Here is a 60,948-nt window from a genome sequence, read left to right on the forward strand (position 1 = left end):
ATGGCCGAGGCACCGGCCGATCGCTTATCGTTAGTCGTTCAGGGCCTGCAGGCACAACAATCGGTCCGTGTGAACAGGTAGTCGGTCATGGATGAACGAGGACCTGTTTACTGTGAATGGAGGCGGGCGGAGCGAACCCGGTTCACTGAGCGACCCGTGTAAAGGCGACCATCGCTGCGACGAGTGCTGGAGGTTCTGTGTCACTTGTAGAAATGCCCGTAAGCTTTAGCACAGGAGTGACTATCGCTCATACATGTATGTATGTATGTATGTACACATAGGCCATCACTCATACGTATGTATGTATGTATGTATGTATGTATGTACACATAGGCCATCACTCATACGTGTGTATGTATGTATGTACACATAGGCCATCACTCATACATGTGTATGTATGTATGTACACATAGGCCATCACTCATACATGTGTATGTATGTATGTGTACATACTAGGCGACAGACGGTTGTGTCGCACGGCGATTTTATGACCAACAGTCCCAGAATATACAATGTGGACGACAAAAACTGAGCCAAGCCAGCACTGTTATGAAAGCTGTCCGAAAGGAAATCTGTGTTGCCCATAGCAACCAATCACAGCGCAGCTTTTATGCTACCTCAGCAGTATAATATATAACAACCAATCACAGCGCAGCTTTCATGTTATCTCAGCGGTATAATAAATAGCAACCAATCACAGCGCAGCTTTCATGTTACCTCAGCGGTATAATAAATAGCAACCAATCACAGCGCAGCTTTCATGTTACCCTCAGCGGTATAATAAATAGCAACCAATCACAGCGCAGCTTTCATGTTACCTCAGCCGGTATAATAAATAGCAACCAATCACAGCGCAGCTTTCATGTTACCTCAGCGGTATAATAAATAGCAACCAATCACAGCGCAGCTTTCATGTTACCTCAGCGGTATAATAAATTAGCAACCAATCACAGCGCAGCCTTCATGTTACCTCAGTGGTATAATATATAACAACCAATCACAGCGCAGCTTTCATGTTACCTCAGCAGTATAATATATAACAACCAATCACAGCGCAGCATTCATGTTACCTCAACAGTATAATATATAACAACCAATCACAGCGCAGCTTTCATGTTACCTCAACAGTATAATATATAACAACCAATCACAGCACAGCTTTCATGTTCCCTCAGTGGTATAATATATAACAACCAATCACAGTGCAGCTTTCATGTTTACCTCAGTGGTATAATATATAACAACCAATCACAGCGCAGCTTTCATGTTACCTCAGCGGTATAATAAATAGCAACCAATCACAGCACAGCTTTCATGTTACCTCAGCGGTATAATAAATAGCAACCAATCACAGCGCAGCTTTCATGTTACCTCAGTGGTATAAATTATATCAACCAATCACAGAGCAGCTTTCATTTTACCTCAGCAGTATAATATATAACAACCAATCACAGTGCAGCTTTCATGTTACCTCAGTGGTAGAATATATATCAACCAATCACAGCGCAGCTTTCATGTTACCTCAGCGGTAGAATATATATCAACCAATCACAGCGCAGCTTTCATGTTACCTCAGCGGTATAATAAATAGCAAACCAATCACAGCGCAGCTTTCATGTTACCTCAGCGGTATAATAAATAGCAACCATCACAGCGCAGCTTTCATGTTACCTCAGCGGTATAATATATAACAACCAATCACAGTGCAGCTTTCATGTTACCTCAGTGGTATACATATATAACAACCAATCACAGTGCAGCTTTCATTTTACCTCAGCGGCATAAGAAATAGCAACCAATCACAGCACTACTTTCATTTTACCTCAGTGTAAGAAACAGCAACCAATCACAGCGCAGCTTTCATTTTACCTCAGCATTGTAAGAAATGAAAGCTGAGCAGTGATTGGTTGCCATTAGCAACAAAAATCACAGGGGAAGTCTGAGTTTTCGATTTCTGACTCCACCAGTATTCATCGCCCGTCGCTAAGGAACGCTCGGGCAAAACGTCACTCAAATCGGACAGAACTGCGGATGTGAACGACACAAATAAACAGATTTTGCGTTTTCTATACAAGACGCGGCGGCCCAACCGTGATTTTTAGCTCTGCATGAAAAGAAAAAAATACCGCGCCGTATCGCTCTTTCCCTGCACGCGTTCACACTGCGCAATTATCGTGCCAATCGCTCAATCTAATCGTGCCGCGTGAAAGAGACTTCAGGGCGGCTTCACATGGGCGATTGTCACGCACTGTCTGACTGCGACACGGACCCGCCCCTGAAAGGAACTATTATTGGGCGACTCTTGTTCAATAATCCCCCATTCCTCAGGAGAGCGCCTTCACGCTTACGAGAAAAATCGCAATCCGAGTCTGACCGTGACCAGGTAGCCCTTCGTAGATGACCGCCTGCCTGGTTACATGGAGCCATTTGCCCATCTCACACTGCGACACAGCCGGGCCCGGATGCCGTACATCAGTTGCGTCGTGGTCGCATGCTGCCGCCAAACGCAGCGGATAACGTTTTGCGGCACTTTGAACGCCGGTCCGGCAGCCATCGCTGACAGAAAACTGTTGCATGCAGGAAGGCGTCCGCCATCAATACGGATGCGCCAAAAGCTATGAACGATGCCATAGAAAACCGCGGCATCAGTTTCCTTCTGGCGTTTCACTGCGGGACGGCCGGATAGATGGGAACCCGGCAATAAACATCCAGTTTAACTATATAAACACTACATCTCCCACAATGCCGTTCAGCAGAGCCGGCGGAGGATGAAGCCATGTAGTGATGCGACTATAAAAAATAGCGAGGCGAAAAAACAAAAAAAAACACAGCAATCGTGGCGGTTAAGGATCATTACGTAAAATCCCACCGGGCAATCCCCGATTACGCGACCGCCCCCTCAGACCCCTCCCCCATCCCTCGGCTCCACAAGATGCGATTCGCTCAGCACAATCATGACTTTTTAATGGAGCGCTTACTCTGCAGAACGCCGGCTCATTACCCGCATCACCCCGAGTCTGTTTGGCGTCCCTCCCAGCATGCACTGCTTGGACGTTTCTTGCACTTAAGACTAAACAAGGCTTCGTGATTTACAGATCGGATTGAACATTGATTTTTCTTCCCTCCAGTGTTTGCAAAGAGACTTTGGAAAGCATTAAGAAAAAGAACGCTGCTTAAAGCATACGTGTCCGAGACTGGAGAACATGGCGGCCTTCTTCCAGGAACAGCACCCCATCTGTACATGGGTTGGATCTGGTATTGCAGACCAAGCTGTGTATGAGCTGGAGAAGGTTTTGGAAGAAGGTAGCCATGTCTTTTCTAATTTGGACAAGCCCTTTAAGAAAATTCTTCATGTAGTTAGTGCCGGCCTTCGGTTAGATGGCGGCCTGTGCGAAGTTTTATTTGATGCCTGTAGGGACAGGAAAAAAAATGTATATTGCACTGAGAGGCGGTCTGTCTGTATTCGGCTTGTGCAGAAAGCAGCAAGATAGCAGCATGCCTACAGGAGAACAACGCCGGGAATAAATACGGCGCCACGAACAAGCTCGGCGCACACACACGGCGCCACGAACAAGCTCGGCGCGCACACACGGCGCCACGAACAAGCTCGGCACACACGGCGCCACGAACAAGCTCGGCACACACGGCGCCACGAACAAGCTCGGCACACACGGCGCCACGAACAAGCTCGGCACACACGGCGCCACGAACAAGCTCGGCACACACACGGCGCCACGAACAAGCTCGGCACACACACGGCGCCACGAACAAGCTCGGCACACACACGGCGCCACGAACAAGCTCGGCACACACACGGCGCCACGAACAAGCTCGGCACACACACGGCGCCACGAACAAGCTCGGCACACACACGGCGCCACGAACAAGCTCGGCACACACACGGCGCCACGAACAAGCTCGGCACACACACGGCGCCACGAACAAGCTCGGCACACACACGGCGCCACGAACAGGCACGGCACACACACGGCGCCACGAACAGGCTCGGCACACACACGGTGCCACGAACAAGCTCGGCACACACACGGCGCCACGAACAAGCTCGGCACACACACGGCGCCACGAACAAGCTCGGCACACACACGGCGCCACGAACAAGCTCGGCACACACACGGCGCCACGAACAAGCTCGGCACATAGTTATAATACTAAAACAAAGCTTATAATATCATTACAGCCACAGAATCAAGCTCATAACAGATACAGTAGCAGAACTAAGCAATTGTGTTGCAGCAACATCAATGGGCTGACAGCAGCATCTTGGATCATCGTAGGGAGGAGCCAGGAGGAAGACAATTCATGTAGCTCCACAAGAGAAAGATCATCTGGCCAGTGAGAGAAGGCATCGCCCCAAGCCTATATCCACCTGGTAGCCAGCACCCCGTGACACGAGTCACCGGCCACGCATGTATTAAAGGTTATTAGGGGTCAACATAGAAAGAACTAATCTGATATCCCAGAATTGTGCGCAAATTAAGACTCCTACACAACAGCCTAACAAAGCTGATCTACTGGGCACTTCTACAACCCACCAAGTGGCCCCTTAAGTGACACGCAATTAAACAAGGAACCTCATTATGGTTCTGAGTGGGTCCTTCTTCTCGGCTCTGCTGGCTCCTAGAGGGAGGGGCCTACACAATAAGCTTTTTTTCCAGCTCTCTGATTGGCTGAATTCAGCAAAGTCTTTAAAAATTACAGATTTTAAGGAGCTCTGTCTAGCTAGGGGTCCCTGTTTAGAAGATCTTAGGGGTATCATTTTCTTCCTTACACCTAGCAGAGAATACAGTCCCTATGAACGGCTCCCAGAAGCGGAGTTGGAGATAAAGCCAGGTTACTACAGGCTGTTTGTAAGCATGCATAGTAACAAAGATTAAAGGGGCTCTCCAGGACTGAAGTATTTGGTGGGGCTCTGACTCCTAACACCCACGCCCATCGCATATATCTATATTACGCTCAAGCTCGGCACTAACAACCAATCAGGTTGAATCCGGGAACCCAAACAACCAATTAGGTTGCTGGAATTCTGAATCAGAACCAATGAGGTTGCTGGAATTGCTCCATAGTACTGAGCTTGAGCGTAATATAGATATATGCACGCCGATCAGCTGCTTGAAGGGGATGTGTAAGTACTGCGGCCTCTTCACTGTATACCAGGCACATCATTGTCCATTTCATAGTGGCTATCGCCGGTATTGCAGCTCAATTATTTTCACTTGAATGGCACTTAGCTTCAGAAATGACTGATGCGAGTGACATCACAAGCCCAAAGCAGAGGTCGCAGTTCTTGTGCGAGCGCCATGGCCCCTTTAAGCAGTGATTAGACGGGAGTTACATCCCATACCGATTTGATACTAATGATCCATCCAAAGGATAGATGATCAATCTTTAATTCCTGGTTAAATATGCCCCTCCCGACACAGAGGAATAGGTCGCTACTTTATCCCTCCACCATACTTTACACTGCAGCTCTGCCTGCTCACATTGGCTGCAAAACTTAGGAAGTCAGGCAATATTTGACAGCAATAAAAAAAACACAACAGTCCGGTTAATGCCACCTATAGAGCGCAAGGAACACAAATGTGGGAGGAGCCATAAAGATGCTATAAAGCTTATATACTCACCGACAAAACTCCGGCCGCCAGGGATGTGATAAAGCACTAATTGAACGCACATTTCAATGCCAAATCCCAGGGCAATCCCTGCCCCCGTTAGCCAAAAAACCTCTTTTTAATGCAAAAATTTGCAAAAGCTCCACCCCTTTGTCTAATGATGGGATACCGCTGTGACAGCAAACAGGTGAGCATAACCGTATACTACTCTGAAAGGGCAGTGGATACATAATGACAAAGTCTCCGATAACGATCCATGCTAAAAGAGGAAGGAAAAAAAAACAAAAAAAAAAAAAACTCAATTTGCTGCCGGGTGCCGCTATTTCCCCTCGTCCGCCATCAGCCAGATGGCCGGAGGGAAGTAGGTTATTTGGTTGATCGGCCTTTTGTTTTGGGAGAGGAGATTACACATGACAAATAACTAGCTGTAAGCCTCTTACCGCCGGCACGAGCGCAGCTGTCACAGAGAATGGGGACAACTCCAATGGCACCGCCGGTTATACCGCGACCCCAATTAACGGAGATGCAAACTCAGGCTCTGGGCGTTGTGCGCAGGAATCCCATTCGCTTGGGCAGTGAAGGGTTAACCATCACGGTCATTCGGAGAGAGGTGGAAGGAAGAAAGGTTTCATCCATTAACAGCCGGCCGCGGGGATCACTTTACTGCAAAACTTAACAAGGTCACTGAAAATTGGAGCATTTTCCGGGGCGAATTCGCCAATTAGGATTTTTTTTGGCTTTTCAATTAAAAGCTGCAGTTTCCTTGGAAGGGTTAAACTTATTTACTGAGTGAATCAGATGCGTATAAGGCCGTACGATATCAAGTCACCTGGACCAATATCACGCCCGTAAATAGGAGATTTTACCACGATTGTCTGACATCACGGCACGTTTTTCCCGCGCATGGGGGGGGGGGGGGGGGGGGGGGGGGAGAAAATTAATTAATTAATTTAAAAAAAATTTTAAAAAAAAATCACATTTTAATTGGAGACTTTTTTAAAAACCCACATCGCAGTCGCATTCCGCAAAAAAAAAAAAAAGAAATGTTAACGCGGATTTTTTTTTGACTCTCATAGAAAATAATTGGCGAAAAAACCCCCAAAAAACTAAAGTCGCAGCACGCCCTATTTCCGATTTTCGGTCTGGGTGTAGAATCGCCACATGTATAAAAAGATACAAAATAACGGGTTATTTTCTCGCTCGAGTTCCGTCCACATCGCAATCGGACGAGGGCGATATCAGTCCGAGAAACCTGCACAGATATCGCGGTCGTGAACATGCGTCTCTCCCTGCGATTGTGATGGGTCGTGCAAGAAAAAGGAGTGGCATCCCTGCATGCGTGATTTTCATACACGTGTTCAGGCGCATGAAAACAAAAAAAATACAAAAATCACACGTTGTTTCAATAGGGAAAAGAAAAACCTGCATGCCAGCGCCGGGTGATTTTTTCGTTTTTTTGGCTCCCCTAAGAAATAATGGGCGCTACTGACCAAATATATTACATGACTCGCTGCAATTCTTCTCACACCGATATCGCGCCCGCTGTGTAAATGCAGCCCAACGGCTCCTTCAGACGCTTCCGTGAATTACGTCCGCCGGTCATTTTCGCACGAGATATCAGATCACATGTCAGATATTGCGCATGTAACTCGCCCGTGTTAACGCCCCAGACGCGCTGGCACCGCTATGAAGATGCCCCATTACCGGCTGCACTTTAGCAGCGATTCCCTTGGCACAGCACGAAGGATAAATTATTTACACCCTTGAACTCCCAGAATCCCCTGCAGCTCGCAGCGCTGACCCATTTGACAAAGAGAAAAAAAAAAAAAGGACTTTTACAAAAGCATCTAAATATTTTAAGCCGCCGGACGAAAATAGAAACGTCTCCTCAAGTTCAAAGGGGGCACCGAAAAACGAAGAACCGCGAGACGAGACGGAGTCCAGAGACAGAACGGTCCACGAGGCCCCACAACTGCGCCATTTCTTCTCCTAATATCGTCCTGAGTATTTTAATTTATGAATAGAATGCCAGAACTGCAGTATAGACCGACACACTGAGAAGGAGACTGTAATTGGGGTTAGCAGTATACAAAATGATATGGGCATGGCACGGCACTTAGGAGGCGCTACGTTACACCATATATGTGGCCCAGGTATGGCAATAATGAGGCATTGCCTGGCACTATACTGCATCATTTATATGGGCACAAAGAACTACATGACCACTATGTGGCACAATTTATATTGGCATCATGTTGCAGTAATGAGCTACTGCATGGCACCATGTGACATTTATGTTGGCACTGCATGGCTACTGTATAGAACCTACATGGGTACCATGTGGCACTACTTTCCATCATTTATATTGGCACTATATGGCAGTAATTACGCACTACAGGTCTACCATATGGCACCATTTCACATCGTTTATATGGGCACTACATTGCAGTAATGAGGCAGCTACTTATGGCACCAGATCATTTATATGGGCACTATGTGACCTCATTTATATGGACAGCATATTCCATCATGTAAATGGGCACAGTGTGGCACTAATTAAGCACTACATGACATCATATATGTGGGCACTCAGTGCTAGTAATTAGGCATTACATAGCTACCATATGGCACCCTTTACGTGGGCACAGTATGGCACTAAGTAGCACATAACATTATATAGCTGCTGTATGGCACCATTTATATGGGCACAGTATGGCAATAAATGACATGTGGGCACTGAGTGGCAGTAATCAGGCACTGCATAGCTGCTATATGGCACCATTTATATGGGCGCAGTATGGCACTAAGTAAGCACTACGCGACATCTTATATATGGGCACTGAGTGGCAGTAACGATGCACTGAATAGCTACTATATGGCACCATTTATATGGGCACAGCATGGCACTAAGTGGTACATGACGTTATTTATATGGCTAGTGTATGGCCCCATTTATACGGGCACAGTATGGCACTAATTAAGCACAACATGACATCATATATGGGCACTGAGCGGCAGTAACGAGGAACTGCATAGCTGCTATACGGCACCATGTATATGGGCACAGCATGGCACTAAGCAGTACATGACGCCATTTATAAAGCTGCTGTATGGCGCCATTTATACGGGCACAGTATGGCACTAATTAACCACTACATGACATCATATATGGGCACTGAGTGGCAGTAACGAGGAACTGCATAGCTGCTATAGGTCACCATTTATATAGGCACAGCATGGCACTAAGTGGTACATGACATTATTTATATGGCTGCTATATGGCACCATTTATACGGGCACAGTATGGCACTAATCGAGCACAACATGACATCACATATGGGCACTGAGTGGCACTAACGAGCCACCATCTATCTAGGGACAATTTCCATTCTATCTCATCATGGAATTCCCATTCACACGGATCCGCCACGCTCGGTGGGCACCATCACAGACGGCAGGTAGGGGGTTACGGGAGGGCGGCACGATGCGGGGTCTGTGCCCCGGGGTGATCGACTCGTAAGGAAGGGATTTCCCTCTTGACAACTGAGAAGACTCCATCAAGAATTAGCAGTTAGCGATATACGATGTCTTCTGGCGCCAGCGTGCGTCCGGGTGACCTGCGGGGGAAGGAGACGGAGCGCCCGAGTCCGAGAACACAACTCCTCCGCAGGCTCCGTTCTCAGGGCATCCATACCAAGCCTGACAACCAAGATGGCAGAGAACCCCGATGTCACCCTCCTCCCGGGTCGCCCTCACTGAGCTCTGGGCGCTGTATGCCGGGTCGTCGCCTTGTACAGCTGCTTGTCCGTCTACAACATGGTAGTTAGTGCTGATATAACAACTTTGGGGGGGGTGATAAATGCCAAGGGCGGCCATGTTTAATTTAAAGGGGAACTCCATCGGGGGGCAAAAACTATTTTATAGACTTTACAGGAAGAAACAAAAACATTGCAGCATAAATGACCCCAAAAATCACATCATGTGACCAGGAACAGGACAAACGAGGGGGCCCCATAGTCCTGGCCCTGCAGCAAAGGGTAGTCACCCCATGTCTGGCCTCAAGAGCTTCTGCAGCAACTGCACTGAAGCTCCAGATGAACAACCCTGACACATCACCTTTATATATCCCCCAGCCTGATGTCTGGAGCTCCTTCCAGAGTGGGGCCCTGTGGCCCTCAAACTCTGCACCCTGTCACATGACCCACGGAAAGGTCCTTAAAGTGAACAGATCACAAGGACAGTATAAACTCCCTCCATTAGCGACGGAATGAAAGTTGCTGCACTCACCCAGCACGGTGACATCTCCGCAGGAGCCGCTCTCGCTTTTACCCCAGCTCTCCGGAGCGCAGCACAGAGCTGGACTGGCAACCCTACATTCAGCCAATCAACGCGCGCCTCAACGTGACTGACAATCCTCTCGGCCAATCAAAAGAAGCCAGAGGCAGCTCTGTGAATAACTGAGGCTCTAGGGGGCGGTGAGGCGCTGACGTCACTGACACGCAGCGCCGGCGGCCATCTTTGATTCTGGAAAGGGCAATTTGTGATAAAAAACAAATGAAGGTGAAATATTTTTCAAGAATTTATAACGCCAACTGCTTTGCTTTAAGCCAAATATACAAATAGCATAGTATACACAATAGGTCAATTATACAAAATGACAGTAGGCGATATCTTAAGAAACGCTAATAGGCTACAATAAAAATGAAAAAGTGGTCTCTGAAGAATCATATAATGGTACACAAAGTCTTACACAAGTTCTATGACATCTGAAGTGAAAAAAAAAGTTGACCAAACAGCAGCTTGCCCTGATCAAAGATGGCGGCTGCAGATTAAAGTGGGTCATATGTTTCCCCCCTCCTTAATGTGTGTTGTCCTCACGTGATTCCTGCAGGTGGTGGCTATTCCAGGCTGTGCAGAGCTGAGAGCAGGATGCATGGACAGCTCCCTGCTGAGTGCCAGGAGGCTGCAGGCAAGGATGTTTATGGAGCTGGATGCAGGAATGAAGAGCTGTGGATGGATGTGAGACATAGTTGTAGGCTCCTAGTGATTTAAAACTCTTGAGGAGCCTATTGAGAGTTGATTTTGAAAACTTCTAGAAGGATCAAACTCTAAGAAAACAGAAATTTCATCTTCTTCTATATTTTCCGTCTTCCTTTTGAGTCTGGTGATTTTCGTGCACGGCTTGCAACGAAGGAGAACAATGTATCCTCTCTATAAAGTTGGACTTCCAGAATAGTATTGCATGCTTTGCACAGACTATTGCGTTCTTCCAATGCCAAAAGATGCAAAACTTCCAGAATTGCCCAAGAATATTCTCCTAAGCATGTTCCGGACCAAGTCTCATCCCTTCAACCATATTTGAGGGGTCAACCAGTTTCCTTATCGGCTTTGGGATTGCAAGGTTCCTAAAAGGAGATGCTGAAGGAGGAGTGCAAGGCATTACTTGATGCTCTGAATAAGGTGACAGCATGCTACAGACACCTAGTCCTCACCATAGGCGGCACCGCGGACTCCCAAAATGTACGGGAGGAGTTGAAGAAGACTCGGCAGAAAGCCCAAGAGTTAGCAGTAGCCAATAGGAACAAGCTGACCAGCACTCTGAAGGACAACAGTCTTAGCAAAGACGATAAGGCTGAGTTCGAGAGGCTATGGGTCATATTTTCTACTTGCATGGACCTCCTAGAGACGGATATGAGAAGAGCTCTGGAACTCGGTCAAGAGTTCCCGTTAAACATACCCAAAAAGCACATCGTACAGACTGGCATGAGTGGGGGTACGTCCGGGGTGGCAGCGAGGGCCATGAGCGTTCAGAACATGAAATACGATGGGGAGCACAATATAGACGTGATGGACCTCAAGGACCTGGAGAATGAGATTAAACAAGTAGATGAGATGATGCGCGAGATGGAAATGAAAGTTGGGGTTCCTCAATGGACTGTGGAAGCCAAGCAGAACCCGGGGGCTGAACTCAAGTGTGCAACCAGCGCCGGGGCGTCCTCTCCTGGCACTGTGTCTACCGAAGAGCACAAGGCCATTTGTGATCTGAGTAAACTTTTGGCTGGGGTGGTCTTTAGTTCCGTCCTTATTATTGCCATCGTATTGGCTGTTTGTGTGGTCAAACTTTCGTAAACTTGCGTTCTTGCCATGGATTGATTTTTATTTATTTATTTTCTTGCATTTAGCCAAAAAATATTCTGACTCCAGTTGACCTTGGTTGGTCCTGTAGACCTGGCAGAAGGACTAATCGAGGGGTTAAATTCCTGTATTTTGTACATTGACATATTCTGGAACCTGCTGCTGCTGATGGACCCAACCTTTTAATCCAGCTTTACCATCCATCATCCCATCTGCCAACCGCGCTGCTCTACGGGAGGATCCCAGTTCCTTTTCCATATCTTCTCCTCTTTGCAAATATTAACCCCTTCCCCACATAACTTATACATTTCCTTATTTTTTTTTAACTTCATGATGATTTAAGGTTTGGAAGATTTGCCTGATCAGTAGATTTCATACCAAATGAAATGCCATCTTTCCGTTTGCACTAGCACCACCGAATCCTTAAAGCGATAGTGTTAACCATTTCATTGCAAAGCATAATACTGACCCCCCCCCCCCCCCTACTCCACAGGCAGCTAAAGGGTCCACGCACTGTGCAGAGTAAGCCTGTCTGCATGCATGCTATGTCTTTGTGCGTTGCCTTCACAGGAGATCCTTACCTCCCGGCCATCCTTCCTGCAGAAGACTATATTGCTCTAGTCCTATACTAACCTGCCTATAAGGTGGGCTACTATAATAACCTCGGAACTAACCGTCTTCCGTATTACAAGAGCACAGTGACACCGTTATGGGGGATGTATGCAGGGCTCGTTATATAAGAATGACATGGCTTCCCAGAGACGCGGTGCGAGTGCTGAATAATTGCAATCCTCCAGCAATAATCCACCTAACATGCCAGCACCGTCAGCAGCTTGGGAGACATTCCGTTATATACCGCCCTGACGGATGCGAACGCTGATTTTTTTTTGTATGTTCTTCACACCTGTGCTTTATTGTTCATGACACACAAACTAGGTAGAAGTCACGGTAATGTTATAGCAAAACGCAAAAAAAGGGGTATTCCTATCCCTCTCCTAACAAAAATGTATACTTTTTTTCATTGTCGTAATGCGTCAATTTAACGACCTCCAAAAATCTCTATTATTCTATGCATATAGAGGAAATGGAATGCCCCTTTTAAATGTTGACGTTTCGACCTATGCCGGATGTGACTAGAACGCAATAATCGGTATGTGATTTGCCGTCTAATGCTTCCATGTACAGAACTTCGCCGTATGTTGCGTCCGTAAACAAGTCTGTCATACGCTGCCGTATTGTAAATCAAGAAGGTGCTTGGGATTTATGAATGGCGCTTAATGAACGGAGCGCAAAGTGTTTTCGAACTTCCTATCTAAGATGTAGCCTCAATATGGTTCACATTTGCTTCTTGGTTTCTGTTCTAAACGAAAACCATGGCGTGGCGCCAAATCAGTAGCACAATGGACACCACTGGCGCCCAATGGACCCTACTGACTTATAATGGGTCCTTTGGGTTCCCCTATATGTCTGGCATTTTGAGGAAAAAAATAGCATGATGCGTAATTTTTTTCCAATTTGCGACGGTGGCTCAGACGCAGGTGTGAACGTTGCCTTACGGGGGGCGCTATGGAGGCTTTCTGTAGCTAAAGGCATATTCCATCCAATGAGTCTGCTCCCTCAATGCCCCGCTGTAACGGTTCGCAGTTACGGGTACTAGTGGTGGCTGGCAAAACGTGTTAAAAGGAAAACGGTCACTAGGTTCATGCTGGCTGAACCACAGGCATAGGGTGCCACCCGGCCGGTAATGAAGTCCAAAGCCCACTGTGGTATTTATTATTTACTGGTCATTTCAAGGGCCGCTAAAAAGTAATTATCAGCCGAGTGTATTTCCAGCCGGGCAGCAACCCCACAGCATCCAGTATGTCACGCACTCTCTCCGTGTCTTCGAGCTCCTGCCCAGCCGCCATTATTAGAGCTGTGACCTACGACCTCTTCCTCCCGGCATCTGTGTTCCTGCATTTCCTGTACACATGGCAGACGCCGGGAGGAGAGGACAGAGGTCACAGCTCCGACTATGGCGGCTAGATGATTAAAGAGAGAGAATGGTAATAGTGGCCTTAATAACAACTCAGTGATCCCAATAGTAATAGTGCCCACAGTAGTGATAATGCTCCCAGCTGTGGCCCCAATAGTAATACCCCCCCCCCCTCTACAATGGTCCCAATACTAATAATGCCCACAGTTGTGTCCCCAATAGTAACAGTAGTGATAATGCTCCCAGTTGTGGTCCCAATAGTAATAGTTCCCCCTGTAGTGGCCCCAATAGTTACAGTGCCCACAATAGTGATAACGCTCCCAGTAGTGGCCCTAATAATAATAGAGCTCTCTCTCTGTGCTCTCTACACCCTGAACCTGCGGCGGGCAGCAACCCCACAGCATCCAGTATGTCACTCGCCCATTCTCTCTCTTTAATCGTCTAGCCGCCATAATCGGAGCTGTGACCTCTGTCGTCTCCTCCCGGCATCTGCCATGTGTACAGGAAATGCAGGAACACAGATGCCGGGAGGAAGAGGTCATAGGTCACAGCGCTGATAATGGCGGCTGCACAGGAGCTCAAAGACACAAAGAGAGTGCGTGACATACTGGATGCTGTGGGGTTGCTGCCCGGCTGGAAATACGCTCGGCTGATAATTACTTTTTAGCGGCCCTTGAAATGACCGGTAAATAATAAATACCACAGTGGCCTTTGGACTTCATTACCGGACGGGTGGCACCCTATGCCCGTGGTTTGAGCAGCATGAACCTTGTGATTGGTTTCCTTTAAACATGTTGTCCACCTAGGGAACCTGTGTGTTTGAGGCGGCGCTCCCAAGAGGGAGGGTTTGGCTGCTGCAGCCTTTGGCTCTAACCCCTTTGATTAGTGGCAGTAGCCATTTTGTATTTTGGAACAACGGCTCAGAGAAGACATGCTTGTCGCCCATGGCAACCAATTACAGAATGGGGAAAAATTTGTAAGCCGCTCTGTGGTTGCTATGGGAACAAGGCCTTGTCTGAGACTATACAGGTACGCATTACATGTGGACGGGCTTGGCGGAGGGCGGCCTGCAGACGGTCTAGACCGGACTTTGTCATAAGAGGTCCCAAATGATCCAGACGGCATTGTGTAGGCTTGGCATTAGCCAGACCTTCAGAATCTGTTTTGGGGTCCCATTGGGGGTCCGATAAGTGTCTTCTGTTGGGTTTTAGCTAGAGCAAGGCCTCCAACAGAACATTTATGGGTATATTGACATGGTGGATCTTTGCGGTGGTTGTGATGCTGAATCAGGGGAAAATCCGCATCCTGTTACTTTTAATGGGAATCTACGCCATAGTCTATACAGCGCGAAAATCCGTGTGCGAAAAAAAAGTGCAGTCACTTGGTGCGGATACGGCAAGGTTTCTGCGAGAGGAATTCCGCACGCAGATTTACCCATTGAAAAAGGTTATAAATCGCATGCGGATCCACGGCCAAATAGGTCTATCGCCACGGAGGAAATCGGCTGCGAATATCTGCCGTGGTATTTAGAGTCGGATCCATGTGAAAAAATCCCTGTCGGATTCCACTGTGTGAAGCTAAGGCCGTCTTCACACGGGTGTACGCGCGAGCGCCATACGCTGAGAATAGAACCCATTGATTTCAATGGGTTCATTCATATTTTCGAATTCTTCACGTGCGTTTCGGTCACGCAAAAAAAAAAATAGAACATGCTCTATATTTCTGCGTATTTTCGCACCAAAGGTCCCCGCAGAAGTCAGTAGGGGGGCGCAATATGCAAAGAGATGTTTGAAAAACTGCATAATTGCGCAGGATAAAGAACACATCCAGAACTCATTAAGACTAATTAGTAATTATAAGTGGTGCATCTTTGTTTGCCGCGCACAAACGAACAGGCTTTGCGGGCGCAAAAAGTACAGCAAACTACGCCGTGGCGCACGCAAAAAAGCATCCGCTCGTGTAAAGCCGGCTTAAGACTTTGCTGTTATAGCCATTTCCTAATTTACTTCTACTGGGGAATTATTAGGTGGGGTTCACATACTTTGCTATCGCAGCCCGTTACATGCTGCCACAATATGTGAGCCCAACCTTAAAGTAGTTTAGTAATACATAGTAAAAAGTTTGTGTTACTCTTAAAATATCACCTAGCACCCATAATTACCAAGAAGGCTCCCATTGGCCACAGGACCGGGTTTAGAAGTAGTGCCGCGACTATTATCAGAAGTCACTCCCACCTGCAGACCTGTGGGGGGTGTTAGTTAACAGCAAGTCATGTGATGGATTTAAAACCACCCTCATGGTCGGGTTACATATACACGGTCCGGTTCTGCAACTTTCTTATGTGCTTTGGCATTTCAATTCTTCAGCATTTTCAAAAGCTCTGATTACTGTCAGTGAATGGAAACTATTCTTGTTCACATCCCGTTGCTGAAAATGCGTCCGGATCTAGTCCTTCTTGGGTTGTTACTTGGCTCTTGCTCAAGGAGTGGAGCAGGATGATGACTGGTGTTATCCTCTGGATGTTCTATGTACAGCAAGCAGAGATCTTGAAAATAATGGAGACTCGAAATACAAAGTATACTAGGAATATGCAGGATTTTTTTTATTTATACAAAAAAAAATCATAAAATCTGGATTAGAACACCCCTCCCCCTCCTGTCCATATGTTCTGTTAGGGTGTAGCCCCTCTGAACCCCCATTTATGAGCCAGACTCTAAATGGCGACCATGTAATACAACCCCCGTAGTGGCCAGGGAAATATTTAGCGTATTCCTTTTGGTAAAATCATCAGTTTAAGAGCTTATTCACAATGGCGTATTTTCAGTCCGTGTGCTGGTTACGCATGTGACTGACCGCACACGGACACCACATGGACCCATTAAAGTCAATTCAGCTGCTCACATGTGATATATATATATTTTTTTCTACAGATTTATGTAAAAAATATCGCAGCGTGTCATATTCTGGTCCGTTTTCACGGATCAGAATCATTCATTCAAGTCAGAGGGTACGCAAAAAAGCGCCCATGGAGGTTATCCATGCGCAGTCTGTCCGTTTTCATTGATTTTTGCTAAGCAATTCCATAAAAAATGTGTCCTTTTATATATATTTTTTATATGCAAGAAAAAAGCATGACACACGGGCATAAAAAACGGATACGCGCAACACATACGGATGTCACATGGATAAACACTACATGTGCGTTACAATCGGTCCATTTTTCACGCACCGAAATGGGTCACGCTCGTCTGAATAAGGCTAGGCACACAGACCGCCCGTCGCTCCTATATAGATTATACACATAGGTGGTTTTTCAACCCGACCCATGGTTCACGTGAAAAAACTCGTGGCGTGTAATATTCCTGTCCGTTTACAGACAATAAGACATATGGATGCGCTGTATCTGCGTACGTCGGACAACAAACGGACTCGGTACACCCGAGTCTGGCCTACAGGGGTTGCCCACCCATTCTTTATCCAATTCCCTATACATTGAGCTACAAGGTCACATGACGATAGCATTTTGGCGCACAAAGTAACAAGAATGCGGGGTAGGGCACTAATGTAATGGACCGCGCTGCATGCCGTGTAATCTTATACGTGGCGTCATCTGCATCATTCATGTAGAGATGTCATATAACATATGCTGGTTACCTGTATACTGTAAGGCTGGCGTATAAGTGTTTGTAGTGCGAGTTAATGTATAGGTGGAAGCCATGATACTGGTGTATTACTATCACTGGCTCCGTTGTTACTCCACCCCCCCCCCCCATCTTACTGGTCCCGCCAACCGTCTCCTTTGTTCCAAATTGCCAGCACGTTAAGGCCCGTTTCACGCAGAACGTATCTTGTCCGTTTTTTTTCTCCGTGCCCCTTTCTGCACAGAACAGCCATTTACAATAGACATTAATGGAGAATATATGTACTCACAGCTGGGAATGAGGGACCCTCATTCTCAGGATTCATGGGGTCTCAGCAGTCAGACCACTATAAAGTAAGTTTTATGACGCATCCAATGAATATGCGATAAACGCCAACCACAATTGCAAAAAAAAGTGTATGAGTGTTTCTGTTTATTCTGTAAGCATATTTCCAATCCTCTTTATTTATAGCATTATAGGTATATAATGTACTGAGGCGGAGCTGTCACCATGTAACTTCATATGTGCCATAAATACTTACTTCAGTCTTAAAGGGGCTGTTAAAAAACTTCTTTACATATACTGTGTTAGATGCCCCGTGTTCAGGATCCTCATTTCTTGGTCAGAGTGGAATCTCTCGCTCTGGAGAACCTGTATTACACCGCTTTCAGGCGAGTGTATTTTAGGGGCTAGCCACACTGTCGAATGTTAACTCCGTTTTACATATGGAATCCGTAAGTGTGTCCTGCCTTGATCACTGGTGCTCCTGATGCCCGGAGAGAAGGCCAGGACACACTTCAGATTCCGTACATAAAACGGAGGCAATATAAGACAGTGTGGTTAGTCCTTTAGCTGTGTTTTGCGGAACCTAATACGGAGCTGATGTAAGTCTACGTATCTACTCACATGACCGTATTTTTATGGTAAAGCACAGCATTATCTATTTTTTTTCCTTGTTGCCGTATTAAAATATACGGTGCCAAAAACAGATCTATACTGATGAACTACTGCTAACCTATAGTTGTAATGTCATCTGTAACTCCTCTGTAATTCAGATTCATATTATGGACGTGTTACAATACGCTCGTCTGAAGCCTTGGACAACTCATTGATATGAATAAACATTGTGTAATGCTTCATTGCCCCTGTAGGGGCGCTGCAGGGAAATTGAACACTTACTATCAGACGTTTGAGTGACCATCGGGCCGTGTAAGCACGAGCTGCCCAATCTTGGAGTGACTCCTGTTTACTGTGAATGGAGGCTGGCAGCCGGAACAATCCCTTGACCTTGAGAATAACTGCCCCCAATATTATAACCCCCCTCCCTTTACCCCCTGGTTAGAGGATGCCCCCAGTTCACTACGTGTTTTATGATGACAGGTTACTTTAAGCTGTCGACAGGCAGAAAGGGGTAAAAAAAAGTTTTGCAATTAATAATTTATACCGTTCTGCTTAATTATTAAAACTCATATTCTTGTCTTAGCGGCATCTCCCATAATTCATGAGCGGATGAAACGGCAATCCCGGCATTCTTCATACACTTCCTATGATTTCCTGCTGTGACGGAGACTCCCAGACTACATCATGGGGTAACCTCAATGTTAGATGAGCAAATCACCGCAGCCAATAGGATTGGCAAATTAATTTCCACCAATTTTGTTTGTAAAGTGTCTGCTAATTGATATGTTAAACTGCAGATTTATGATTTGGTTGATCGGTTTGATCTTTAAAGGGGTATTCCTATGTTATAAAGAGATAGCACATGCCTATGATATGCCATCATTTTATGATCGGTGGAGGTCCAACCTCAGACATCCAGGTATCTCATTTTGCAGACCCATTTTCAAGTACCCTATTAAGGTATTCTCAGATAAAGGGGGTCTTTCATTTGGGACTAGCATCAAGTATCATCAAAGTGTCTCTTCTCACTGCATGTCCATGCAGCACATTAGCATGTAATGCATCAAGTGTCCTGCAGTGGCGCTGTGGGGAAATTGAATCCCTTACTGTTAGATTCATCTGCAGATTACAGCTGATCGCTGGAGTTCCTTAAAACTCTATTTTGGATGCTATTCTAATAAATGAGACTTTCCGAAGTGGAAATAAGAAAGTGAAGGAATTATGGATCTGCATTTTAAAATTTGGAGTATAAACCATCATGTTTATCTATCTAATTCAGGGGGTGGACAAAAATATGGAAACCACGTACAAAATGCACGCCTTAAATTACACGGGATTATAGACCATATTTCAAGACATGTGGAGGTAATATGACACAGATGCTGCCGGGCAGCAGTGAACATCCATTGATCAAGGGTGTGAGCCACTCAGCTGCTGTTACCAGCTGCTCCCAAAACCACCCAGAGCAGGGCAAGAGGTGAAGTAAACACAAATTTGGCAAAAAAGCTCTCAGCCGGGCAGGGGTCAAAAGGGCAGCTCAGTGCTAATGATTAAAATACCATGCATTTTTTACAGTGTTTCCAAATTTTTGTCCACTCCCATATATAAAAATAGTTAAGAGACCCTCCAAATTTTGGAACAAAATCCAAGGTGGCTGATGCAATCTTCAGACTACCTAATTCTCACAGTGCATTTCTAGTGTTAGACCAATCAGAGAGCAGTGTGCATTAGGCCGGTCTCACACGATTTGAATAGCTGATACCGCGATCCACGCTGATGATCCACAGTTAATTGCAGGCATTGAAAGGCAGAAAAAAAATCACAGCATGCTCTCATTTATCGCGGATTCCGCCTGGATGGCCTCCATTGATTTCAGTGGAGGTGTCCAAAGCACAAGACATCCGCAATTAGCAATGACGCGGGAACTCCAAACAAAAAAAAATCTCTACTGCGCATGACTGCTTGCGAGCCTCCACCGTCATGCGCAATACCATTAATTGCCGTACGCAGGGTCATTGGCCGGGCTCACAGCTGGAATCCGCCGTGGTCCTCCCACATCTGGAATCTGACATGGTCCTGTGAGCCTGTCCTTAGGTAGTTAGAAAATTTTTGCAGCCATCTTGGATGGCTAAAAACAGGACCTGACACAGGTTGTTCGCAAAGGAGAACCGCTGCAGTAATATACCCCATGTCATCGGACAGAATTCTATCACAAAACCAGATGGCCACTTTAGTGATCTACTATGCACGCACCGAGGTTTATTAATCCACTCATTCGGAGTCATCGGAAGTCATGGCCCTTTTCTACTTCCAGTGAGGCTAAATGGCACAACTGTAATAACCTCTCATTTAAAAGTCTGCCACCTGCAGCTCACATAGTGGTACTGCGTGCCAAAACGCTAAAAAAAAAAAATCCTCCATTTTTTTCCCACCCTAGACGTCATATTTCTGCAGAATCTCCTGTCGTAATTCATTTCTTTCTTTATTTGGGTTATGCTGACGATCACAGTGATCACTGCAGGTGCCCAGAGCCGCCTCTGGATTCCTTATGGATTACTTATTTATTCACTAATTCATCATATATTGTATATTTTTTACGTATTTAAGAAAAACTGAAAAAACTGTATGTGACTAGTATTGTATATTTATTAAAATGATTTTTTCTAACCTTGGATATGACACAGATCTGCTCTGCTCCCCCCTAGCTATGTAGTAGAACAGCGATCTGCAACCTGGCGCTCTCTAGCTATTGCAAAATCGCAACTCCCAGCATACTGTGACAGCCTGTGGCATGCTGGGAGTTGTAGTTTTGCAAAGACTTAACAGCCCCCGGTTGAAGATCACTGCAGCAGAGCAAAGCAGCAGGTGTCATGGCCAAGTGAACCTGACATCTGTGCCTGTATTACATAGTCACCTGGTTGGAGGCAATGATATGTATATAGATGACAGATGGAGGACGCATATAATCACGTTATTACGCTATAAGGGTCACCACGTCCAGCACTTTAACTGCCTTATGTACTATTCGTCTATATGTGTTCTCCAAGGAATTCACCAATGTACTGAGTCCATAAGTGTGCCTGGCACTCCGTCGCCGCGCAGGGTGCTGGTTTCGGTTATTACAGGGAGAAATGTTTCCGTTAACGAAAACGGCTCCGCCTGTGATAATAAAGTTAACGACACCGAGTCCTTCTACTACGACCGGAGTGTTCATTTCATGTGTGTATACACGGTATTTATATGCATTGCTGTCCGCGGTTCTTAGAATTAGTGGTAGTCCTCTTACACGGGCGATTGCGGTAACGCACCCGGCAACTTTTCACTGCGGGATGATGCATTTTTGCTTAACCCCTTAAGGACCAAGTGCCGTAAATATACGGCGTTTGATCCTGGGCTTTAATTCCTGCCGATAGCAGATGTACGGCGCGGGATTAAAGCCTCTGCTTCTGCAATCAAGCAGGTCGGGTCTTCAGCTGTCGGACACAGAAGAGGACCCAGAGGAGAAGGGAGAAGTTGTTTTGGACAACTTCTGCCTTCTCTTTTCCTGGCTACATAGCGCTCAATTATAAATTAAAATGTCCAAAACAGAATTAGGAACCCAATTTTTATTCTTCATACTAATTAGAAAAAAACTATAAATTAAAATTTAATAATAGAAATCTGGCAGCATTTTAAGTATTTCATTTAACGGAAATCTCTGCACAGTACAAAAGAGCTCGGATACTATACAGCATTTAGTCCAAAAGCGGGATGCAGCGCTATAGCTGACTACTGGTGTCCTAGAGTGAAATAACCATAGCGTACCTGAATAGGAAGGCTTTAGAGATGAGCGAACGTACTCGTTAAGGGCGATTTCGCAATCGAGCATCACTATTTTCGAGTACCTGACTACTTGGGTGAAAAGATTCGGGGGGCGCCGGGGTTGAGCGGCTGGTTGCAGAGGGGAGTGGGGGGGAGAGCTCCCCCCTGTTCCTCACTGCTACCCCCGCTCCACCACGCCGCCCCCCCCCCCCCCCCGGCACCCCGAATCTTTTCACCCGAGTAGCCAGGTAGTCGAAAATAGTGATGCTTGATCGCTCCTCTCTAGAAGGCATGGATGCGCTAGATGATGGTATGGGGCACGGGCCCCTGAGAGTCTTGGAACATGGATTTCAATTTTGTGTTGTGGCCCTTGTAAGAGGTGGAGAGTAAAACCCAATTGCAAAATTGAAGAGTAGCATGTGAGAAGGAGAAATCCGTTTTCCTCGTCTCTATAAGCCCCGTAAGACCGCCGCTATGTCTGAAGTAAGGAAAATGTAGTGGAAGTGGCCTCCTCCTGCTATGAGAGGGGCAGAAGATCCAGAAAGTGATCCACCGTCATCTGCAGGAGATTCGGGTACCGATTCGTGTTGAGTCAATGCAATAAACACAGGTCCACTCAGTCGATCATGCAAAATTCCAACCCGCACGTTCACGTTGAAATTTCTGCCCCTTCTGCACTGCGGATGACCGCAGACGCTCGCCGTCGATCATGCGCAGTACAGATTTTCTTTTTTTAGATTCGTTTTTCCCACACTATTGCTAGTTAGATGACACGGGTACGCGCAGGCTATCTGCCAATCCTATGTCAACTGAGGATGGGCTGCGGGTTGGACGGCTTTCGTTGACTTCAATGGAGGCCGTACGTGCGGATTTTGCACAAAAATAGAACATGCTGCGATTTTTAAATCCGCTCGCAGAAATTGCAATTACTATCCGGACATGCGAAAGTTCTATTTCTCAATAGGTGTGGAATACCGTATATCATCCTCGCGGGTGACCAGATAAAAATCCGGTCGTGTGAAGCCAGCCTTCCTATTCAAGTACATTACTATTGTTTCCATATCGGACACCAGTGGAGAGATATAGCGCCTGATCCGGCTTTTTAACTGCACCCTGTATGAAGCATTGTACAAACCAGTGGTGGCCCAGGGTAACAGACGTAACCAACGCCATCTTGTCAGCCATAGCCCGGACTTATCACAAGATTATTTACCATTGATTTTAGGCTCTAGCATGGTGCGAGTCGGATCCTGCAGCAAGGCAAATATACAATTCTCTGTGCAGCCGTGTATGTAGAGATTTCGTGTGCCAGGCGCTGATTACAGGGTGGTGTGTCACTGTCAGCCACTGGGCTGGCAGCCTGATTTATGTCACTGGCGTCACGGTTGTGCAAAAAGAAGGTGACTCCATTGAAAGCCGACAAGGACATTCTGTGACCGTTCTCCAGCTGCTTTCCAAACATATCAATTATCCAGATTATGGATTTGCCTCTTCCTATCACCGGAGGTTGTGGGGAGCCAGAAACTCTGACAAGTGGCCACTTACCTAATACTGGAGGCCCTACGGGAAACGCTCACAGGAAGGCTGGACTTCTACAGAGCAGTAAAGGTTCCAGTCGGTCGGATGACCTGATAATTACAGGGGATCTCTTAATGAAAGAGGTTGTCCGCCTTATATATAAAAGGTACAGGGCAACGGTGATTTGGTATTGTGCCAGCACACTAATTAATGGTTCTGCGCCGTTCGCTTTCTTTATGAAGCCACGCCCTCTGGCCATCTTTCTGAACAGCAACTGCAAATGGCTACTTATAAAGGGGCACATTATGCAACTCTGTCCATCAACTGCACACAGCTAGTCCTACTCCCAGCTAAGAAGTAGATACATCTGTATCTAGACTAGACAATGCTCTGTGAGCTAAACAACCCAAACTCCAGACTCCTATGTTGTACATATCAAGTCCTGCTCTCAATTCTATCCAGTTTAGACAATACTCTCTGAGCTAAAAAGCCTGGATTCCATCCTGATACATTGTGCACAGCCAGTTCTGCTCTCAGCTGCGAAAGGAATACAATTGTATCCAGTGTACACAATCCTCTGTGAGCTAAGCAGCCCGGACTGATACATTGCACACAGCTAATCCTGCTCTCAGCAAAGAAGTGGATACAATTGCCTCCAGACTAAACAATGCTTTGTGAGCTAAACTGCCCAGACTCCAGACTCATACATTGTACACAGCTAGTCCTGATCTCAGCTGAGAACTGGATACATCTGTATCTACATTAGACAATGCTCTGTGAGCTAAACAACCCAAACTCCAGACTCATATGTTGTACATATCTAGTCCTGCTCTCAGATGAGAAGTGGTTACAATTCTATCCAGTTTAGACAATACTCTCTGAGCTAAAAAGCCTGGATTCCATCCTGATACATTGTGCACAGCTAGTCCTGGTTTCAGATGAGAAGGAAATACAATTGTATCCAGTGTAGACAATGCTCTGTGAGCTAAACAGCCAGACTCCAGACTGATACATTGTATACAGTTAGTCCTGATATTAGCAGCTGCATAAATCTCTAGTACTTTGTTACAACATATCAGTTTGGAGTCTGGGCTGTTGAGCTCACAGAGCATTATCTAGACTAAAGGCTGTTTGAGACACAACGATTCTCACTCATAAATCGCTGAAGGCCATCTTTTGAGTGAGAATCGTTGAGTCTAACTGCACTGACTTTGTGCGTTATTTGTTAACGAATCGCTGATCGTTCTCTTTCAGCATGCTAAAAGAAAATGATGAGCCTTATCAGAAGTTCAGAGCGGGATACAGCTGATACTATTGTTTTAGCTGGTATCCCGCTCCGTTAACACATCCGGGGTATGAAGAACAAAGTGCTTCAGCTTTGTTCTGCATACTCCGCACAGAGCGCACAGCTGTATACCAGCTGAGCGCTCCGTGAACACAGCCTGGTATAAAGAACACAGCACTCCAGCTTTGTTCTGCATACTCTGCTTGGAGCACTCAGCTGTATAACAGGTGAGCGCTCCAAGAAGAGAACAGCTTAATGCAGAAGACAAGCGGCCCCGCTTGTCTTCTGCATACCCCGCTCGGAGCGCTCAGCTGTATAACAGCTGTGCACTCCTTGAATACAGCAGGAGTATACAGAAGACAGTTGGAGCGCTGTCTTCTGTATACCCCGCTCGGAACGCAAAGTGATCGCTCAAAACTGTCAATCAAACTGCCGTTTGAGCAATTACCTTGCCCTGAAAAGGCACACAACGATTATCGCTCAAAAGATGTCTTTTGGAGGAGAACCGTTGTGTCTAAACCAGACCTAAGACCGGCATCACACAGGCGTATTGACATGCGATATTCGGATCCGAAAATCGGACAAGAATTCAGTATACTGCGATGGTTTTTACTTGGACTGTTCATTCGCGTAAACAAGTCCTGTGTGTGTAGCGATTTCCATGAATGGTTGCCTGATTTTCGGATGCATGTACCCTTAGGCCGGTTTCCCATGAACATAAGCGCAATTGCGCACGCATTTTTACACTATGAACAAGACTTTTTATGCAGGTATCGGTGCACCCCACTGCACCTTTTCTGCCCGCAGGGCGCTGTCATTGCGCGGCAAACAAAAGCACTGAATGAAATGCCTAATTAGTTCCAGATGGGTTCTTTTTTTTCCAGCACAATTGCGCAGTGTTTCACGCATCTTCCTGCATACTGGCACGCATTCGTGCATCCCCCATTGACTTTCATGGGGACTTTTCGAGCATAAATTCGCAGGAAAACAGAGCATGTTTTATCAATTTTTGGCCGAAATGCGCAAACAAGATACATATTGAAATCAATGGGTTCTATTCACTGCGTGTCGCACGCCCGTGTGAAGCCGGCCTTAAGGTGGACTCACTAATTGAATCCCTGCACGTTACTCTGAGCTCCAGGATATCTAGTAAGGAGCGGGATACATTCTTCCTACTATGCCTAATTTTGCCGTTTTCTGTTCTGCGCTAAAAATGGGCAGAAAAGACGCCGCGCCGGGATACTTCTGCTGTCAGTGAAGGGTTAAAAACTAGATCCTCTGTAGAAAGAAAAGCTTAATTAGTGTTGGCGGAAGGGAGATGTGAATCAGGCGCTTCCGTGGTGATAAAACCTGAACATTAGCGCTGATCATTTGCATCCGCGCCGCGTTCTATCCCCTCGTCAACACTTTAACCTTCACAGATTGTCATTACGTAAAAAGTCAGCCGGCCGGCCAGCGGATTACTGATCCCCAAATGCTTTCTCCCCTAATGCGATTACACTAGGCTCTTAATGCCGGCCGGTGTGTGAGATTCCTCTGCGCACCGTGGTCCGGCAGGGACAGGGGGGGACATGGTGACAGCGAGATTACAGGACCACACTGTTTAGGTCTAAGGGTTAAAGAGAAGCGTATCACACAGGATTGGCTTAGATACAGCAGCTCAGAAGACTGTATCACACATGGTAGGATTAGATACAGCAGGCGGTGTCACACATTATAGGATTAGATACACAGACTCAGCAGGCGGTGTCACACATTATAGGATTAGATACACAGACTCAGCAGGCGGTGTCACACATTATAGGATTAGATACACTGACTCAGCAGGCGGTATCACACTTTATAGGATTAGATACACTGACTCAGCAGGCGGTATCACACTTTATAGGGTTAGATACACTGACGCAGCAGGCGGTATCACACTTTATAGGATTAGATACACTGACGCAGCAGGCGGTATCACACTTTATAGGATTAGATACACTGACTCAGCAGGCGGTATCACACTTTATAGGATTAGATACACTGACTCAGCAGGCGGTACCACACTTTATAGGATTGGATACTCTGACTCAGCAGGCGGTATCACACTTTATAGGATTAGATACTCTGACTCAGCAGGCGGGATCGCACTTTATAGGATTAGATACACTGACTCAGCAGGTGATATCGCACTTTATAGTATTAGATACACTGACTCAGCAGGCGGTATCACACTTTATAGGATTAGATACTCTGACTAAGCAGGCGGGATCGCACTTTATAGGATTAGATACACTGACTCAGAAAGCGGTATCACACTTTATAGGATAAGATACACACTCGGCAGGCGGTATCACACTTTATAGGGTTTGATACACTGACTCAGAAGGCGGGATCACAATTTATAGGATTAGATACACTAACTCAGCAGACGGTATCGCACTTTATAGGATTCAATACACTGACTCAGCAGGCGGTATCACACTTTATAGGATTAGATACACTAACTCAGCAGGCGGTATCACACTTTATAGGATTAGATACACTGACTCAGCAGGCGGGATCACACTTTATAGGATTAGATACACTGACTCAAAAAGCGGTATCACACTTTATAGGGTTAGGTACACTGACTCAACAGGCGATATCACACTTTATAGGATTAGATACACTGACTCAGCAGGCGGTATCACACTTTATAGGGTTAGATACACTGACTCAACAGGCGATATCACACTTTATAGGATTAGATACACTGACTCAGCAGGCGGTATCGCACTTTATAGGATTAAATACACTGACACCGCAGGTAGTATCGCACTTCATAGGATTAGATACACTGACTCAGCAGGCGGGATTACACTTTTTAGGATTAGATGCAGTGACTCAGCAGGCGGTATCACACTTTATAGGATTAGATACACTAATGCAGGCAGCATCACAGGATTGTACAGAGAGCCACCATCCCTCTTGTTGTTAACTGTTCTTCTCTGTTCTCCTCCAATTATGTCATTGTTCATCCTGACCACACGGGGGAGCCCACGCACAATCGCTACTCTGAAGCAGAAGCATTAGTGCTCCCGATGCATTCTGGGAGTCGTAGTCCCAGGAGTTACAGGGCTGCAGCAGCAAGGACTCGGGCGGCGGAGGGTCACTCATGGTCATATTACTGCAGGTGCGGTATGCTAACCGGGAAGGTCCTAATATACAGCCGTGTGCCATGTGTGGGGGAGGGGCAGACACTGTAGTGCACTGTGTATATACATATATATATATATATATATACACTTCCCGCTGTGGACTACATATAACTGCCTTCTATCAGTTCCTGCTGTTCCCGGAGTCTCGATAGGACTTTCACCTGCCAGCTGTACTCTGCCCTCAGGCCGGATCTGTACATACATTTTGTGTATCAGAGGTTGAGTTTTTGCGTGCGCTGCTGCGGTTTTTTAGTCTACTTTTTGTACCGCAGCCGCGGTGCCGGACATTGACATGGCTCATTAGCCAAAATGCGCACGTTAACGAACCTGCTGAAATGGGTTCTATTCTCTGCATATTGCAAATTTTTCGCGCACAAATCCGCGTGAAGTCCGTCCGTGTGACTAAGCACTTAGCGTGGAGCGAGCCGAAACAGGCAAACCCTGTTTGGGGTCAAACTTTGCTCAAAGTTAAGTTTGGCGCAAACTCAAACCTCAGGCGGTTTATTTCGACCCGACCCACTAAAATGATTATTCTTGTAATATATGTGCGCTCCGTAAATAAAGGCGATTCTTATGAAACGCAGAGAGAACGGACAAACTCCGTGCAGATATTGCCCTTAGTCAGACTTGAACCTAGGACCCCAGCACTGCAGGGCAACAGTGCTAACCACTGAGCCACCGTGCTTCATTCTTCTTCTTCTGAGGATGAGAAGGAGAAGAACAAGAAGTAGAAACACAAATAGAAAACACAAACTCCATGCAGATGTTGTCCTTCAGCAGACGTGAAGCTAGGACTCCAGTGCAGCGAGGCAACCATGCTAACCACTGAGCCACCATGCTAACCACTGAGCCACCATGCTAACCACTGAGCCACCATGCTTCTTTTTTCTTGGAAGGAGAAGAATGGTTAAATCTTTATGTATGTTCTTTCTCCTTCTTTGTAATAAATGCATGCGCTGTATAAAGGGGATCGTTATTGTGAAGAAGAAACCCCCCAAAACACAAGGAGAACATATAACCTCCATGCAGATGTTGTCTTTGGTGAGATTTTCACATAGGACCCCAGCACTGCACAGCAACAGTGCTAATCACTGAGCCACCAGGTGTCTTCTGCTTTCTTCCTCCTACCTGCCTTCTTCCATTGGAGGAGGAGGAAAAAAAGAAGAAGCAGAAGGAGAACAAACAAACTCCATGCAGATGTTGTCCTTGGTCAGATTCAAACCAAGGAGCCCTGCACTGCATGGCAACAGTGCTAACCACTGAGCCACAAAGAAGAAGGGGAAACCGTTTATGACTCTTAGGCCCCCTGTCCATAGCGTTGCTATGGAATGCGCCGACCCCGTGTCCACAAGTGGAGAATCATTGCAATTCTCCGCTCACGGCCGGTAATTCGCAGCATGCTGTGAATTGCCACGATTCTTCACGGTCAGCCTATCTGTCAGGCTGACCGTGGAGATTTGTCTACCGGCTCCTGCTCCAACGGCAGAGATTCGCCGCAGGACTTCGCAACGCCCGTGGACAGGGGGCCTTACACAGTTGCCTTGCCGTCCTTGGGTCCTAGGTTCAAATCTCACGGAGGAGAACACAGAGTTTATATGTTCTTTTATATATATCGCGCATACATATTACACTGCACTTTACATCACTTGATATTTCCTTCCCTATCGGAGCTCCCAATATATATGTATTCACATATTTGTACGTTTTTGGAGAATATACAAACTCCATGCAGATGTTGTCCTTCATCAGATCTGAACCCAGGAGGCCACCGTGCTGCTGCTTCATCCTCCTCTGCAATAAATGTATATACTATATAAATAAATGACAGCACAAAAAATGGAGTAAGAGCTACATATGATATATTTTGTATTATACAAGCAGAATACATTGTAATCACATCTAGGAACGACATACTTAAAAATATCACATCCATCATAAGTAGGAGGATCACAAAATATAGAGTAAGGCCTCCTGCAGACGGCCGGGTTGGATCTCACAGCCGGATGCGGACCCGTGCCCTGCAGAGACCTGCGGCTCACCCGCTCCCGGCGTCTTCTCTCTGCGCAGTGTACCGGCTGCCGCCCTTATTGCCCCCCTTACTGCACTTATTGCCCCCCTTACAGTCTTGTTGAGCCACAGTGGTTTCCTTCTACTTGTAGCTCTTTTATTTTTGAAGTGTATGAACTGCCCATATGAGGTCATTAGGATGTTTTTTAAATTTCTTCCATTTGTTGTCAGTACTGTTATTTTTAAGGGCATTGTCCCATTTAATGTTACCAAGACTAATTCTGAGCTGATCAAATTTTGCTTTACTGATGTTTAGTTTTTTTGTCGCTCCCTGATAAGGCTTCCTATTGAATGACAAATGGAAATTAATTATATTCTGGTCACGTATTCCCAAGTGTCCTTCAACCTGCACCCCCGTGATTCTGTCAGGTCGGTTGGTTAATAATAAATTCAGAATGTCCCGCTCTCTAGTTGGCTCCCCTACAAGTTGGGTAAGGTAGTTATCTTTAATTGTTCTCAAGAACTTATCACCCTTGTGAGATTCGCAGGTTTCATCTTCCCATATTATATCTGGATAATGATCAACTATTGATGACCTATCCTAGGAGTGATACGCAATACTGATTTGTTCGTCGTTTCTACCAAATACCGGCCTTATTGTTACATGGATAGCCTGCGTTACTGTTATATGATTTATAAATAAGGTCGATTATGGTGATGAGATATAAACTCACACAACCATGAAAAACATACAAACTCCATGCAGATGTTGTCCCTGGTCAGATTTGAACCTAAGACCCCAGCACTGCAAAGCAACAGTGCTAAAAACATAGGAGGAGTCAGAGGAGGAAGGAAAAGAACGGTGCCTCAATGGAGCACGCTGTTGCTTTGCAGCACTTGGGTCCTAAGTTCGAATCTGACCAAGGACAACATCTGCATGGAGTTTGTATGTGTTTCATAATAATCACCTTTACTTATATATGGCATATGTTTTATTAGGAAGGACAAGAAGAAATTGTATGGCTCTTAGACAGTGTTGTACATGAGCTTTGGGGAGAATAGTGTAGTCCTATTTCTGCCCAAAAAAATTTGGACCGAACCAAACTCGTTGCTGAAGTTCGGCAAACTGGCCGATCCAAACTGTTCAAAAGTTCGCTCATCACTCGTGACGATAATTGCTCGAAATAGTTGCTAAAACGTATGAATGACTGTTGTTTGTGAGGCTTTACACAGGGCAATTGTTCAATTTCATGCCTACTGAACAACTTTTTGGGAGCATTTACATGGGCCAAAATATCATTCGATGACTAGTTAGAGGGGTGTGAGGTTCTTTGGTAGACATGCATTTGAAATTTCAGCCCCCTCCCCAATGCACACTGATTGGTTGCCAAGTCCACTGAACGCACATAAATACGTCCAAGTGGTTTTCAAGTGAACACTCGCTGCTGCGGTCCCTCACTGGTTGGACTTCACAGTTGGTGCTGCAGCAACGAAGTCTGGCTTACCACCTGCTTGGTGGCCGAGTTTACACGGAACAACTGTCACATTGGCTCTATTGATTAACATTTTGGACAATAGTTGTACCGTGTGAATCTACCCCCATGGGAGCCTCCGGGACGTGTAGCATATTTACTAAGACTGTTGGGCCTCGGAGCAGTTCATTAGCATTTATTTGCTATGGAGCATGAGCTATGCTTAATAACACAGATGTAATGTGTTTACCGAACTCGTGATACCTATGGCAGCTCACCACTACTTAACTGAAGGGTAAAACGGCGTCATTTTCTTACAAACCTATAGATCCATGCCCTCTTTTTATGACCAAGAACGCACATACCTAAGGAGCACGTGCCAGTGACCAGTGGCACCAGAACAATACCCAATTTACATACAGAAAAATAATTTTCTTGTCCGTATCATTGGGTACACAGCTGAAGACCGTGGCTATAGCTACTGCCACTAGGAGGCGACGCTAAGCAGAAAAATTGTTACCGCCTCCCGCTAGCTGTACGCCCCTCCTGTTGGCAGTCAGTAGGAGGCAAACCTGTTTGTCACTGGTCTTCAAGAACCTCTTGGATTGAGGGAATGCAGGAAGGCAGGACTTTCCCCGTTACCCCACCGAGGAGGACGAAGATGTCATTCCGCCACCGACTATGTGGAAGATTCTGCGCAAACGTTTATGATGTCCTCCTCGCCAATTGTAATTGTTACAGACCCTGAAACCTGAGGACACAGCGCGGCGATGTTCGTCCTGCGAGAGTATGCAAACTCCAATGGTTTCATTGAGTCTTTAGTGTTTATTGATGAAGACATCTTCCACCTTTTGGGCAGCAAACCTAATGTCAGGATCTGGGAGAGATCCCCAAGGTGAGTGCGCTATGACCTGTAGGAAAGTATATGGGCCATTCTTTTACCTTGAGGAAACAATCCCGGGAATTTCGTACCTGGACGCTACAGATATGACTCCGACCTTGGCTAGAAGAAGAGGTCCCAACAGGACGGGGAACCCCTCATTTTCATAATGAAGTTGACAGTGAGCTCAGCAGGCGACTACCAAAGAGATGGATTGGCCATGCAGATGGTGAGGATATTGAACTTCTTCCTTGGCCTCCATGTTCCCATTACACCTTGTGAGGTTTTCTCTCGGGGAGTGTTGGAATCTATATGCTCTCCTCACCTCCCACCATGATCTGCGGCATCACAGACATCATTGCATCAGCCAGTCGGGATCCGCTACAATGTGTATGGCAGGAACATGACTCCACGCTTCATGTGCATCTAGTGACAAAGGGGGCCACGCTGATCACCTCTAATGTGGAAATTATTTTTAATGTTGTGCAACAAAACTTTTTTGAGTTTCTGTTTCCATTGATATGACATTTCTGTATTGGAGTGTCATTAACCCCTTAAGGACCAGACACTTTTTAGGGATTTTACCCATGTGGTGGTTTTACTGCCTTTTTTTTCCCCTTTAGCTGCCAAAAATTATTTTTGTTGCCTTTTTTTACCGTGACATATAGGGCTATTTTTTTAAAATATCTTTTTTACTGACTTTTTTTTCAGTTTTTTTGTTTTATTGGGGTTAGAGTTAAAAAATTTGATTTTTTTTTTGTCATATAAGACCTCTGGGGCACATTCACATAGTTTTAAAAAAAAAATTGATTCTATCCAACTGTAGCTGTAACATCCATAGGAGACTCAGTAAGGCTGCCTGTCCACCGGTGTTTTTGGATTGCGTTTGCCGCTGCGAAAATTTGGCCTCAGGGAACGTAATGCATGCTTTCCATAGCGTTGCTATGGAAAGCGCAGCCTCCCTGTCCACGAGCAGAGAAACATAGCTATTCTCCGTTTGCGGGCGTCAAATCGCAGCATGCTGTGAATTGCCGCGATTCTCCGCGGTCAGCCTATCTGTCAGATAGGCTGACCGTGGAGATCTGTCTGCAAGCTTCTGCTCCCAGGCGGCGGCTCCTGTGGCGGAGATCCGCTGCGAGATACCGCAACGCTCCGTGGACAGGCAGCCTCACAGAGAGAAACCTTCCCTATAGTGACATTAGTCACTGGCAGAGCTAATCAGGGTTTGCTGGGACCCTGTAGCTCTACTGTGCCAGAGGGCACACGGCGGTCACTGACTGCCGGCTCACAAAGTGAAAGAAAGAATTCCACTTTCACTTTTTTAGTACATCTCGCTGATTGAGCGATGTGTACTAAATAAAGGAGGAAGCAGAAAGGGTTAAAACAACTCATTCTGATTGATTAGAGAAACAGGAGGCTTTAATCCCTGCTATAATTTTACATACGACTGAGCTTTAAGCCCAGGACCAAGCACTGTATTTTTACAGTGCTTGATCCTTAATGGGTTAAATGTGAGTTTCACATCGAGAAGATCATTTGTTCACCCTCTATTACGGCCACTTCACCTTAGGAGCTATGGATTCCCATCTGATAATGCCAGTTTAAACTGTTTTGTTCTAACTGCGTTTCATCGCGGCAGGTGGCCATAGAACCAACTTTTGGCACCGCTTTGGCTCTGTGTATACAATCCACCAAACCAGAATGGGCATGCTCTCTGTCACAGGCAGTCATGGACCTTACTAGGCCTTCTACTGATATTTTAGCTGGACCGTTCCGACTGTCAATCTGGTCAGAAGGTGTCAGAAGGAGACTATTTATTTTTGCAGGAATCTCTCTAGTAGACCACAGAAAGGAACTAGACATCCTCTAGATCTCCTGCATCAACATCTTGTTTAGTTATACTCCTTCCAGAGACATTAATTGGTCAGAAGGCGAACTCTCCAAGACTCCCTATGATTCTGATCTGGATGAAGAACAGGCTCTAAAATTTTCACCATGGTGGGTAGCCTGATGGTTGCTATTTGGAATACCTTTCAAGTCACACATCAGACTCCAACTATGTCAGACATCCAAAGCATTCTCCAAAGGTGTTTCATGAAGAGTTTGAGGACAGGGTTTCCAGTTCGAGTCCAAACCGACAACGTGACGGCCGTCGCATACATAAATCATCAAGGTGAGACTCGCAGCACCAAAGTCATAGAGGAAGCAGCAAAGATTTTGACTTGGGCCGAAGATCACCTTCCAGCACTCTTGACAGTCCACATACCAGAGGTAGACAACTGGATAGCCAACTTCCTCAGCAGAGAGACAGTCAAACCTGAAGAGTGGGAACTACATCCAAAAGTATTTCGAGCACTTTGTCAATGGTTGGGCCTAGCGGATGTCGTCCTCATGGTGTCTAAAATGAATCGCAAGCTGCCAATCTCAGGACCCCTGAGCTCAAACAGTAGTGCAGTAATAATTCCATGAACAGAATTATGGTTCCTGTATGTTTTTCCTTCCTTCTCATTAACCCAATGACTTCTCAAGAAGATCAAGGCCTTCCTATGCTTTCCATTGCCCCAGATTGGCCCCACTGGGCGTTGTACGTGTTTCACTTCAAACTGCTCTCCATGGCGCCTCCCTCTTTGAGAGGATCTTCTCTTTACAGGGACCCCTCTTCCAGCCAAATTTGCCCACGCTTCGATCACCGGTGTGGCAGTTGAAGTCATGGTCTTGAGAGTCCGTGGATTTGCGGAACCTGTCGTTCAACCATGATGAAGGCTAGGAATCCCTCCTCTTCTGGGGTTTATCTTCATGTTTGAAAAAAGGATTTTTGCTGGTGTGAACAACCCAATTTCCATCCTATGTGTTTCTCTACCATCTCTTATTCCTACAGAAGGGTCTTTTCTATCACTTTCTCCACCCCGGAGGAACTGCTCTGGAACATTCCATGGTCTTAAGCTGTGTCCCCCAATGATACAGACGAGAGAACAAGATTTTTGGACCTAAGGTAAAATTTCTTTCTCATCTCTGTCATTGGGAGACGCAGCACCACCCGGTCTGTTGTTAGTATTTTTACTGATGGTTTCCTCCTTGCCGGAGGGTTCTATTTGCAGTTGCACGCGGTACTGCAGAGAGTCACAGTTTCTAAATAATGTTTTTGTCACGTTGCCAGAATGACTGTTGTGTATCCTACTTGACTTGTTAGTGTGGTGAACGCGGGAGGGATATAACTAGACGCTGATACATTTTCGGCTTCGTGTCAGCCTCCTAGTGGCAGTAGCTATACCCACAGTCTTCAGCTGTGTGCCCAAGAACGAGACGAGAGTGAGATTTTATTGTGAGTACTAAAATCTTGTTTTTTAGAAACATTTTACACCATTCTAAATCACATTTTCTCAGTTGAAAAGCAACTTTTCTTTCCACGCAGTCCTCCGCTTCCAGTCTTCAGAATAGTGCACCATAAAGGGGTTGTGCAATCGGTGGGGTACGATTACCTATTGCCAGAACAGGGGTGCTGTGTGCCCTTTTTGGACTGGCAATGAATGGAGCTGCAACGTGTGTGTCCCAGTGATCAGACCAACACCAATCAGTTATCACATAACTTGATATAACCAGAATACCCCTTTAACCCCTTAGTGATGGACCCATTTTATGTCCTAAGGACAAACCAAGTTTTCAGTTTTTTTGTCGTTGCATTCCTAGAGCCATAATCTTTTAATTTTTCCATCAACATAGCTGTATGAGGGCTGTCCTATTATGGGACAGATTGTATTTTTTAATTGCATCATTTTGTATATCATGTATTGTATAACTTTAATTTTTTTTCAGTGGGGGAGGGAAATTGGGGAAAAAAGATGACACAATTTTTTAATCACATAGGCCGCCTGCACACGAGCGTTCCGGATTCCGCTAGCGGATTTTCACGCGCGTATGGTACCTAAATGTGCTTGCGGATAGGTGCGGATGCGTGAAAAATCACGCGCGGATATACGCGGATGTGTTGCGGAAAAAAACGCGCAGAAAAACCAGCAGACACCCCTTATTGTAAATCCAACCCCTAGAGAACTGCCCATTCCTTGGAAAACAGCTTAAAAACCAACACCCAGACTCCGTTTTGTCCCTCTTGCTTGTGCGAGCACCGTTAAATTATTCTGGCAACATGCTTTCACCCGGTGAGCAGATGTCTTTGTGGGCATGGTTGATCCATGTAACTTTTTTCGGGCGCTTCTCCAGCGTGACTTTATTTCAGTCACTGCAAAAAAATTCACAAGAGGAATTCATTACTACAGATTTTGCATTCTTACATCCTGCATTGGCAAGAAATACTACCTATCTCCCTCTACACATTGCGGGTGTCTGCTGAACAAGGCTATTAACCCAATAAATGCAGTGGCACCAGTGGAAAATACAACTGTTCCCGCAAAAAACAAACAGGGAGGGCTTAGTAACTTGGGCGCATCCTGGCGGCTCATGCACCCGTCTTCCTGCACAAGACGGCCGCAATGCAGGATGGACGTCTTTCCACAGAGCTGGAGGAAAGAACACAAGTCCGGCAATGGAGGCGTCATGTGCTCTTTTCCCTGCACGGTGAATGTGGTAAAAAAAAAAGAAAGAAACTACGCCCGAAATGCACTTTTTCGGTCACCCTTTTTCTGAGAAAAAATGTAATAAAAGGCGATCAAAAAGTCAACTGTATGCAAAAATGGTACTAACAGAAACGTCAGGACATACCGCACAAAATGAGCCCTCACACAACTATGTCGCCAAAGAAATAAAAAAGTTATTGCACGCAAAATGGACACAGAAAATAATTTGAAAAAAATTAAATATCTTTAAAAAAAACAAAACAAGTACTACAGCAAAAAAAATACTATATAAGTGTGGTATCGTAGTAATCGTACTGACCCATAGAATAAAAATATCAGGTCGTTTTTGTTGCACTTTGCGCGCTGCAGAAACAGGACGCACCGAAAGATGGTGGAAAGTCTTTTTTTTTTTCTCTCCGATTACAATTTTTTAAAGGTTTTTCAGTAAATTATATGGTACAATAAATAGTGCCATTGCAAAATACAACTCGTCCCGCAAAAAAACAAGCCCACATACAGCGACGTCGATGGATAAATAAAGGAACTACGATTTTTTTAGGGAGTAGGGGGAAAAAAAGGAAAAAAGCAAAAAAGCTCCGTCACTAAGGGGTTAAAAGTGGGGATGGAAAAAAGCACAATAAAAACAAAAGTAAAACTGCTTGGCCACTAAGGGGTTAAAATGAAAAAAAAAGGACATTTGACGCAATAGCGAATAATACTCACGCAAGTTCATTTCCGCTTCTATTGCGTTCGTCCAGGCATCCCATAAACCTGAGCGGAGAGTTGAAGCCAGGATTGTTCCTTTCGATTCTTGTTTAAGTACTCTGGGGAGTTACTGTCCCATGTGCTAGGGAAGTCCTGCATCATTGCGACAAGTTTGCCCATGTCGATCATTATTCGTTACGCCTGGTGGCTTGTGGCTGCAGGCTGGTGGCTTGTGGCTGCAGGCCGGTGGCTGCTGGCTGCTGTCTGGTGGATGAGGTGACTGGAAGGGCAGTGCTGCTGCTGAAATTTGCCTGTGAAGCTCTGTGCTGTGTGTTGGGACGCCTCCTACCATGCCTACTTCCTGTAGTCATAGCAACCAGTGACTCCATCCGCAGCTGCACTGCGGATGTACTGCGTGAAAAAACGCACCCATTCACTTGTATTGAAGGCTTCACGCGCAGAATCCGACCCAAATTAGAACAGGTCGCAGATTTTTTCCAGCGCGTGAAAAAACGCGATACAAATCTGTCCGTCTGGGGACAACTGCGGATCCTCATAGGAGTATATTGGCTGCGGTCTGGGGCAGATAATGTGCCTAAAATAACGCGCTGGAAATTCCGTTCGTGTGCAGGCACCCATAGTCTAATATATAAGCGTTATGTACTTTTCTGATACTAAATGTATGAGTGCTGTTGCTACATGTTTCCGCCGTATAGTCGCAGTCGCGCTTTATGCGCCCCTGTACATTTAACCTATATGGGAAGTGCTTGTGGAACCCCTCGATTGGAATATGGGGTTCCTATGAGTTGATATGGCACTTGAAGGTTTGAAGATGGCCTCCATTTCTGTTGTCTATGGTGGCCTATAAGGCTCAGCCTCATAGAGCAAGATCATATAATACACTTCAATATAGTATTGTGTCATTTAAGTTCCAGGATGGAACAAATATAAAAAGTTTTTTTTTTTTAAAAAGGGGTAAGAAAAAATAAAAAAATTGTAAAAAAAAAAAAGAAAGAAAATTTCAAACCCCCACTTTTATCCATTTACTATGCAAAAAAAAACCCTGCACAAATCTTGTATCGCTGCATTGGGGAATGGCCCATGGAAAATGTTAGTAATTAATGAACCCACATGGTGCAAGTTGAGAAAAAAAAATAATAAAAAGCATAGCAAAAATAATCAATTTTGTATATGTTGACTCAATTGAATAAGAATAGAAAACTATTAAAAAGTCATATGGTACCAATAAAAAGTACGATTCGCCTTGCCAAAAACAACCCCTTAAAGGAGCACGGTTTTTTGGTAACAAAAATGTTAGTGGGTCCTTAGATGATACAAAGGAATACAAGCAGAAAGATGTGGAACAACACTCATACGCATGAATATCAGAAAAGTACACTCATATATACACTAACCACATTAACACCTTAGTGACCGGACTGTTTTTTTGCTTTAAGGACCAAGTGATTTTCACCATCCCGTTCCAAGAACCGCAACTCTCTGATGGCCGTATGAGGGCTTGTTTTGAGTTGTATATATCAATGTACATATAATGTGTCTCTTTGGTATTTTATTAATTTTAAATTGGATTTTTTCCTCCTTAAATTAAACTTTGGTGCATTTTATAAACACTTTTTTTTTTAGTCCTTCAAAAGGGACTTGGAAGAGGCGATCGTTTGATCGCTAGAACAGTAAACTGCATTACTTTTGTAGTGCATTCTACAATGCCTATGACAACAGCCTATTAGACTTTGCTGGAGGTGGGATCTAATAGGCTGAGTTTCAGGGCAGACATGGAGGCTTTTGTCAGGCCTCCAGCTGTCATGGGAACTTATTGGTACCTTCTGATCACACTACGGGGTGCCGATGGGTCATCTGATTAAATGCTGTAGTTGCTATTGATTGTAACATATGAGGTTTCCCCTGTGGTGGTGGTTAGAGCAGGAGCCCAGCTGTTAGTAGTCAGCTAAACCACTGCCTTAAAATGATGTATGTGCAGGTTTAAAGTCCATTAGTGAGATAAGTAAAAAGGCGTATTGGCCGTCACTAATGGGTTAAGGTAACTTTTATATGTGTCAACTATCTCTGGAATTCTCAGTGCTGGAAACAGCGAATTTTGGCGATAATTGTCCCGTGTACACCAAATCTCCAACTTGTCAGGGTCACTTGGTCTTTTAGTAGAACTAAAAACCAGGCAATTGTCGGGCTATATAAGCGGGAGCCACTCAATGTGTGAGAAACTTATGGTTACTGTGAGTGAAGGAGGGCGGGCCGGAACAGTTCCCAGCCACTCAACCTCCGTTCACTTGAATGACTGTCTCTCCTGTGTAAAGCACCGGAATGATAGTTGGGCGGCAGCGAGTGGGGCGGCTGTCCCTTATTCTGGGCATGTGGAGTAACTCTGAATCTTGGGAGGGTTGTGGGGAATCTTTAATGGCATTTGGTGTATCGCACACTATATGTACGCAGCAGTTAGTCATGATACGTCTACGCTTTTCTATCTACAGGAAGCACCCTTATTATTACGGCTAGTGTCCAGCCCCACACACGGTCGCGACAGATCGTCTTCTGCTAAGAATATTAGACAACAAGAAAAACCAAGCTATAAAAAATGAACAACACGTTAAAGCACTGGCGGGAAGCCGCCACCCTGATATTAACAGCCGGATGCCAACATCTGAGCGCCATACCAAAATCCACACCCCAGGGTCCCTGGCACAGTCAACAGAAGACAACCACCTTCGATTATGAGGTTCTTTTGCTGCTACGCAGTCAGAGTAGCGGTTTCTTCCCCAACGCGTTTGTGTTTCCTGGGGGACTCGCTGAACCTTCCGATTTCTCCAGCGATTGGGTGAAAGTGTTTGAGAGACATGCCCAGAAGCCTAACTTTGGGCTTGGGGTGGTGAAGCAGCCTCCTTACACTAGGCCTCCCATGTTCATCACTGACAGAACAAAGTTTGGCTCTCCAATCCCTGGCGAGGTGGCCTTCCGGATCTGCGCTATAAGGGAGACCTTTGAAGAATCTGGTATTTTGTTGGTGGTTCCTGAAAATTCCAGTATCGAGGACAACCAGAATTTCATGGCTGCTTATGAACAGGATGCAAAAGCGATAGCTAGGTGGAGAGAAGAGGTTCAAAGTGATCCCTTGCGGTTCATCGAAATGTGTAAAGAGCTCCGATGTGTCCCTAATATCTGGGCCCTTCAGGAATGGGCCAACTGGCTGACCCCCGTGCCTCCTAAAAATGTAGCTCGCAGACGCTACGACACGGCTTTCTTCATCTGCTGCTTACCAAGGAAGCCGTACACTATGGATGACCAGAAAGAAGTGACCAACTTCAAAGTGAGTGCCCGCAGGTATACAGGTGTTGTCTGATCATATGATAGAGCGCATTTAGTTATTGTAGGGGACTTGCTGTTGGGGAATCGTGTCCGCTGCCACTCATGACTCTAGAGGACATGCTCTATCTAATACATGTCAAGTGGTAATAAATGTCACCATCAATGATCTTTCATAGAAGAATATATTAAGGGAATTGCTTGAACTCTGAATTTGTAGGGATTCCACCAGCAGAATAGTGATTTCAGCTCTGGAGTATAATAAAGGATGTAACTCAGGATCAGTACAGGATAAGTAATGTATGTACACAGTGACTCCACCAGCAGAATAGTGAGTGCAGCTCTGGAGTATAATACAGGATGTAACTCAGGAGCAGTACAGGATAAGTAATGAATGTACACAGTGACTCCACCAGCAGAATAGTAAGTGCAGCTCTGGAGTATAATACAGGATGTAACTCAGGATCAGTACAGGATAAGTAATTCGACCAGCAGAACAGTGAGTGTAGCTCTGGAGTATAATATAGGATAAGTGATGTAACATAAAGTATGTGCAGTGACTTCCCTGTTTATGGAGATTAATTCTGTATATAAGCTATGCAATAGGGTTCAGAGACATATACATTTAAAGATAGTTATGTGAGGGTTTTCTCACTCCTCCCTACCATTGGGACCCCAGTGATGTTCCTGGATGCTAAGCACATGGTGAGGTATAGATGTTGCTCCGTAAACTGGAGAACTGTACACACAGAACACCAAAAGCAAGTGAACTGCGAACTGGACTCACGGGCACACATAACACAAAGACTGACAAATGACCCCAAATCACTCACATAGAATACTTGCATGCATACACAGATGGAATAGGTTAGGTACAAGGTATTGATTCATGTTTTGGCAAAAACATTTAAGCTCACGAGCCTGCCAACAAGGGTCCTCGTTGTTTCATGGGTCCCTACTCTAACCAGACAACTTCCAGATGAATCCTGCCAGCATTCGGAGTGATCATCCAGATAGGGATGGCTGAAACCTAATGACCTAGGGAAAAGAGCAGCAACTTATGGTGCAAGATCTATCCGGATGAGTACTCCCATCCTCAGCTTCATAAGAAGTATCTTTATTGAATTACACAGCCACAATGTCTCCTGCAACGTATCGACTGTTACATACAGTCTTTGTCAAGCATACAGGATCATATACCAACCCCGCATATATATACATATAGACCACCCCTACATAGACAGCACCCACTAAAACCATACCTCCAAAAGAAGTATAAAAAAATCATGAGGCAGCTAGGTGTTAAAGATATGGCATGTTTCACTGGTCTGTAAGTCACCAATACTGACACAGAGGTCAGTACTGCGCCTGCGTCAGTATAATACTCGCGAGACTACCCGGCATATCATAGTTGCCAAGGTGACACAGTCAACCAACAAGACCAGCCAAATAGCGCTTGCGCAAGCGGCCTCTGCCTACTATGGGAGATCAATTCGGTGCATCCCTCAGAATGCGCAAGATCCTTGCAAGATTACCTCTCCTAACAGGGTTGCTAAAGCAACAAAATCAACTATCGCGGCCGGCCATATAGCGCATGCGTAGGCAGCAGCATAGTAACATAGTATGTTAGGCCGAATGAAGACATCTAGTTTAGCCTGCTGTAAGACCCGGGTCAACAACCCACTGGTCACCTAATATCCTGTAATATCCTTCCGCTCTAGAAAGACATCCAGTCCCCTCTTAAATTCCTCCATGGGTTTTGCCATCACCACGTCCTCAGGCAGAGAGTTCCACTGTGTGAGGATTTGCTCCGCAACATCATGGCTCCTCCCCATGGAGTATATGACAACTAAATCATCATTCATGTCCCACTTTATAGTATCCATAAATAGATGTTATATAAACTGCATACCTGTTGTATAATAATATGTAATAAAAGGGGGCAACCAGTTGAATCATAAATCTACCCTACACCTGTATCCTATCAATATATCAGGATACACCATCGAAACCCCTCACATATCCCAATAAATGGAACGCAAACACATAAGATCAGATAAAGTATTGGTTCTAATTATGTTGTAAAAACTAAATAAATGAATTGGTGACTCCGGTACGCCAGTCCAAGGCCCAGTGTCAAAATGTGCCCACGCATAATTGGAAAAAGGAAAAAGGTATTGTTGGATCAATCAAGGGATGTCCCTCCACAAAATAAGAAAAATAAGAATAAAATCACATTAGTTCATATAACAAATACAAACAACTTAAAAACTCGGACCCCTAAAGATCCCCAAACAACTCAATGAACTGTAAGTCAATAAAGATACTTCCTATGAAGCTGGGGATGTAAGTGTTCATCCGAATATATCTTGCACCATAAGTTGCTGCTCTTTTTCCTAGTTTTGTGGATTCCAGGGGTCCAGATCCTTATTAGAGCGTACAACTGCCATATCAAGATTTTTTGCTGTCCCAGTGGGATATATGTAAGTGTGCTGCAGGTAGGACAATATTGGAACTTGAAACCTAATGACCTAGTTCCGTAGATGGTAAACCATCCACACAGAACGGGACACAGTTTACTCCGACACACACTAGCTAATGCATACCACAGAGAAACCGGACTGATAATGCACCACATGTCCGGCCACCTGCACAGACACACAGAACACATCACAGTTCACACCAATTACACAGAACAGAATCCCCACTCAGAACTCGCATGCATACTGACATCAAACAATAGCTAGTCCAAGTGTCCTCACACCAAGGGGAAAGAGTCAGACACCGAGCTGACATACAGGGAACTGTGTAAGGCATCACCCACCTGACAACACACTAGGCATCACATCAGACGTCTGGAGGTCACACCTGTCAAAGGGAAGGGGAGAGGGGATCTACATAAGATGTAGACAGGGACTATAGGTGTCCAGACCATCCTCAGGGAAGAGGAGAAAAACACTTCAGACTAAACATGCAACAACATCCAGCTCTGAGTGGGAATAAGACAGAACCAATATAATCACCAGCATCCCCTAATTAGAGAAGTTGGTATCTATGTGCAGCAGACCAAGGAGATTGGCTGGCTGGGGAAACTCCACACCCCGACAGCTCAATTATCCTACAGCTGAAAAGCTGTGCTTCTGGAACCTCATATAGAACAACAGATCCCAGTAGTACAACCTGACAATAAGTATGTATGTACACAGTGACTCCACCAGCAGAATAGTGAGTGCAGCTCTGGGAGTATAATACAGGATGTAACTCAGGAGCAGTACAGGATAAGTAATGTATGTACACAGTGACTACACTAGCAGAATAGTGAGTGCAGCTCTGGAGTATAATACAGCATGTAACTCAGGAACAGTACAGGATAAGTAATGTATGTACACAGTGACTCCACCAGCAGAATAGTGAGTGCAGCTCTGGAGTATAATACAGGATGTAACTCAGGGTCAGTACAGGATAAGTAATGTATGTACACAGTGACTCCACCACCAGCAGAATAGTGAGTGCAGCTCTGGGGTATAATACTGGATGTAACTCAGGATCAGTACAGGATAAGTAATGTATGTACGCAGTGACTCCACCAGCAGAATAGTGAGTGCAGCTCTGGAGTATAATACAGGATGTAACTCAGGATCAGTACAGGATAAGTAATGTATGTACACAGTGACTCCACCACCAGCAGAATAGTGAGTACAGCTCTGGAGTATAATACAGGATGTAACTCAGGATCAGTACAGGATAAGTAATGTATGTGCACAGTGACTCCACCACCAGCAGAATAGTGAGTGCAGCTCTGGGGTATAATACAGGATGTAACTCAGGATCAGTACAGGATAAGTAATGTATGTGCACAGCGACTCCACCACCAGCAGAATAGTGAGTGCAGCTCTGGGGTATAATACAGGATGTAACTCAGGATCAGTACAGGATAAGTAATGTATGTACACAGTGCCTCCACCAGCAGAATAGTGAGTGCAGCTCTGGAGTATAATACAGGATGTAACTCAGGATCAGTACAGGATAAGTAATGTATGTGCACAGTGACTCCACCAGCAGAATAGTGAGTACAGCTCTGGAGTATAATACAGGATGTAACTCAGGATCAGTACAGGATAAGTAATGTATGTGCACAGTGACTCCACCAGCAGAATAGTGAGTACAGCTCTGGAGTATAATACAAGATGTAACTCAGGATCAGTACAGGATAAGTAATGTATGTGCACAGTGACTCCAGCAGCAGAATAGTGAGTACAGCTCTGAAGTATAATACAGGATAAGTAATGTATGTATAAAGTGACTTACCTATAAAGAAACTGCTGCAAATGCAACTCTCCAATAGATAAAACTGTTATCAGATCATCTGTGCATCCAGTAATATATTATTTGTGATGTTTCAGTGGTGGACACCTAAGGAAACAATAAATGAATCTCAGAATAATGCCTGGATCCCCCCTCCCCAGATCTATGAGTTGAGCAGATTGTGTAACTTCACGCACCTTGAAGATCTGCAGCGTTTCGCTCTCCATCGTGGTCTGGAAGGCTGTGAAAGATTCTGCCCTATCATTATACACGCCAAGGACGGCGTTATGAGTACGCTGCCAGGTACGTGACTTTTGGGTATGGGAATAAAGCTTTAAAGGGAACCTGTCACCTCAGAACAGAACTATAAACTAAGTTATGGTGCTATATAGGGACCCGCTCCTCCGCCGGTGAAGTCTGCATGCGGTCTGAAAATCCGACTTTTGTGCACTCTGCAGTGTGCCCTCTTTCATAGACTTCTTTAGGAGCGTGCAGCAGTCTGAGGAGAGTTCACTGGCGAATGGTTTGGGCGAGTATAAAAATACATCCACATCTCCCCATACAGCAGCATAACTGTTTATGGTTCTGTTCTGAGGTGACAGGTTCCCTTTAATCACTGTATAGCAAGGATGGCAAACTTATTTTCACGAGGGCTACATCAGCATTATGGTTGGCTTCAAGGGGCCGGATCGGAAAGAACTCCGAATGCTGCTGTTAAAGGGGTTGTGCCGCGCCCAAACGGCTTTTTTTTTTTTTCAATAGGCCCCCCGTTCGGCGCGAGACAAACACAAGGGATGGGTTAAAAAAAAAAAAAAGTTTAGTACTTACCCGAATCCCCGCTCTGCGGCGACTTCTTACTTACCTTACCAAGATGGCCGCCGGGATCTTCACCCACGATGCACCGCGGGTCTTCTCCCATGGTGCACCGTGGGCTCTGTGCGGTCCATTGCCGATTCCAGCCTCCTGATTGGCTGGAATCGGCACACGTGACGGGGCGGAGCTACGCGATGACGCGTAGAAGGGGGCGGAGCCAGAATGCCGCTCGTGCCGAGACCCAAGAGAAGGGAGAAGACCCTTCTGCGCAAGCGCGTCTAATCGGGAGATTAGACGCCACCATGGAGACGAGGACGCCAGCAACGGAGCAGGTAAGTGAATAACTTCTGTATGGCTCATATTTAATGCACGATGTATATTACAAAGTGCATTAATATGGCCATACAGAAGTGCTTACCCCCACTTGCTTTCTCGGGACAACCCCTTTAACTATTTAAATGCCACTGTTAATTCTGACAGCTGCATTTAAATGGCCTAAACAGCCCCCCCTGCTATGAGATTACAGGGTACCATTTGGGTCTTGTGAAGGCCCCAGAACTGCCATTTATTTCTGCCCTAAGATGTGCCTGTAGAAATACATAATATTTAATAATCTAAGCAATCAAATGATCACTGGTTTGTCCCCTATGGGAACTAAAAAAAACAAAATAAAAAGTGCATTTTTTATTAAATAAGTACAAAACAAAAAACACTAAAAGTTCAAACTTCCCCAAAACAGAAGCATAAGCATATTGGCTCTTTCCACGTTTATAAATGTCTGGTCTATTAAAATAAATGTGTTACTTGTACCGTACGCTGAATGCAATCAGAAAGATTCTCCAAGAAGAATGTAAAAAAAAAGTGATAAAGTAGCATATACCCCAAATTGCTCCCAATAGAAACCACAGGTCGGCCTGTCAAAAATGAGTCCTCACACCGCTGAAACATAAAAAAGTTATGGCGGTCAGAAGATGGTGGTAGAAAATATTTAAGGAGGTTCTGTCATTAGAAAAAAAATCAAACCTTACCTATTCCTCCCCGTTTTCTTACTGCATTTTTTTTTTTGCTGATCTACTTCTGGCTCTTCCAGTCCCCCGAGTCACCTCACCGCAAGTCGGTCGGATCCTCTTCTTCCTGTTATGTAGCATACATTGCCGGTATTCTGCTTCCGGTAGGTGAGTGTAGGTTACGTCACTAGTGATATGTGATTGTTCTCAGTGAGAGAAACCAAGTAATCTTAGATATGATACCTTTTAATGGCTAACAAAAATCCATTATGTTATAGCAAGCTTTCGGGTCTTCTATCAGTCCTTTATTAGGCTAGAAATGAAACTGGTTTGGATGGGGCACATATAAAATATACAAATGCAGAAAGGACATTACTCTTGATTGAATATAAATGTTCACACACAGAAATTTGAGACTGTTTTGCACTCAAAACCTAAAACAACAGACAAACTCATCTGAAACATAAATACTTAATCAGTCCACTGAGCTCAGGAATGTGACAGCATGATGATGTGTCTTATCTCTCCTTCAACCTGTACATGGAAGGAGATGCGGCACCTCCTATTGGATGGTAGCATTCTTGCATGTCAAGTTCAAAATTTTTATGAAGTTTAAGAAAAATAAATTGATTGGGAAGAGGACATCCCTCTTGACCTCCTTCAGACCTTTCATATTCTCCACTTATGCAAGAATCCCGGGCTGAGGTTCATTTCATTCTTGAGGGTATCAAACATGGCCATATACTTGTACTCCCAAATTCTTCTGTGACGCTGCGACTTGAAATTGCCCTTCATTATGATAACGCTCATCTGCTCCATAACAATGTTTTGGCACAGGTAATTCCATCTTTTTCTCTCTACCTGATCCTGTGCGGCGAATGTCCTGTTTGGGGGCTTTATATTGTGGAAACAGGACAAAAAAGATAAGATCTTATTGCCACACAATTAGAGAGGGAAAGACGGAAGACAAAACATTTTTGTGGTCCGGGACACAGCATGGAGCAGATGAGAGTTATCATAATGAAGGGCAATTTCAAGTCGCAGCATCACAGAAGAATTTGGGAGTACAAATATATGGCCATGTTTGATAACCTCAAGAATGGAATGAACCTCAGCCCAGGATTCTTACATAAGTGGATAATATGAAAGGTCTAAAGGAGTTCAAGAGGGATGTCCTTTTCCCAATCAAGAATGTTGTCATCCAATAGGTGGTGCTGCATCTCTTTCCATGTGCGGGTTGAAGGAGAGATAAGACACATCATGAGACGGTCACATTCCTGATCTCAGTGAACTGATTGATTATTTATGTGTCAGCTCAGTTTGTCTGTTGTTTTAAGTTTTGAGTGCAAAACAAATATCTGTGTGTGAACATTTGTATTTCAATCAAGAGGAGTGTCCTCTCTGCATTTGTATATTTTATATATATGCCCCATCCAAACTAGTTTCATTCTGGCATGATGAAGGATCGATATTAGAGATGAGCGAGCGTACTCGGCCACGCCCCTTTTTCGCCCGAGTACCGCGATTTTCGAGTACTTCCGTACTCGGGCGAAAAGATTCGGGGGGCGCCGTGGGTGAGTGGGGGGTTGCAGCAGGGAGTGGGGGGGAGAAGGCGAGAAAGAGGGCTCCCCCTGTCCCCCGCTGCTACCCCCCGCGCCGCCACGCCTCCCCCCACCCCTCGGCGCCTCCCGAATATTTTCACCCGAGTACTGAAGTACTCGAAAATAGCGGTATTCGGTCGAGTAATTACTCGAAACGAGTACGTTCGCTCATCTCTAATCGATATGTATTTTTGTTAGCCATTGAAAGGTATCATATCTACAAGATTACTTTGGTTTCTCTCACTGAGGACAAATCACACTTTGCTCTGCTGGCTAACATGGTACCAAACCCCCTTTTTTTCCCATCACTAGTGATGTAACGTTCACTGCCTAGCAGGGGATGCCAAGCTATTGGCGAGACTGCACATGCACGCTGTCTCGCCGCGAGTGTTCATATACTATTGCAGTGAGACAGCACGCAGGCGCAGTCTCAGCAATAGCTCGGCACTCCCTGCTGTCACTAGTGACATAGCATACATTGCCCTGCAGGAAGGAGACTGCCGAGAATGGATGTAACACCACAGGAAAAAGAGGATTCGGGATGGTTGGAGGAGCCAGGAGAGCATCAGCGAGGAGAAGATGCGGTAAGAAGACTGACGAAGGAAGGAATAGGTAAGTATAGATTTTTTTTTTCCTCTTTTTTACTATGATTTTTATTTGAAGTTTATGAATTTACAATAATGCAGTAAACATTACTTAGAAGGAAGCAAGCTATAACATAATTCTCCCCTTTTGAGTTCCGGTCCAATCTTCTATGGATTGTCATAGAAAAAAACCTGAATACTAGCGGCCTGGCCAGGGCCTAACTTGAATTTAGCGGAAAGAAGGGGGGCATAGGGAAAGGGAGGAGAAGGGGGGTCCTGGAGACGAGGAGGTTATTCCCAGACACTCTATAAGGTAGACTTGTAATAGGTGGTTTTTGTAGCGGTTATCATCACAGGGAGGCTAGGGATCTATTACCTTGTGGAGGAATAGTATATTCTAGCCATGGGGACCGAATTTTCAGAAATTTTCCAAGTCTATCAGCTAAAATAGAAGTCAGTTTTTCATTAATTAGGTACCAATCCATCCTGCGCTTGACCTCTGTAAAATCCAGGCCACCTTTGTGCCACAAACGGACAATAACTTGTTTCGTAGCCAGGAAAAAGAAGGTAATTAATTTTCTAGAGTCAGGGGGAATATTATCTATGTGCTTGTTTAATAGAGCCTCCAAAGGGTTTTTGCGTATATTATGGCCTGTGACTGAATATATTAGAGAATACATTCAAATCCATAGCCTCTTAGCTCGGGGACAGGACCACCAAATGTGGAGCATATCACCCGGTGCCGAGCATACGCGGAAACAATTGGGAGGGTATCCAGGTACTGCGTGGGCTATTCCGTCGGGGGTTAAGTACCAGCGGAATAAGACTTTAAATGAGGTTTCTAACATTAATATGGTTCTGGCACTGCTATTAGTTGACTTCCATATCTGAGTCCAGTCTTCTTCAGAAAGAGTTTCGCCTAGATCTTATTCCCAGCGTGCGACATAATGTAATTGTGTACGGTAGGAAGAAGGCACTAGGCCGGAGTAAACTGCGGAGTAAACAGAGTAAACCCGGAGTGAAATGAGACCTCTTGCGTGCAGGTATTTATAACCGTATATTTCGAATGGAGTTGGAGTCAATGGAGAGCGCATGTTCTTAAGGAGAGATGATCAAGATGGTTTAGTTGTAGGTATCTGAACACTTCTACAGATGGTAGATCATATTTTTCTTTTAGAGTAGAGAATGGGATGGGTCCGTTAATAGAAAGCTAGAGGCGTACTTTAGTGAGGCCTGTTCTTGTCCCGTTTGCAAATGATTGTGGTGATTCCATTCGCGGTGGAAACACAGGGTTCCACAGGAGTGGCAGGTGTAGGAATATTAATTTCCCTGAATACTTTATGGAGTCCTAGACACGAAGGGAGTGATTCCTAATGGGGTTGTTGATTGGAGGTCTGTGTTTAGGTGGTATCCATAATATGGAGTCTAAAGTAAGGGGGCGAGTTTCTGTTGCTTCTAGGAATACCCAAAGAGAAGTGTTCTAGTCAGAGAGCCAACTAGGCTGCCTGGTAATATTTTGCATAAATTAGGAAATCCCAATCCTCCTTTCCGTCTGTGTCTAAACAGGGTGGACCATGAAACCCTAGGAACGGAGTCACTCCAGACAAATCGAAGGGACATCAGCTGAAGAGTTTTCAACATATGTCCCGGTACCTGGATCGGGAGAGCTCTAAAGTAGTATAGTGGCTTAGGAAGAAGCGTCATCTTTAAGGCGTTAACTCTCCCAATCCAGGAAATGTGATACCAACTCCAACTTTCCAGGAGCAACCTTGTTTTGCAGAGGAGGGGGATGTAATTTTGGCTACATGGGGATATATGTGTTTGTCAGGTGAACACCTAGGTAGTCCGGCGAGCCTGTCGCCCATTAAAAAGAGAGGTTCATCTGGAACAAGTCAACCGACTCCGAGGGGAGTGTAAGGTTAAGTGCTCTGGATTTTGTGTGATTGATTGTTATACTAGAGAGAGACCCAAATCTGGTCAGTTCTGCTATTAGGTTGTGAGGAAGAAATGAACATCAGGAAATCGTCCGCAAACAGTGAGAGTTTGTGGTGGACCAACGCGACCTCAATCCCCTTTATATTAGGATTATTGCGAAGTTTCAGAGCCAGAGGTTCTATGGCCAGGATGAAGAGTAAAGGGGACAATGGGCAGCCCTGACGATTCCCCCGGCGGATCGGGAATATATCGGAGCAGAAGCCCCTGTTATGCACAAAGGCTCTGGGGTGAGCATATAGTATCCGCAACCATGTGAGGAACTCGCCAGGGAACCCCCGATGCTCAAGGACCGAGAATAAGTATGCCCAGCCTAAAGTGTCAAAAGCCTTGTGTATGTCAAGGGATAACAGCATGGCTGGGATTCCCCTTGTTCTGCAGAGGTGAGTGAGGTGGGTCAGTCTTCAAGTGCTGTCTGGGGCCTGATGGCCTAGGACAAAGCTTACCTTATCCTTGCCAACTAGCAAAGGGAGGGCTGTATTTAAACACCACGCTAGGATGGTGGTTAGTAGTTTCACATCCACATTAATTAGGAAGATGGGGCGAAAGTTTTGTTTGTCCAAAGGGTCTGTTTCTGGTTTAGGTATCATAGATATCGCCGCCAAAAGGGCTGTTTGGCTGACCTGGTGACCTTCTCTCATAGTGTTAATATAGTCTGTGAGATAGGAGCTCAGGATTGGTGAAAACTTTTTGTAATACAGGGCTGAATAACCGTCTGGGCCCGGTCCTTTTGTTGACTTTCAGCGCTTTTATGGCATTAGTTACTTTATCTTGGGTGATTTTAGATGCAAGATTATTGCAGAAAGATTCCTCGAGTGTAGCCAGCTTTCTTTCTTGAAGGTAAGAGGAGATTTGGTCCATGGGGAGGGAGCGATGCTGTGAGTACAACTTGAATTCTCTAGTTATCATAATTGGGTTTGCGGTGACTGCGTTTTGGTTTATGCAAAGTCTATAAAAGGGGCTTATGTTAGGGTGTGTATTGAGTCTACGAGCGAGGGGTGTGGAGGGTTTGTTGTTAAGTATATAATATCGCTGGTGGGACCACCTCAATTTCCATTCTATGGAATCAGTAAGGCAAAGTTCTAGCTCAGCTCTAGCCTGGGGTAACGCTTGAAGATTATTTTTAGATGGGTGTTTCTTGGCCTTCTCTTGAATTTGCGAGACTCTTTGTTTTAGGTACAGCTGGGCGGCTATCTGGATTAGGTGACCACGAATCACTACTTTGAGTGCTTCTCAGAGAGAAATGGGGGAGAAAGTGGACTGGCTGTTTATTTGGAAGTGTTCCTCCAGCTTTGGTATTAAGAAGAAAACAACCTCAGGGATTGATAAAAGAGAGTCGTTGAGGGTCCAAGATGTATTTAAAGGGTTGGACATCAGGGAGCTGCAGGTGACAGACATTGAGCTGTAATCCGACCATGAAACCGAGAGGATCTTTGACTGCGAGATCTGTGGGAGGAAGGTGTCGGTTGGTAGGATATGGTCTATTCGTCTGTATAGGAAGTGTGGAGCTGAGAAATGGGTAAAATCCTTGGTGGTTGGGTTCAGTTCCTGCCACGTGTCTACTAGGTGGTATTGCTGAAGGAGAAATTTAAAGTTGTGCAAAATCGAGTGTTGGGGTACAGTAGGAGTGGTAGTGTTCCTGTCTAGATGTGGGTTAAGTATGCAGTTCTAGTCACCACAGATAATAACTCTGCCTGTTTTGTTGGTCTCCACTAGTTCAAAGAGTTTCATGAAATATTGAATCTGCCTAGAGTTTGGAGCATAGTAGGAAATGAGAGTCACTGATACATCTTGGATGGAGCCCGTTAATATTAGATAGCGGCCCTCTGGGTCTGCAATAGTGGAGGTATGGGTGAAAGGTACCGATTTGCTAAAACAAATAGTAACTCCTTTGGTTTTGGTGGGGGCTTTCGCTGAGTAAAATCTGGGGTTTTGGGGAGTGAGGAAGCGTGGGGCAGAGTTGGTGGAGAAATGGGTCTCCTGCAGGCAAACGATATCTGCGTGTCTACTTTTGTAATATCAGAAAGCCTTTGATTGCTTTTGTGGGGAATTAAAGCCCTGTACATTTTGTGGCATAATTTTTAAATCCATGGGGGAGTACGAAGAATATTATGTATGATAGCTATCTCGGAACCTCCACCCCATGGTAAGAGGGGCAGATGAAAGGGAAGGAGGGGAAAGGAAGAGGGGCAAGGGGGAACAGGGTGTGGCCAACATGTAACAGTAGTTTTAGAAACAGAGTAGTACTGAACCGATTACCGTAGCTAATGCGAGTCTCATTACTACTGAAAGGTTTGGAGATGGGAAGCCACTGCAACACAAGTGTGAAGTGGTTAATAGTTCCTAAAGCTAAAAGGTAGGGAAAGACCCTATGGGAGGGGGGGGGGGGGGAGAGGGGCATCTGGGCAAGAGACAACAGACAACCTGGCTGAGAAAGCAAAGTGCTAACTGTTATTACATTTTGACTAGTTTGGAGGTTTCTTTGTACAGTTCCACTAAGCAGTCATTGCCAGAGTTATTTTTGTCTCAATATATATTCCCCTCATTCGTTAAGTAGAGACTTCTTGGGTTTCTTTGCGGGATGGTCTCTTTCATGTCAGATGAGGAGAAGTGTCCGTAACAGACGAGGAAAAAAGTTGACAGGAGATTTTCAGGCTATGTCATCTTGGAGGCCTTTTGGGGTGCTGCGAGCGCCTGCTTGTGAGTCATGCTTGAGAGTTGCGTTAATTTTCTCTCTGGGTCCAGATGTGGGTTTAGAAGGTGAGGAGGGAATAGGTGATGAATCTGCGGAACCCGCTTGAGGTGGAGGTCGCTGTAGCTCCTTGAAGCAGCGTCAGGTGCCTTCAGGGGATAGAACAGTGTGGACCTTGTCCTGGTAAGGGAACGTTAGCACATATGGGAAGCCCCATCTGTATTGGATTTTTTCCCTTTGCAGGATCGTCAAGTATGGCTTGAGGGTTCTTCACTTGGCTAGCGGCGATGGTACTAGGTCGGGGAACATCTGGTATTCAAAGCCCTGGAATGTTAGCTTCTGGGAGGAGTGCCGCGTGCATCAATTGCTCCTTAGTGCGATGGAAGTGAAGTTTTAGTACAGTGTCCCTAGGGGAACCATTGGAGTTTGGTTTACGCAAAGCTCTATAAACCCTGTCGAATTCCAATCTTTCAATTGGTAAACTCGGACATAGATCCTGGAACAGTGCTGTCACTGTTGATTGTAGCAGTCTTTGACAGATTCAGGGACCCCTCGGATGCATACATTGTCTCTACGCGCCCTGTTTTCCATATCTTCTAATTTGTCACGGAGAAAGTGTATCTCCGCGTGGAGTTGCTCTATTTCTTTTTCCTGGGAGTCTAGAACTATGGTGGCATTGTCCATTCTGTCTTCTAGGGCTATTGTTTTCTGGCCAAGGTCCCAGAATTCGTTGGATAATTTAGTCATGATTTCAGAAGAAATCTTGGAAAGGGTGGGGGAGGGAGTGTATTTTTGTAGGGATCTTCATATACTGAAGAGAGTCTTAATAGGACAGGTGGTGGTCAGGTCCTTAGTTTGGAGAATGGAGGCAATGGCAGATGGTAGGCAGTTCGTACTGTAGTATGGCTGATGGCCAGACAGGGCCTGCAGGTGATGGGGAAGCAGTGTCTCTCTATGGTGAGGCAGTATGCAGGGAACGGCTTGTCCTGCTGGTATGGGGTGTGTCTGCTGGTCTGGGTGTCTGGTGTGTGCGCTGCTGGCTCTGCTGTGCAGGGGTGTAGCTGTGCAGCAGGGGACTCACCCAGGCGGACGGTGAGGTCTCGTATCCGGCACTCTGCAGGTTCAGCTGCTGTGCCTCCGCTGTGAAGCTTTGTCCTCCTGGGATAAGCGGGTCTCTCAGGTGCCCGGGGGAATCTCTGCCTGTGGAGTGGTGAGGTGTATGTCCTCTGCGCTTTGTCGCTAGCGGGAGACCGTAGAATCCTGCGTCTCCACCATGTGGTGGCCCAGATCTCTCGCCTGGCTGTTGGAGCTCCCGACACTGGCGGGGTGAGGATCGCCTGGGATGCCCACTTCTTCTCCCTTTGTGGGAGTCCAGGGAGAGCTCTCCCGTTCCGCGGCAGGTGCAGAACGGCTCCCGGTTCCTTTTCTCAGCGTCAGAGGTTATGCAGGCCAGAGCCGGCCTCGGGCTTCTCTGCTCCCCGCGGCAAGTGTTCAGCTGGACAACGGCCCTTCAGATCGGTGCACCAGTGGTCAGGTGAGCTGCAGCCCTCCGTTGAACAGGTAAGCTGTGCTTTGGAGGGGCTACATGGATCAGATTGTTCGGTGGTTTGCTGGAGCTTTAGGGACACACGTCCGCCATGAAGGGCTGTCAGGACCAGAATTTTTTTTTCTAATGACAGAACCCCCTTATGTTATTTTATTTTTAAAAGTAGTGCAACAGAAAAACTATATAAATTTGGTATCGTCATAACCGTACCGAACCACGTTTTTCTGCAGTATATACACCATAAAAACAAGACGCTCTACTTTTCCTAAACCTTGTTTTAAAAAAGGTAATGAAAGGAGAATTTTTGGAACGTAAGGGGTCTTTGTTTAACAAAAAAAAAAATAGAAGACTCGTATTTGTTTTTTTTTTCATTTTTACTACATTTAGAAATTTTTCAAATGTTTTTGATTCAGTAAATGGTACATTGAATAATACTATTTAACATAACAACCTGACCCGCAAAAAAATAACGTCGGACAGCAACGTTGATGGAAAAAATATAACAAAAGTATGATTTTTTTTTTTAAGTTGGAAGGAAAAAAATGGCCGGGTCCTCAAGAGGTTAATAAATCTAAATTTACAGAATGTACCATAAGTGTGCAAAAAATGTCTGATAGGTGTGCGTCCTCTCTGAAACCTACACCTGCTCCTACAACAAGGGGCCCCCAACCCTGTCCCACCCCTGGCATGTGGATAGGGGATAACTTGCAATTTTGATACAACTCTTAACTATTTCCTGGCTTCTTGTCCCCTTCTATACTACAGAAGTACTGACGGCCCACACTGATGATGCTGCACCAATTAATGAGGAGCGGTATAGGGGAAAGACCAATGAGGGAAATGTTCATGATGTTTCTGTTTGTTCTCTTGCAGGAGATGAACTCTACCCCAAAGATCCTGATCTCACCGGACAGACACACAAAATCTACTCTATAGACAGAACAGTAGAAGAGGTTTGCCAAGATGGTGGGTCCCTCCACAGGATGATAATCGGGAACAGGGCGCCACAGATTTTTATAACTACAGAGTTGAAATATAAACATGTCAAGCCGCAGTTACAACAGCAAGATGACATAGAGCCCAAGAGCCAATTGTGAATAGTAGAACAAAACAAAAAAAACTGAAAAAATATGTAAATGAAGGGGTTGTCCACTTGTAAACTACTGATGCTCTATCTTCAGGATAGAGTAGGGTCCGTTGACTGGCATCTCTACTGATCAGCTGTTCACCAGACCATTGTGCTCATGCAGTAAGCTAATTTCTACAGGAAGTAGACAGCTCCGTTCCCACTGCAGTGGCCAGGCTGGGTAATACAGGCAAAGTTCTCATTCACTTAAGTGGGAACTTTGCCGGTGATACCAAGCCTGGCCACTTCAAAGAGAATGGAGCTGTGTGTGTCCTGCAGAAATCAGCTCGGCTCAAATACGTGTCAGCCCGATAAACAGCTAATTGGCCATTGTCTCCCTTCTGGATCCACCACCAATCTACTATTGATGGCCTCTTCTGAGGATAGGCCATCAGTAGCTTACAAGTGGAAATCCCATTTAACAATATTTATAGTGTAAGGTCAGCCAAGCCAGGCCTGGTAGATAGGTGATTGCCATAAATTTCCAAGTTTGACAGCCATTGATGTCAATTCATGTAATTATGGAGAATGTGGGGCCGTGTTGATGGGCCACAAAGAAATCCGCTGAAAACTGCACAAATCCTACATGTGGATTTAGATTCGGATTTGCCATGAAATTGCTGCAGACTTTGCCCTTAGCAATGCAATGGCCGCAATCAGCAGCACATCTGCTTTAAAATCCACAAATGACATTGCGTTGCAAATTTATTTGCAGCATAAAATGACGCCCCCTTAGAAGACACCCTTAAATGGGTTGTTTGAAATGTACTTTCAATGGATCTCTGCAAATCGAAGTCCGACAACGATGACCAAACTTTGATCAATGTAAATTGCACAATAAGAACAGGAAGATTTATCATTAGCGCTTCCAAGCCAGTTAGCACCATGAGACAGGAGGACTCCTCTCACCAACGGGGGAATGGAAGTCAACGACCTCTAGAGTCCTTTCAACTTAGACCAGCCTTGAACAATAAGGAACCTTTCATACGGGATGTGCAGTGTCCCATGGGGTGACTCCAGACACAGGGCATACGTTGAGGAGCTGGGAGGGTAGAGTGGTCATTTGTCATGGTGGCACTTACCAGGCTCCATCCCAGAGGGACACACACAGCCTCGGCCAGAGCAGCACCGGACCTCTTCCGGACACCCCTAGGAGAGGGATGGCCAATAAACATAGGAACAGGAGATAATGTTGTCACAGGTGACACCATCATTACGTTACCCACTGGAATGACCCGCGGCGGGAAATAAATGAGCCGCAGACTGTTTAACGTACCTCAGGTCCCTAAGAATGGTCAGGGCCTGGCAAAACTTTACTTGAAACTTTATCAGGATACACTCAAGAATACACTGGTGCAGGTAAACAGAAGATTAGAGATCAGGGAGGAAACTCGGGATGAAACTGGTCCTGCAGTTGCAGTTATCTGCTAGGCACCGCTACTGAACGGTGAACTCTCCAGACGAGGATAGGGGTAGGGTCACTCCACAGACCCTCACAGAACAGTACCTCTGCACGGTGGTCTTGACGTCTCGTCTCGCTCACTCTCAATCTCTCACTTTCTTGTCCTCACTCACTGTTGGCTCCTGGTATTGGGGTACTCAGGAAACCTCTATTTTTCTTCCATTCTTCACCACATGAGGGTTGAAGGTACGCCCATGTGGCTGGCACTCTCTCTCAGGAACCCAGAAGAATAGACCCACTTAGCTCCTCTGTCACTCATACTTATAATCTCTCACATACAACATGACTGGACATAAATTGATACATTTGCAGGAATCTCCCAGTCTCATGCAAACATTAACCTCTCACTTGCTGCAGCTGTGCAATACATATAATAAAATGACTAAACAACTTTGCACAGCGCATCTACAAAAGACATGGCATGTATGACATTTATGGAGGTGCCAGCAACATAGACTTTAGGCTACTACAAAAACCGCAGCATTCCACATCAAAATCTACAGGTCCGATTGTGGAATTGCAGGCAAATTTAATGCCATTTTCAATTCCAGTTGTGGATTTTGATGCTAAATTTACGACAGCTTGCGCAGTGTTCTGTGGCCTACTCCGTCCCACGTGAAAGGCCTCTAAGACCTTGTTCACATGGATGTAAATGTGTCAGATTCTCATCTGAAAGATCTGGCATGAAACTGACAGTTATATATTCCCATGTGAACACGGCCTTGTGCCACCTGTTAGTAATGCACAGAAAGTTCACAGGATGCAGAAGTAAAGGTCCTTTTATACGATCAGATAATCTGCCTGTTCCAACGACCGCTGACTGTGAGTATGCCTGTCAGCGCTCCTTCCCTCCATGTATACAGGCAGATCATCTGCTCTATGGGGATGACCAATCGTTAGTCCCCATACAGCCATCATTTATTGGCTGTGCAGCCCACCAGTGAGTAGTTATGCTCACCTAAATGACACAATCGGCTAATGAACAAGTATAGCAGATCGGTCATCCTTATATAAGGCCCATCCTTCTATTACCCCCCATAGAAGGACCTTTTACTCTTATTACTACTAACGCAATGCATTTGGGTGTCCTACTCTCCCCTTTCTTCAGGAGATACATGAGAAGCTATAGATTTGTTTAACATTCAGCTTTCTTCTGCAGTCTCCTTGCACAGGCCTGATAGTTCGGTGGTAAAAGTATATTTTGTATTAATTCTCCAGTAGGAGGTGATTTTCTACTGTAACAAGATGAATATTTCCTTATCTGCATGTAGAATAAGAGTTTTATTCTCCTTATAAGTAAAAAAAAAAGAATAAAAATCTGCTACAATTTGGAGTTTGGTGACATGTGCGTAATTAATCTGCACTCACAGTTTGCTGCCCTTTTTGTTGTTTATGGTCATTTTGATTGGCACATAAGCCAAAACCACACATGGGACATTTATGAAGAGTCCGGCGGATATGCCATAAATGTATGTGATAGGACTACCTGTTAAGGCCGGGTACAAACTAATCACATGCTCACATTGCGCCCGAGAGGCACCAGTCCTTTTTTCACGTCCAACACACAGATTTATAAAAAAAAAAAATAGCTTAAGGCCTCATGTCCACTAGAAAAATACAATCCGCGCAGAATCTGCCGCGGATTTGCTTTAAATGGTATATTTTTTGCATGCAGATATCCGCACACATTGCTATCAATGTGATAGCAATGTTGCCGATCCGCACAGAATCCACGGCAGAATGGAGCATGCCGCGTTTTTTCTCCCGCGCGTGAAAAACGCAGTTCTTTTAAAATGCCATCCGCGGGTGCAAAAATCTATTTAATGGACCCGCGGATGGCCAATGATTCCCTATGGGCAAAATCCGCTGTGGATTCCACAATTCCATTTAGCTAGTGGACATGAGGCCTTAGGCTCATTCAGGAGGCCATTAAGCATCCAACTTGTTTGTGTGAGCCACAAGATCCTGATCTAAAGCCATCCATGGTTCAAGTCAACAGATGCCACAACTATGTGCATGATTGGCACCAGTGGAGCTCCACAGATCGGCACTGACTTTTAATGTTATCTATTGAGGTGGCCATCACTTTGGCAGATGCAGCATCCTTTTAACCAATAGAAAGGGACTATTCCTGTGGCATGCCTTGGGGAAGTTTTTTTTCTTTTTTAAAGACATTAGACCGCAGTAGCTGTGCTCTTTAGTGAAGAGGAAGGATGACAGCTTAACAAGAATTGCTGTAGCGTGCACAAAAAAAAGTATTTTTTTCCTTATGCAGCTTTCCAATCCTCAGCTGAACAGAATTTTGCTCCATCACCGTATATTGCAGAGGGTGTTGATTCCCTATGAAGAGAATGTAGATCACTATGAAGAGAACTGCCAGTGGGGAAGATAACTGAGTGTGCCCACCAGCTCTGCCAGTGGATGTACACACTACAGTACAGTGACCACCAGGAAGCGCTACACTGAATCTAATTTTATCAAGTTAAAAATTAGACCTGTTCTGGATTGCTTGAATAAAAGGGGTATTCAGGAGTCAGGACACTGGTCTAAGTAAATCTGCCTCAATGTTCTTTAATAAGATGACCCCTATAGAAAAAATGGAGCCATCATTAAAACATACCCAACTTACAGATTAAGCTGCCACAGGAGGAACATTTCTGGCCATTATATAACCTTCATGGCTTACTCAGACGACCGTATATCGGCTGGGTTTTCACGCCGGCCAATATACGGCGTCCCTCTCTGCAGGGGGAGGAGGCTGGAAGAGCCGGGAGCAGTGACC

General features: G+C 45.4%; 2 protein-coding genes across 3 annotated transcripts; both read left to right on the forward strand.

The window, feature by feature from the left end:
* The first annotated feature begins 10,551 nt into the window (after positions 1-10,551).
* Positions 10,552-13,440, forward strand: RGS9BP (regulator of G protein signaling 9 binding protein). The gene has a single exon (XM_066582245.1). It carries the CDS (start codon positions 11,046-11,048, stop codon positions 11,757-11,759), a length of 714 nt encoding a protein of 237 aa, XP_066438342.1. The 5' UTR covers positions 10,552-11,045; the 3' UTR covers positions 11,760-13,440.
* Positions 13,441-27,959: 14,519 nt separating this feature from the next.
* On the forward strand, positions 27,960-59,499 carry LOC136582736 (acyl-coenzyme A diphosphatase NUDT19-like). 2 transcript variants are annotated; one of them, XM_066583966.1, is made up of 5 exons: positions 27,960-28,042; positions 40,210-41,042; positions 45,442-45,646; positions 49,254-49,376; positions 56,452-59,499. In XM_066583966.1, exons 2-5 carry the CDS (start codon positions 40,314-40,316, stop codon positions 56,673-56,675), a joined length of 1,281 nt encoding a protein of 426 aa, XP_066440063.1. In that variant the 5' UTR covers positions 27,960-28,042; positions 40,210-40,313; the 3' UTR covers positions 56,676-59,499. The 2 variants fall into 2 exon arrangements, with proteins under 2 accessions (XP_066440063.1, XP_066440064.1); XM_066583967.1 differs by lacking the exon at positions 49,254-49,376.
* The last annotated feature ends 1,449 nt before the right edge of the window (positions 59,500-60,948 follow it).

Source organism: Eleutherodactylus coqui, chromosome 11 (genome assembly GCF_035609145.1).
Source record: "Eleutherodactylus coqui strain aEleCoq1 chromosome 11, aEleCoq1.hap1, whole genome shotgun sequence".
Classification (NCBI taxonomy): domain Eukaryota; kingdom Metazoa; phylum Chordata; class Amphibia; order Anura; family Eleutherodactylidae; genus Eleutherodactylus; species Eleutherodactylus coqui.

What these genes read in the sequence shown, in the direction of transcription:
- RGS9BP (XM_066582245.1), top strand. Translation starts at nt 11,046, where the DNA reads ATGCTGAAGGAGGAGTGCAAGGCATTACTTGATGCTCTGAATAAGGTG.
- LOC136582736 (XM_066583966.1), top strand. Translation starts at nt 40,314, where the DNA reads ATGAACAACACGTTAAAGCACTGGCGGGAAGCCGCCACCCTGATATTA. An exon ending in AAGAAGTGACCAACTTCAAA is followed by an intron (nt 41,043 to 45,441) that starts GTGAGTGCCCGC and finishes GTGATGTTTCAG; the next exon opens with TGGTGGACACCTAAGGAAAC. An exon ending in ACTGACGAAGGAAGGAATAG is followed by an intron (nt 49,377 to 56,451) that starts GTAAGTATAGAT and finishes GTTCTCTTGCAG; the next exon opens with GAGATGAACTCTACCCCAAA.